General features: G+C 39.2%; 2 protein-coding genes and 5 non-coding genes across 8 annotated transcripts; 5 read left to right on the forward strand and 2 right to left on the reverse strand.

The window, feature by feature from the left end:
* The first annotated feature begins 836 nt into the window (after positions 1-836).
* On the forward strand, positions 837-908 carry Trnad-guc (transfer RNA aspartic acid (anticodon GUC)). Its single transcript has one exon. It is a non-coding gene; the product is annotated as a tRNA-Asp (tRNA).
* Positions 909-993: 85 nt separating this feature from the next.
* Trnah-gug (transfer RNA histidin (anticodon GUG)) lies at positions 994-1065 on the reverse strand. Its single transcript has one exon. It is a non-coding gene; the product is annotated as a tRNA-His (tRNA).
* Positions 1066-14962: 13897 nt separating this feature from the next.
* Trnag-gcc (transfer RNA glycine (anticodon GCC)) lies at positions 14963-15033 on the forward strand. Its single transcript has one exon. It is a non-coding gene; the product is annotated as a tRNA-Gly (tRNA).
* An 871-nt stretch (positions 15034-15904) lies between these two features.
* Positions 15905-15976, forward strand: Trnad-guc (transfer RNA aspartic acid (anticodon GUC)). The gene has a single exon. It is a non-coding gene; the product is annotated as a tRNA-Asp (tRNA).
* An 8747-nt stretch (positions 15977-24723) lies between these two features.
* LOC129739119 (uncharacterized) lies at positions 24724-26346 on the forward strand. Of its 2 annotated transcripts, XM_055730517.1 has the most exons (4): positions 24724-25970; positions 26022-26089; positions 26148-26216; positions 26281-26338. In XM_055730517.1, exon 1 carries the CDS (start codon positions 24836-24838, stop codon positions 25766-25768), a length of 933 nt encoding a protein of 310 aa, XP_055586492.1. In that variant the 5' UTR covers positions 24724-24835; the 3' UTR covers positions 25769-25970; positions 26022-26089; positions 26148-26216; positions 26281-26338. The 2 variants fall into 2 exon arrangements, with proteins under 2 accessions (XP_055586492.1, XP_055586491.1); XM_055730516.1 differs by having other exon boundaries at positions 26148-26346.
* A 5764-nt stretch (positions 26347-32110) lies between these two features.
* Positions 32111-32181, forward strand: Trnag-gcc (transfer RNA glycine (anticodon GCC)). The gene has a single exon. It is a non-coding gene; the product is annotated as a tRNA-Gly (tRNA).
* A 7634-nt stretch (positions 32182-39815) lies between these two features.
* Positions 39816-45320, reverse strand: LOC129759094 (uncharacterized). Its single transcript, XM_055756517.1, has one exon. It carries the CDS (start codon positions 45318-45320, stop codon positions 39816-39818), a length of 5505 nt encoding a protein of 1834 aa, XP_055612492.1.
* Positions 45321-72089: the final 26769 nt, after the last annotated feature.

Below are 72089 nucleotides of genomic sequence, written 5' to 3' on the forward strand. Positions count from 1 at the left end.
GTTCCTGTCAGTTTGATTAGATACGGTACATGATAGATCAGGGCGAGGATGGCTTTTTCCCCCACTTTCCGTTTTCCAGCTAGAGGAATTCTTTCCCCGGAATTCTCACGGAAGCACAACCTGAGTCCTGGAAATATCCCTACAACAACCTGGTTTGTGGGCCGTAGAGAATGTATGTGGCTGGCTGGATTGTTGTCATCGTCAACCTGTTCCGGATGCCGCATTTTGACTATGGGACTAGGCTAGCTGGCTGAACGATGATTGGGGATAAAGTTTGTCACGGATCATGCGAAACATGGGGCTGGCAGGACGAGATGCTCTTATGAAGGTGGGCCTACAACTGGCATGGGAGGAAGTTATCATAATCGGATGTTGGAAAGTCCGCAGAAGCCAGTTAGACTGGGAGCAGAAGGTTCTGGTTCGGTGCGAAATCATACACGTTTGCCAGGTTTCGGGGTTGGATTTGGTGTGATTTGGCACTTTGGCGCTACACTGACTCCTACTGGTCGGTTGGATTGTTGTAACAATTTATGTGAAAGGTGCGAATCCCGGTGTTAGGAAATGTGAAACGTTTCCAGCAGAAATTTAGACATCGAAAACAGATTCGATGCATTTTGGTGCATTGGGTTACATTTGTTTGCCCACAGTTTAGTGAATTGGTCAACCGTTTTGAGTTGTAACATGTTGCCTGGTGAGCTCTCATGGAATAAAAAAAAGTAAATAATACCACTCATCCAAATGAGCGATAAGTATAAATCAGAACATCTTCACTTAAATTATTTTAAACATAACTATCAAATAAAATTTGAAATTATATTTGGTTTCATTAACCATATTCCTCGATAGTATAGTGGTCAGTATCCCCGCCTGTCACGCGGGAGACCGGGGTTCGATTCCCCGTCGGGGAGAACATATTTTGATGAATTTTCATACAAAAAAAACTTAGGTATCAAACCTAAAAAAACTCCCTCCGTGACAGTGATTTAAACTCACTGCCGTGACCAGGATTCGAACCTGGGTTACTACGGCCACAACGTAGGGTCCTAACCACTAGACGATCACGGCTACCGGGAGCAGATGGAAGCACAAGAGTTAAGAACAGACCCAAGCAATATAATTATTTTAGACAGCGATGGCACCAATCTGAAAATTTGTTAATGATGATTACGCGAGGGGGTTTTGAAATTTGGAAATAGGATATCTGCAGAAATAACTCAGCAATGTAGTTGAAATTGATTCTGCAGAGTAAAGCACTTCAAAAAAGTTTGTGTTTGAAAAGCAGTAACATTCCGAATGAGCCTCACTGTGACAAATGTGCATTTTAACCTCCCAACGGTGCCGATTGCAAAATTGCAGAAATATGTTTTTGGAGCGTTTTAACTAGTAAATTGGTAGTAGTTGTATTCAGAATGGGGGTAGGCTTAATAGCGGCACGTTATCCAAACATACGGGAAAATTGTGCCTGATGATGATCGATTTAGAGTATTTAGAATTTTAATTTAATATTAAAATTATGTATCGTTATTTCTGAATATGTAAAATTGAAATTGACTCCCACCTAAATTACCATATAAGCTTTGATCTTTTGAACGAAAAAAAATCTTCCAAAGAAGAAGTTGTTTTAAAATTCCTATACTTTCAGATTGATTGAATTGAATGAAACTGAATAAAAAGTTTAAAAAACAGTCAAGAATAGACCATTCCATGCATCTGTATTAATTGGGAGGTCTCATAGGAGTCGTGAGTATTCTGGAAGATTCAAACTTTATGTACAGTCGAACCTGGATAAGTGAGAACTGGCTGGGCAAAAAACCTCTATAAATGAGTGAAATCGTCAGAACCTATTTCTTTAAAGGCAAGTGAGAATGAGAAAACCTGGATAAGCGAGAATCTTATTACTGGATACACTTTGAAAATTACCATCTCCATAGTAAAGTTTTGGCCCAAACAGACATTCTGGTCTCGTACCAATCTTTCTTGTTAAAGTGGCTTCTAGAAAGTAACCATTTTGAGATCATTCTAAGCACCGGCAAGCACCAAGCACCAGGCAAGTATTCAACTTTCGTCGAACTTCCTCTTCGTGGTGGATTTTATTGGAATGATGATCCGGTGTGTCTGACAGAACCCTTACTAGTCGAGTTTTCAGCTCCGACTACACAGTGTTCCGGTGTGACCGAGGTCCTCACAACAATACAAAATTAACCGGCGCCGAAGTTATGATTGCCATCCGATTAAGTCATTCAGCCACTCCAATCCGTGGATCCGTATCGATTTGTGTACTCGGAAGCTTGTGACCTGCTCCAAAGTCACAATCGGCATAGGGGGAGAAGTGCCGTCCTCGGAAATGGTTATTGTCCCTCCCAAAGGCAAAACAAGAGTCGCAGACTGAAAAATATTGTAACATCTTTATCATTATCGAGTTGTCGACAAACTACAATACCGGAATGCAACTCAAAACAACAATCTCAAAACAATGTCATGAGCAAATTAACACATTTTGCCCGACATCCGATCTACGCCCACCGATTCACGTAAGTTCTAAAGAACATCATCTGGCAACCAGGTAGGACTCCCAACGTCAAGAACATGATCGAACTAATTAGTTCGAGGCACTCAATTCTGAATTGACGAACACAATCGAGCTGGTGCAGGGGTCCAACAGATATTCTCGTTCTATTGTTGCTGATCAAGCGCGAAGTGAAGACGTTTTACAGATACTGAGCGCGGCTCCTTGAAAGTTTGTTCAAACTCCATTTTGTCAAGGGCAAAGTAAGTGAGATGAAATGAGGGTAGCCAACTTACGCCAAAGCAGAAACGAATTTCTTTTCACAGTTCAGCAGCAATAGAGCGAGTTAAAAAAGGTCGCGACCATACAGTGAAGTGGGAGAATTTAGAGATCGGTAAGATGGGTATTCGTTTTAAATGACCCGGGAAGAAACTAAACGATTGTTCTGGTGCTCGTAGGCTTGTGGTTTTCGATGCAAGTTACTGCATAAAAGTCAAGCGGCGTACCAAACGGGTGGAAGAGACCCAGAAGGGGTCGCAACTCGCAGCTTTGATCCTATCCGGATAGGCAACACCGAGATTCGTCCGCCGTGGGATAGACTTCACACGATTACACACACACATACACATAGAGGATAAGTTTTAACCCTAGAGTAAGTACAAAAAAAACTAATAAATAAGTAAATGTTATCTGTAATTCTTTATTTTGTTAACTTGGGAGTAACGCGGTAAGTTTAGAGTTAATTGCTGTGCTGTTTCTTTTTGTTCACCTCGAACCCGGTCGTTCTGTGGTCGGAGGAAAGGGTCATGTATGCTCCGCCACTCTTCGATCTTATTTGTGATTGTCTCATGCATAGTTACAAGCTCTCAGGCCGAAAGGTCGCAAGGCCGAAAGGTTGCAAGGCCGAAAGGTCGTAAGGCCGAATGTTCGTAAGGCCGAATGGATGCGAAGGGTCGTCGGGCCAAATGGTCATAAGGGCGAATGGATGCTTGGCCGAAACGTCGTTAGGCCGAATGGTCATTAGGCCGAATGGTCATTAGGCCGAATGGTCATTAGGCCGAATGGTCATAATGCTGAATGGTCGTAAGGATAAATGGATGCTAGAAGGTCGTTAGGCCGAATGGTTGTTCGGCTGAATGGTCGATAAGCCGAATTTATGCTAAGCTTATAAGATATATAATCGCTTTTTTGCATGTTAGATCAAATGGTCGTTAGGCCGAAAAGTCATCAGGCCGAATGGTCATCAGGACGAATGGATGCACGGCTGGATTCGACCATTCGGCTTTGCGACCATTCGGCCTAGTGGCCATTCGGCCTTATGAACATTCTGCCTATCGTACATTCGGCCTAACAGCCATTCGGCCTAACAGCCATTCGGCCTAACAGCCATTCGTCCTAACAGCCATTCGGTCTATGGACCATTCGGCCTAGCATGCAGTCAAGTGTAAATGATTTCGTATTAAGCAACCATTCATGAAGATCATTCAGCCTTATGATCATTCGGCCTAATGACCGTTTGGCCTAACGACCTTTCGGCCTAGCATACATTTACCCTTACGACCATTTGGCCTGACGACCATTCGGCCTAATGACCTTTCGGCCGAATGACCTTTTGTTCTAACGACATTTCGGCCTAATATCCATTCGACCTTACGAACATTCGGCCTTAAGATCTTTCGGCCTTGCGACTTTTCGGCCTAACGACTTTCTAGCATCCATTCAGCATTATGACCATTCAGCCTTGCCACCACTCGGCCTTACGACCATTCGGTCAAATGACCATTCGGTCAAATGACCGTATTACTGAGTATATTTTGTAGAGTAATAAGAGAAAAAACAATCTAAAGCTAGCACCAACTATATCAGCAGAAATAATCGTGAGATTCAAATCAGCAAGGTTGATCTGTGCTCACCTTTCTCAAAACGTCAAATAATGAATCAAAACAGTTCTCGTAAGATCATGCCTAATGTCAAAGTACCATGATACATCACATCCGGTTCAGCCGACTCCCATATGAAGTCGTCTAGAAGTCACAACGTCAGTTCAACATCAAAAATTAGTCTTCAAGTGAATAGTAGTGTTTAAAGCTTTGAAGATATAATTTGATTTGACATCATCTGCATGCGGCCTGAACAAATAGGAATATCATCGCTACGAAACAGAAAATTCATCAGCTACATCGAAACCCGCATGAGGATACATCTTGATGTCGTGACCTAACGACCAGACGACACCAGTCAAGTTTGCCCGTTTGACGCTGAATCCCCAAAGACTGCTCTTGGAAGAACCGACAACACTAGCTGCGAATAGAGTGCTCACGAAGCTACAAAAGCAAAGATTGCTCGCAACAAGATCGTACCGAATCATATTGCATGATATTTCTATTCGGCAAGACTTGCGCTTCGCCCTTAAACCGGATTCGTGTCATATTTCCGAAAGGCTCTCAACAGAGCCTTTAATATAGACGCTGGACTTGACCAATACTGCTGTATCAGACCAAGCATATATCCCACACTGAGCATGTCACCACCACTAGCAAGAAAGTGCTAGAATCAGTATCGCATGCGTTGCGCTTTGAACGGACGTCGGTCGAGTCGTCTAATCGGGAAACTAATCGTCGCCTCAAAAGGATAATCCTCGGGCTAGGTGTATTGTGTCGCTATTGGGAGAGATCGTGCATGTGCGGAAATTGTAGGCATTTGAAAGAATCGTGCTGTGAAATAATCGGAATCTTTATTCGAAGAGCTGATAGTGAAACGCCATTGGCATAAGTTGGGGCATTTGATTGAGAGGAAGTGTATTCCCATGGTGTGTCTGTGGCCTCACCAGTACCAGAGTAAAAGGGAAGCAAATGGAGTTGACCACCCTCCTACAGTGTGCGTATTGGATGAGGTAGAAGATACCACTACCAGGGCGGGAATTCAGTGGCCTTAAATACCTCTCGATAGTGTGGGAATAGTGAAGGGCAACCACCACACATCTACAGGCAGTAAGTTACGACCACTGGGTTATGATAAAGTGTGCATGAGAGCAGAGCAGCTGGTTTGTTTATCAACAATTGCCAACATCGATTACTGATTGTTTCATCAGTGATGACGGCTTGTAGCGGACCGAGAGAAGAGAGCCACATTGATGATCACTTGAGGCTGCTGTAAAGTATCATCGACCGAATCAAGAGATGATGATTGGCGAAATGATCGCACATCAGGTAATTAAGACTTAGTTGATTGTAAATATAAATAATGCAGTCTAGATTAAATTCCAATGCTTCAATCGCGCTTTTATTGAATAATTAAGAGTCCGTCCTGTATTGAGCGTTTATTTATTTTGAAAAGGCTTGAAAGCCATCCTTGAGGGTTATTTCGTTTTGGCACACTGATTCTTTCATGTTGTGGTTAGCTAGGCTACAAATGACTATTCCGCCTAGTGACCATTCGGCTTAGTGACCATTCGGCCGAACATCCATTTGGCCTTGCGTAATTTCGGCCTAACGGCCTTCGGCTGGATAACCGTCGGCCGAATAACCCATTCGGCCTAGTGGCCTATTCGGCCAGATAGCCCATTCGGCCAAACGTCACTCGGCCGAATGACCTTCAGCCGAATGGCTTTTGGCCCCATGACTTTCGGCCAAATGACCCAGCTTCATTTTATACCAACCCCCTGATCGAGCCAAAAACGCGACATTCGCAGAGTCGTTCTCCCGCGGCCTTTTCCGATTGTGTTGTTAAATAGTGTTACTCCCAGGGCGGATTTTTGTTTGCTGATCCAGCGAGATCTTCATTTTCGATGCCCTCCAGTTTGATACTCGACTTACTCAGCACAGAAACTCTCTGCAAAAGTAACAGCGTCGAGAATGAGAATGGTCACTTGCTAGATCTCTGTTTTATAAACGAAGGATCCGCGATGCCAGGTAACTGTTTGACGTTTTGTAATTAGGAGAAAATGTATGGCCTTTTTCCAAAGCTTCCTAATTAATCTAAACTTTTCTATGGAGGACATGGTGTCGCTAGTGTTTGCTTAATAACTCACAGGAAGCACCAATAAGGACATCAATCCGATTTGACTCGTGGATTTTAGGATCGGCTAGCAAAGAGGAATTGGGATAGGATCTATCGACGTCGAAGATAGATGTAGCGAAAGGGTTGATAGCACGAACGATGAAAATTCGAAATTCAAAATCAAGATTTTCAAAGTATTGAATCGATGTTCTTTCCGACAAGCCGTCAATTAATTATTTTAAATGATTTTCCTTATTTCGAGCTAGACATTTGCTTAAAAATAAATACTAAGCAATAATGTTTACAAATCTAACATCAATTTTTCAGAAAACACAGAAAACGAATGCGATTTAAAACATTGAATGAAACCAGAGTTTAAAGCTTCAGACAAAATTCATATATTTTAACCCAGATTTAAATAGAAACTAAATCCGAATTCTAAGATAAATTTCAAACCACTGAAGAAAATAATCAGGATATGGAATTGATCAGCAAAACTACAATCATTGTTGTGTATCGTCGAAATTTACATTCCTGTTTTTCTTTTTCAATTGAAGGCTTGATTGAAAAATGTCGCTGTAATATTTTAAATTTGAAAAAATATTTGAATTGTGAAATCTTGATTAAGAAAAAAATCCATTTTGAACTTTAGAGAATTTATTCGAAACACATATGTACCTTCTTGATGATTAAATCAATTTTGATAACAAGAAGAATATCAATTTTAGTTCAAAAGTACCAGGGATCAAAATCAGAGATAAAATCATTTTTTATTTTGTCCAGTTAACAACCTAAAAGACTGAAATAGTTCATTTCTGAATTTCACAATAATTACCTACTTCATATATTGATAAAACAAATGATCAGTTCATCATTGGAAGCTTCAATTGCCAAAGTACAGGTTAGGAAATGGGTGATTTCTTGAATGACCAATAAGAAACTTATAAAAAAAATAAATTTAAAGTTTTGTTGTTCATATTGAAAGCACAAAGCAAATACTTTTTCAATAAATGTTGTGCATTAAAATTTTGCTTTAAAGTTCTACTTCGAATTATTTCGAATCTTTGCATAAATAAAAAAATCAAATATTTAAAAAATATTATTCATTGGAATGAAAATAAATAAAACCATTATAAATTTTCAAGTGCAAGTTTTATAGTTAAAAATTTCAAGCTCTGAATATTTTGAAGCCGTCAATTGAAAAACTGAGTTCTATAAAGAAGAAAAGATAGAAACTTTTAAAAAAATTTTAAATTATTTTAAAGTAATTGAAAATGTTTTACTATAAAAACGGTAAATTCATGTGAAAATTAAAAAAAACTATAAAATTCGGTTACTTTATTTGAATATTAAAACAAACTGAGACATTTAAAAAGGTACGTTTCTAATATTGATGATCTGGAGTTTACAAGTTTAAAAATGAATCAGTTTTAAGTGGAATCAATCAGAGATAACTGATGCTCTAACAAATCTCCATGAAATTGAATTCCTTATTGGTTAATTATATTTTATTTTTTTTAGGAATAATAATGATGATGTTGATGATGATGCATGATTTAAATAAGTTGAGTTCTACAGTTTTTATAAACTTGGCATAAATCATTACACGCATATCCGACTATAGTGAAGAAATTTAAAATAGAAAAATATTATTTAATTTTACCAATTTGTTGAAACTTGCATTTGATTTTCGCTTAATAACATCTGAAATAAAATTTGATTTAAATGGAGTAAAGTGAACAAGTAGAAGACTGCTGTAACACTTTCGCTGAAACCAAATTTAGATACGATCTAGTGGAAAGTGGATACTTGCTTTGAAGCCTTTTTTAAATCATTTGTTATGTTTTAAAGTTTTGTCAAAAAAAATCCAAAGAAAAAATTCTTAAACAATTTTCACCTATTTTCAAAAGCTCTTAGACAAAAACCTAATTGCAAATTTGATTTTGGGCGTCCAAATTAGCTTAGCTTAGCTTAGCTTGATTGACTACTCACATCCACCTTAATCATTGAACCCGAAATGCTCCAGTATCAATTTAAACTAAATGATTTTTACTGGATTTTTTTTTATCACTTATTAATACCATTGTTCGTCTCTCGTTTTTCTACAAGATATGCATTTCGTATACAAATTCCACATCGCCAATGGTTGCTACTCCGTGATTGACCGAGACCACCAATTTTATACAAAGGTCACAAGAATGGTTCTTGGGGCTGAAAGCTCAGTGTACAAAACTGATGCTCTCTCTTTGAACATCAATAACGGCGCCGGCCACGTCCTAGTAGTCAAAGGATAGGTAGGAAAGTTAGAGAAAAGGATGAAAGAAAGAAATTTGTGCTTTAGGACCGAGGTCACCTCTGCAATCTAGCAAACAATTTTGTTTTGGAGTGTGGGTATAAGGATATGATCAGGAAACACTTTTGACCAGCGTAATTTAGTTTTTTTTTGAATCTTTTTTTTCTAATTAAATAGTTGGTGATGCTTTTTTAACTGCGCGAAGACCTCGAATCTTATTTCCACATTAGTAAGTTTTTACTAATGGATTTTAATACACCTCTATCAGCGTTTTTTTCGTTGAAACTTTCTTTGGTTTGCTCGTCTAGGGACTGAATAAGCTAAAAAAAACCCTGCGATTGTTATTTTCATTAATTTTCTGTGTAGCACATCAGTGAAATATGTTATTTCTTGATCGTATATGAACCGAGTAATTTGTTTTTCTTAACGCTGTAATAATTCCAAATAATAGTATATTTCTCTAATGAATTATTCAAGCTCCAGAAAACACCCATTCAAAAGTTATTAGCTGTTGAATGAGAAAAAATAACGATTACTTTTAAATACGTGTTATTTTAATAGAAAATCGATAATTGAAGTAAATAACGATTAAGTGTTTGAAACACTTAACTTATATGGTATAAAATGATTTTATAAATTTACAAATTTATTTCTTCTGTGATGCGTTTAAATGTAAAAATACAGAATTATAATTCAGTAATAACGACTTACATGATAATCATGGCAATTTCATGCTAACATAAGTAACGATGCAATCCCATAGAACTTTTCCGCTATCTCAACATGAATATAGTACTCTCTCGCTAATTGGTCACTGTTGGGACTGGAAGATGGATCCCATTAAAAAAAGCATTCGATAACCAAATGTTCGTAAAAAACATCAGCTTGAGCAAATATTTCAGTTTTGATCATTTACATTAAAGAAGATACCTAATACTAAACATAGGAAAAAATAAATTAAACAAATGTTCAAAAATACGACGATGATTGAGCATCAGAAAACATTCGACTAAGGAATAGTAAATCTGCAGACTAAAGGTACAATTAAGAAATATGTACATAAAGAATTCTTGCAATGAAACATGCAACTTCACAACTGCTTATAATTTGCTTGTTACTATACTATGTCAAATTTCGATTTTGTCATCAGCAATTCTCATTTTAATAGAACAAAATAACGACGGGCGATTCTCTTAATCCTACAACAGCAGAACCCCGCACAGCTTGGCTTCAGAACTTGCAAGTGAGACAGTTTCAGTTAATTTACCAAGCGCGCAATACATGAATTACTCTTTTGAATTTTAATTTTGCTTGTCCATATCAAACACAGTTATGAGAGAGCAAAAATAACAAGCATTCAAAACTAGCAGATATTTAATAAACTTCGATAGCCCTTTGCTGTATGGTGAAAAGGCAAAAATCGTTGGGTGGCCATCGTTGGGTGTCGTACCGTAAACACAAATTTCTCTAATTGCAATTTTGATTTTGGGCATCCAAATTATTTAAAATCTTCTCTTAAATTCTTTGCACCTAGGAAAAATGTGAAATTTGAGGCCTTGAAAAACTTGTAAAAAATTTTTGGATATGGAGTTTAGAATTAAAAAGAATGATAAACACAAAAACCAATTGAGGCTGAAATTGGTTTCTTGAGAAATATTTCATATCAGCTTAAATTTTGGAATTACATTTACTCTTTTTTACAATCAAAGTGGCTAGTTATGAAGTCAGCGATACTAGGATTTTGTTTTCATTTAGCTAAATCTGTTGACTATCGTAAGTGGCTACCAACTTGTGATGTGTAAAATTAGTATTCTATGAATGAATTTCAAAGTTCAAATGGTAGGTTTCAAATTTTGAACTTGTTTAGTTACACTTCTTAGTGAGAACCCATTTTGAACACGAGCTAAGGGTTTTTTGTGTCAAGAACTGAGTTTCAATACAAATGGTATTAACTGAAGTGCAAATCGAAATCTACAATTGATTGGCTTCGATTCGTGAACGTCATATAGAGCCGTAAAATGAAATGTCTTAGGCCTAGAGAGTAATTTAAGACGAAATTCCGCCGGAGGCGAGCCGAATTACTGACATGTTTGTCAACACTTATTTTTAAAATTTTTAAACACTATTTGGGATCAAGTGAATTCCCGGTAAATTCATTTCTTGTACTGAAAATTTTACTTGGAAAAAATCTCCATGGGGGGGGGGGGGTTTAAACCCCGTTCGCACGGGCTTGTTCGGGTCCACAAATAGTTAAACAAGAAGAATGTTAACCCTTCGTTTCATGATTTTTTATTTTTTCCTTAAAAATCATTTAAACAGTTGGAAATGATGAGTCCATCAAGAAAAAAAAATTAAAATAAAATACGATTTTTCACTTTTTCCATATATTAATTGTTGCAAATTTGTTACTATATGAAACAAGGGGCAATTATCGCGGTGTTTCTGAAAAATTTGCGGTTGCCAATCTGCTTGAGCTGGTAATATTAGATCCCTTTTTCTCGTATTGCAAATTCTATTTCTCTTACGAACAACATGGATTCATGCCTAGACACTCTACGATAACAAAACTGTTGACATTCACGTCTTCCGTGCAAGACAGCTTTGCCAGAGGATCTCAAACCGACGTCATATACACTGACCTGTCCGCAGCTTTCGACATGGTGAATCACAAAACTGCCGTCGCCAAACTAGATCGTATCGGTATTTGCGGCTCTTTACTGGAATGGTTCCAAAGCTACTTGTTAGGACGGAAATTTTCTTATCAATGTCCAGCCTCTTCAGGAGTAGCTAAAGGGAGGCACCTAGGACCCTAGGGTATTCCAGATCTACTTTAACGACTGCGAGCAACCTTAGCGGAGATCGGGAAGCCAGCTTCAATAGTGATGGGAAAGATACAAAAGCGCGTGATCGGGTGGTGGACGATCAACCCACGAATGTGCCCGTTGAGAATCAACGGGCCGGTTCTTCAAGATCAGCATCATCAACGTGCACAGCCCTCATTTTGGAAGTACCGGTGACAACAAAGGCGAACTCTTCGCGCAGTTGGAGCGTGAATACGACCGCTGCCCAAAAGATGATATCAAGATCGTCATCGGGGATTTGAACGCTCAGGTCGGCCAGGGGAAGGAATTCAAACCGACAGTTGGAAGGTTCAGAGCGCTCCAGCTGAGTTCATTTGAATCACGCAGGGGGCTTCGACAAGGCGATGGTCTGTACTGCATGAAGTTCAACGTGGCGCTAGAAGATGTTTTCAACCGATCCAGCCAACTTATCTGCTTTGCCGACGACATTGATATGTATATGTAGTCGGCAGATCATCTACGGCGGTGGAGGAGATCTATCGCAAACTGAAACTCGAAGTAGAAAGGATAAGATTAATGATTCAGATGCGTCCTAGACGAATTACATGCTGGCCTGCGGATCCGAGACCGACCGAACCCGCTTGTCCAGCAATATCAAGGTCACAGTCGACGGCGACAAGCTGGAGATAGTAGAAGACTTTGTCTATCTCGGCTCACTGGTGACCGCAGACAATGACACCAGCCGTGAGATCCGGCGGCGAATGATCAGCGGAAGTCGTGCTTACTATGGACTTCACAAGCAACTGCGGTCGAGAAGACTTAGGCCTCGCACGAAGTGTAACCTGTACATGACGCTTTTTACATCGGTGGTTTTCTATAGGTACGAGACGTGGATATTGCTCGAGAAGGACCTGCTTACACTCGAAGTATTCGAGCGTCGAGTGTTGAGAACCATCTTTGGCGGCGTACTGGAGAACGGAGTGTGGAGGCGAAGGATGAACCACGAGCTCGCGCGACTCTACGGCGACCCAGTATCCAGAAGGTGGTGAAGGATTGACGGATACGCTGGGCAGGACATGTTGTAAGAATGTCAGACGACTGTCCTGCAATACAGGTCTACGCAACGAATCCGGTAGGAACGAGGCGAGCAGGGGCGCAACGAGCGAGGTGGTTCAAACTCGTTATTTTAGTTTTTGATAATTTAATTAAGATATATCGTTTTAGGCCCAAGTCGTTGAAAATTTAAAAAAAAAAAAGGAAAAAAGGGATGAAAATATTAAATTAGTGGCTTCAATTGACTCGGTTTATGCATAAGAAAGTTGGAGTTTTGTATTGCATTTGAAAATTCCTCGTTTTCTTCTGAAACCCAACTTATCTTTAACCGCACCAACTTTAACAAGTGATCCCATGCAAAGGGGGAGCTCATAAATAATAGAATTCGCAATAAATCATACAAGGAAGTTACCTTTTTACCGCGGGAATCCGTTTTAAGCGTTCGAAAACAGATTGCACACGTGCTCCGAAGTTAAATCCAACCTTCGCACTTGAAGATTTCCGCCTAACTATTTTTCCATGTGGTATGATATGCCGTACGTGTACCTATGATAGTTTCTTCAAGTGTAAACAGTGGAAACACCGTTCATAACTGTTATAATGTATGAGTTTGAGTTTGAGAGTTCATTGCGTTGTCTTACAAGTGGGTCCTCTCACAAAAGGGATAAAGGTAATAAATTTCCCACCGTTCATACATGGTTTGGTTCTGGAAAACGGGGCTGAAAAGAACTCCAGAGGAGTTAGGTTGTTGGATGCATCTTGTTTTTTTCCTTCTGTATCTCCGTTTTCACTTTGTTATCCTTGCACTTTTGAAAACCTCGCAGCCTCTCCCCCAAAGAGGCAAACGTCAGGATCAGACCTTTTTACCGAGTGCAGACTTCTATCTGAACTTCCATCTTCAACTTTTCTTTTCTGTGAAAAAAGGGATGCAGTTCGCCTTTTAAAACTGAAAGAACAGTCATTCGAGTTGCAGTTGGATTTGCTTGTTTGAACTGAATTCGAATAAGAAAAGAGCCCACCTTTTTGGCTTGATCCAGTATAAAAAGTCTGGCGATGACAGAAGTCTAACATAATGTAACCGATTTTTCTCGTAGGGGAACATGTCCTATTATGCGCCACTTAAGCGAATCGCTGATTTTCTATGTATTCCACGTACAAATTGTGTTAAAAATGGGTGCAATCGTTTAAGAAAATTGTTTTCTACAAATACCTATGAGTTTTTATTACTCAAATTGCTATAGTTGCTTCAAAAACTTGATTTTTAAAAACCTTATTCAAAGCCACGGAACAAAACTGTGTTGCAAATACGCGCCGCCGTGTATTCAATACGCGCCTAGCAGCCGAACACACCCGAAAGCAGCCGAAGACCGAAAACACACCAATACTTACAGGCACTTTGAATGAAAATAAAATCAAAATGGACTAATCAAAATTAAAAAAATAATAAAAGTAGATTTTTTGGGCTGAATTAACGCTCAAAATAAGGTTTTAGACTTTTTGTTCATTTTCAATGAAAATTGGCCTTTTTGAAAAATTAATGCTATTTTCAGCCTACTACGATTGGCGCGTTATAAAGAGCGCATGGGCCGTGATAAAACATACCCATAAAAAGCATACCATAGCGAGTTCGGTATAAGTTTTTAGCATTAAATCGTAGTTTAGATTCTCTTCTATCGATGTGTCAGAAAATATTGTCTTATTCGTTTTTCTCTGCTTGGTGACACCTTATTGAAAGTGTTTTAAAATTTAGATCGAAATGAAGAAAAACCTAAATTGTGAAATTATCACGACACAGGAGCATTTTAAGGAAAAATTCATACTTGCCATGACCAAACACAGTATTTAGAACAAATTGGTAATATTTTGCAGGCTTAAAATGCTTCAGATTCTTCAAAACAAGGGTGGCGCGTATTAACCACATGGGGCGTTATATGAACTTTTCCCCTACTGCAAAAATGCGACCATGATAGGTGATCCAGCAGGATGCTGCAGTTGAATGTTAATCGTGTGGCAGTTTGATCCCGGTAAAAGACTTATGAATGGCGAGGGGTATACCTTTATGCAATTCTACTTAGGGGAAAAGAAGCAGTGTTCTTCGGAGATGCATTGTAGTCAAATGCAGAGGTGCATTTTCATACAATGAAGACGTTTCATTTTCATGATCAAAGGTATTCTGGATGATTTTTCGCAGAAAAAAAACTTTTTCTCGTTTTCTGGTAAATAACTGATTTTATTTTAAAAGATTTGGATTTTTTGAAAAAATAACACACAAAATGGTTCAAATTATGAATGATTTACAATTTAAAGCACGCATCGGTGGTTCAGTGGTAGAATGCTCGCCTGCCACGCGGGCGGCCCGGGTTCGATTCCCGGCCGATGCAACCTTTTTTTTGCTTCGTTTCCCTCATTCATACATGTAGTTGTTAACAATATTTAAAAAAAAATGTTCTTAAGGAACATCTTGAGTTAAATAAAAAAAAAACACTTAAACAAACTCAAGAACTGGAAGACAACTCATCTCTTCAACAGAGTGTCTGGTTTAAACAAAGTGCACTCATTTGTAACCGAGTGTACTAATTAGTGCGAAAAGTGAAAAATTCCGCCATATATCATGCATCCTTTGTCAGTCCTTCCGAGGGCCGGTAGTCTCATTTTACTCGCAGGACACACCGTTAAAAAGCGACCAACAGCGAGAAAAAAAAGCCCCGTAAACCTGCAAGGCTGCGGTTGAAAAATGCCACCATTTATTATAATTAGACGAAGGAAAAACACTTGTCCCATCAGATGACTTTCCTGGTGCTTACCGGAAAAAACGAAATTATTACATTGGCAAGTGAGTGGTGGGTGTTTTTCTTTTCCCTTGCTATCCTTAAAGAAACGCTACAACCCGGTTACACCGTAATAAGTAAGGCTCCAGTTGAAAAATCGAGCCGGAGTTATGCTGGAATTTGCAACCTCACCCAAAAAAACCGGAACGGTTAAACGGAAAAGAGAAGGGTGAGAGAACTAAAAAAAACCTACTCGAAGAAGCTCACCGACGAAGACGACGAAAACGACGACCGAACGAGCGACCGGCCGTTTATTAGCGAAACGATTTGTCTTGTCCCTACTTCTGTGTCTGTTTCTGATGCTGCTGCCATCCCCTACTGTTTATGAGCTCCTGGTAGGCTAGGGGACGGTTTTAAACTGAAAACTAGCCTCGAAACTAAAAATAGCTGATGACGATAGTTGAGCGCCTAGTTAGACATCAATTCCTCGATAGTATAGTGGTCAGTATCCCCGCCTGTCACGCGGGAGACCGGGGTTCGATTCCCCGTCGGGGAGGATATGTTTTAATCAAAAGAAGGGGAAGCAACTGTGAGGTAAGACGAAAAAATTCTAAACTTCAGAATAAAAAGAACTTTAACCGCAAGAACAAAAACATACATGAATAATCATTGATCAAACCAGCTGCATCAGCGATTGATAAGTTACAACGAAACACATAATTGGGATCTTTAGGCATTACTTGGGTGGTTCAACATAGAGAACAGCAAACTACAGCAAATTGCCTAAAGTAAAAAATAATCAATTCTAGCGTAAATTCACGTCACAAAAGTTAACAATCGCAACACAAACATCTTAAAGTTGTTATAGATAAAATCATTATTGATTCAAAGAAAATTCAATTGTTAACCGTTTACTAATTATTGTATTTATTCTACAGTAAGTTGTTTGATCTCAAGAATGGCAACAGTTCAGAATTGTCCGGAAAAGTGAATTCACTTCACGTCAGGCGGAATATTCGACAATAAGGTGAATCTTATCGAAGAGTTTTCTTTGATGCTTTCTCTGAATTTTAACAGTAATTAATTTCAGAATTCTTTCTGAAAATTTAACTTTTATTAAGTCCTGTACCGATACTAAAAGTTTTCATATGCCATTTTAAAATGTAAAAAAAATAATAAGATACGAATCCTCCATTTTCTTTCTAGTTTGTCATTCCTGTCTGTGGTAGATATAGTATTGACAAGAGAAAATGGGTTGGTAAAAGAAAACAATTTAGAATACACATGAATTATGTATAAAACAAAATATTCCAATCGTTTGAATATGGGAAAACATGAATCATGCTTAAATAAATCTAAAAAAAATAACTGGCAGTCCTGAACACCATTTAGCAGTGGGTTGCTGAATGGACAGTAGATGAATGAATGAGGTATGTGTCCGTGAGATAACGAATGAAACTGCCGCTGTGGTATGAAAGAAACTCTGTGTAGGTGTGTGTGTGTTAGAAACGATCCCAACTGATTCGATTGAAAAAAAAACGGTCATTCTTTCGGCTAAACTTGAAGTGGATAGTGCGAAGTTTAAAAAGTTGGTAAAGTGTATGGCAAGTGAAATGGATTCCGGAAAGAAACCGAAGGTTCACCACAATGGCGCAGAGCATGCTCCCAGAATGTAAGTGATATTCTTCACGCATTGATAGAGGGCCATTTATATTACAATTTTCACAAAACTCGTTAGAAAATGGCGCCCTATTGCGTCTCAACGGATTTTATGTTTGATGCTATTATTTATAAATAAGGATTAAAATTACTAAGAGTTCGTTAGAATACCCATCTTTCGATCGTTTTAACTTTATACTATACGGATAACAAACATCGAAATGCTACTGCGAATGAGAACTAACATGAGAAATTGAAATACTCATTAGAAGTTCACCTTAAACTACCCTTTCAAAAAAATATGAAAAATTTATCTTAAAAACTGTTAACTTAGCTCTTATTTAGTATTGCATCATAAATGTGGCAAGAATCAATAAAAAGTCATATATACAAGTGTATGATTAAAAGCACGATGAGTTTAAACCAGTGTACCAGTATATTTTTTAATATAAAAATGCTGAAGAAAATAGAATTGACGAAATCCAAAAAGAATTCAATAAACCTTTCGAGAGCATAAAATTCACAGTTGAAAAAGAATGAAACTGTTCTATTCGCTTCCTAGACATGACTCTCACCAGAAAAAACAACAAAATAAACAAGCATTGGTTCACAAAACAAACGAACGGACGATATCTGGATTTCTCATCCGACAGTCCTCATGCGCACAAAATGAACACAGCCATTGCTTTAATTGATCGCGCACTAAAACTGACTGACGTAGAGGAAAGGGTAAAAAGCATCCAGAATGTTAAGGGGATCCTTCTTTCTAATAACTATCCAGACAGTTTCATAAACCACATTTTGAAAACAAGAACGGATGCAATTTATAACTCGCTACAGTACGAAAACCGAGACACTCAAATGGGTAGATATGCTTCCTTAACATACATCCCCCATTTGAGTGAAAAAGTGAGCAAAGTATTACGAAAACACGACATAATTGCTTCATCAAGACCCGTGAACAAAATCAAAAATTGCATCTTCACTAAGCTCAAAGACGAAATCCCAAAAATGAAGCAAACACAGGTGGTTTACGAAATCCCTTGCGAATGTGGCCGTGTATATTGTGGACAAACCTCCCAAACAATAGAAAAACGCATTAAAAACCACAAATATAGTTTTAAACCGAATGCCTCCACAACCGGCCTAACACAACATGCGGTGGAAAACCATCACACGTTCAACTACAACGATGTCAGGATTCTGGAAAAAGTGAGCGATGACAACAAGAGGAAAACTGCGGAAACTCTGCATATAAAATTGAGAGGAGAGAAGGCAGTCAACATACAGAGAGACGCAATAGAAATTTCCTCGATATACAACGCGCTAATTAAGAAGCTGAGAGAGACACCACAATTTAAAAGAGCGAACAAACCCAAAACACAACCGACGACGAACCAATCAGGAACGCACTCGATGACACCATCACTGGACGACGGCTGACCAGGAGCAATTAGCTGACGTCGATTTCAAAAATCGTGAGACGGCCGTTGAGGAAACACGCGGCAAAAAAGTTGTAAGTTTCTGCTTCCGAGTGCACAGTGCATTGATAAAGTCAAAGATAAAATCTAGTTTATAATTAATTTCATCCTTTAATTTTATTAAATAAATATAGTTTTTCTGAGGATGGCCGAAAGCTAAGTAGGCCGAAAACGTTAAAAACAGCATTTTTATTTCGTCTTGCGCTCACCGAAAAATATCAATCAAAAAAGATTATAAGAACGTGCGGTGATTAAAACTAAACTACAATATAAAAGTAAGGAAGATAAGTATTCCCATTTAACAAAAAGGAGGACAAAAGCCGGCTGGCTACGGACAAGTCCTCTTTGAACGATAAAATCTGAAAAGAATTAGTCCTTTAAAAAAAAAAAAAGATGGCTTGCTATGGACAAGTCCCCCTTGAATAGTAAAATCTTGAATAAATTGATAAGCTCTTTAACAAAAGATGGCTTGCTAAGGACAAGTCCCCTTTGAATTATAACATCTTAAAATAATATATAAGGCCTTTAACAAAAGATGGCTTGCTAAGGACAAGACCCTAAACAAAAGATGGCTTGCTACGGACAAGTCCCCTTTGGATAGTAAAACCTTGAATCATTTGATAAGTTTCTTAAACAAAAGATGGCTTGCTAAGGACAAGTCCCCTTGAATAATAAAATCTTAGAGTAATTTATAAGGCACTTAACAAAAGATGGCTTGCTACGGACAAGTCCCACTTGAATAGTCAAATCTTGAATGAGTCGATAAATCCCTTAACAAAAGATGGCTTGCTAAGGACAAGTCCCCTTTGAATTATAAAATCTTAAAAACAATCTATGAGGCCCTTAACAAAAGATGGCTTACTAAGGTAAAGTCCCTAAACAAAAGATGGCTTGCTACGGACAAGTCCCCTTGGAACTATAAACCTTAAAAGAATTTTTGTGTCCCTTAGAAAAAGATGGGCCAAGAACAAGTTCCTTATACACAAATGAAACTTATTAAATAATTTACTCTAACATTTATGAAAAACTACTGGTGCACTGGTAAGACTGTTCTCATAGCTTTCCAAAACTAGAATTTAAAATGTTGCAAAATTTAAACCAAACTGAACTATTATTAAAAGAGAAAAAAAAGAAAAACGACTTGAATTACATTTAAAAACTTGACATTGACCAAAGTTAATGTGGAAATGCGCAGCTTAATCGACCCATTTTTATATCTAGGCATTACGTTTTAGTGGATCCTTCTTCGCGAGTTACCCAGGTAAAGCGCAAATCCAAAGTTCTTTCGAAGCAATTAGCCCTTGAAAAATTGCGTGCCAATGTCTGAAAAGATGTTAAAATTAGAAGAAGAAAATCGTTTGCTTAAACAAAATGCGGGAACTGAAGAAGGCGAAAAGGTTGTATTGGAAGCTGTCATTGAAAATTCTGGTGATAATATTTCTAATGATTCACCCCCTTTAACAATTACCCGGTTGGGCGAAAGGTGCTTCGCAACACCGAACAATTATCTGGCTATATCCTCGATCGTCGTACCGGAATGTCAACCGCCAGCGTGCGAGTCAGAACTTAATAGACACATCTTCAATTCGTGGCTGGAACTCTTGACCAACTATATGGACCTCGCCGGTATAACGGACGAATCAACTAAATATATGATTTTCAAAGTAAAGTCCGGTCAACGTTTACTAAATATACTTAAAAATACGCGTTCAGACAGTTATGCCCCAGACATGACACTATATCCGTTTTCAAATGCCACTCACCGGCTGAAGTCATACTTTTGCTCCCATTCAGACGTTATACTACAGCGTCGTAAATTGGCCTCGATTTGCCAAAAGCCAGATGAATTGGATCTTGTGTTTATTAACCGAGTTTTGGAAGCGGCGAGGCTGTGCGATTATGGTGACAAAGAATTCACAGAAATTGTGAGAGTTGTTGCTGAAAGGGCTATCCACAAGGGAACTAGAGTGGTTGCTTTGCAAATGTTCGGCAAACAATGCGAGTTCACTCAATTGGTTGACAAAGTGCGCGAGCTTGAAGCAATAAGAATTCACGAAGCGTTTGTAAGCAGCAAGCTTAAACTAAACGATGAAGCATCGTTGGCTGCTGTTGGCACTGGGAACAGCAGACAACAAACTGGTATACGCGATAATAGCCGACAAGGTCCCATGCGTATGGACTTTAATCGTCGCAATATACAAGGCACAAGTCGCTTTAATCCACTCAGGGGACCTAATTGGCGTCCAAACCGCAATGGTTTCCAATCGCAGCAAAGGGCTGATTGGAACGAAGCTCCTAGACAGAACAGCTATGGGGAGTATAATTGGTCTTCCCAACTGTTGGAAAACTGGCCACCGTGCCAGTCCGCGGTTTTTGCAAAAGTCGCTGAGAAATAACAGCGAAAACTAAACGTCATCGTTGCCGCCAAAAGTGACGGCACGAGGAAAATTTTCACTTCTGTTAGCCATTTTCGTATCGAGTTGCGTACTGCGTAGAAGCAGAAAGTTTGTATTTGTACTGAAAACTAAATGTTTGAAGTGTTCCGTTTTGCTAAATATTGTTGATTTTTGGAATCAGGAGCGTAGGATCATGTAGGTATACATGTAGTTTAGAGTGGCTCGTTATTAACTTTTGTATTTTAGTATCAGGCAAAAACGCTGATATTGGATTGACCATCTCTGTTGAACAGAGCGCTAAAAGTAGCAAATCGGTAATATTTGTTAATTTTATTCTATAACGCCACAAATTACCCAGAATATTGTCCACAGGACTCTTTGCTCTCGATACGAGGTTGAACTGAGTTGTATTAGGGCCGGAATAGCTAGGGTCACTGATTTGTAAGTTCTAACCTATAAAACCATTTTGAACCATGTTTGTAACAACTTATCATTTGTTCCGTAGAATTGAAGCATCACTACAAAACTATAAATATAGTCTGCTATCAGTACCAGTGCATCGCTTTTCATTTGCCGCCCTATCACAACATTCTTCAATTAAATCAAATTGAAGTCGAAATTCGTCGAGCAACTGGGAATCGTCGAAATTAACTTTACGTTCGAGGTTCGCCAACAAAGATGGAACGAGAATTTCAACCCAAGACCGGAACTGGTCCGGAAGCTGACAACGACACCACTATTGTCGATCAAAACTCCAGCTGCGTGGCTTGCAGCAAACCAGACAGCTTTGACGATATGGTTGCCTGCGACTTGTGTGATTCCTGGTGGCATCAGTGTTGCGCGGGAGTAACCAAGTCAATTAAGGACCGTGATTGGACATGCCCCAGATGTTTGCCGGTTCCAAGTCGAGCAAACTCGATCAGATCCACTTCGACGGTGCGTAAGGCCCTCCTCGAACTTAAATTGCAACGACTCGAGGAAGAGAAGGATTTGAAACGGAAGCAGTTCGAAGTGAAACGGAAGCAGTTCGAAGTAGAACAGAAGCAGTTCGAAATTGAGCTAGATCAAAAGTGTTTAGACGAAAAATATCGTCTGCTGGAAGCTGCCGCGGTCGATGATGACATTGACAGCGAAGGAAGCCGCCAAGAATATCACCGTAGACGGCAACGAACGGAGGACTGGGTGTCCAGCAGAACGAGCAACGTTTCGGAAAGGCTCGAAGGAGCTGTTGGTGGTGTCGACGAGGGGCGTACCGACGCCCAGCCGATTGAAGCTGAACAGATTCAGCAAGTAAATAGTGTTGTTCGCGAGCTCAATAGCAAGGTGGCAAACTGCCAGAAGGAGCCGGATCCATTGTATGCGAACTTGAAAGTTATCCTGAAGGCGTGCCAAATTCAAAATAACGCTTCAGTGAGTGGCACACCCTACACAGGCACAGTGCCAAAAAGCACCCGAATGCTGGCTCCGCCGATTGCTCCCCGTACATTCGAGCAGTATGAGCGTCGAGAAGAAAATGTCTTTCCTGACAGCACGGAATATTCTATGCAGAACCAATGTAGTTATCGGAAACATCCGCAGGTGGAACCCGGATATAACGCACCGGTGCCGCAACACATAGCACCCGAACGTGATGTAATGCCAAGCAATTTGACACCCTCGCCACAGGCAGGCTTGTCTGGCAATCGAATTCAACATTCGTCAATTGTTTTGAGCACACCATCGGCATCGCAGATTGCTGCCAGGCAGGCACTTTCGCGAGACCTCCCAATATTTTCCGGCAATCCAGCTGATTGGCCGGTGTTTATCGCCAACTACAATTATACCACAGAGGCGTGTGGATTCAACTGTGGAGAAAATATGATCCGCTTACAGCGTTGTCTGAAAGGTCCTGCGTACGAGGCAGTCAGAAGCAAGCTGGTCATACCGTCATTGGTTCCTGCGGTTATCGACGCGTTAGAGATGCGGTTTGGGCGTCCCGAATTGTTGATCGAGACTTTCATCAACAATGTGAAATCTACGACGCCACCCAGAGCGGATCGTTTGGAAACCCTAATAGATTTTGGGGAGAAGGTGCAGACTCTTTGCGACCACATAATTGCTGCCGATCTGACTGATCATTTGGCCAACCCGCAATTGATGAAGGATCTAGTTGAAAAATTGCCCCCTGACTACAGAATGAAGTGGGCCGAATTCCGTGAGCCACTGTCGAAAGTAAATTTGCAAACGTTCCGAGAATTTATGAATCGGATTGTCAAGAATGCTTACCGTGTAACTGGTGCAAGGTCGTTTGTTGAAGAGATGAAATCGGTGAAGCGCGACCGAGGAAAGAATCTAAACTACAGCTTCATACATTCCGAAACCGGGGGGAGTGACTCCGGCCAGTCAGCCAAAGTCTCAGCCGATGAGCGGAAGCCAATTGAATGTGCCGTTTGTGGGAAAATTAATCATCGAGCCAGGGAGTGCGAAGCATTCCAAGCGCTGTCCGTAGATGAACGCTGGACACGTGTACGGAATCTTGGACTCTGTCGTACGTGCCTTTACGGACATGGACGTCGCCGATGCAGGAGTACAAAACGCTGCGGAATCAATGGCTGTGAGAAACGGCATCATCCGTCGCTGCACTCCGACCGGAAATCACAAGATGCAGCTACGACGACGGTGGCGTCGCTGCATGCTGCTATGAACCACCAAACTGATGGTGCTGATCCAACATTATTCTTCAGAATTTTACCTGTGACGGTCTATCAAGGTCAACATTCTATCGACACATTCGCCTTTGTCGATGAGGGGTCGGCACTTAGTATGATGGATACCGAGCTAGCTGATAAGCTTGGACTTCGAGGACGAAAGCAACCACTTTGCCTTACGTGGACGGCACAAGTATCCAGAACTGAACAAAACTCCCGAAGAGTGTCATTTGAGATCTCTGGTCTGGGTAAACCGAAAAGGTTCCGAATGACAAATGTTTGCACCGTTGATTCGTTGGGCCTGCCAGTGCAAAGTTTGCCCATCAGCGACTTGCAAGAACGATATCAATACCTTCGAGGGATTCCGGTTTCTGGCTACCAGAATGCAGTGCCCCAGATATTGATTGGCGTGGACCATCTGAGACTAGTCGTGCCTCTCAGAGTTCGAGAAGGAGGTCAGCAAGAACCAACTGCAGTTAAAACTCGTCTCGGTTGGAATATTTACGGAGGACAAGGAAATTCGAAGCTTTTCGCTTTGAATCTGCATCTGTGCAAATTTAGTTGCAACACGAATTTTCAAAATTCAGTTGTAGAATATTCTGCTATCGAAGAAGCAAAAGCAGAAGTAAAACCCTCATTGCATCATGTGTCAGACCAAGATGCCCCTGCAGTGTCTATCTTGAAAGTCACAACGTTATGTGTGAACGATCCGTTGTTGGAGGCTAGCGTTGGAGAACAAGTCGACGTACATGTTAGAAGAAGTCATGCGCATAGCGCTACCGTTGCCGAGCCAATAGCAGATCCACGGAAGATGTTATATCAGCCAATCAAACTTGTGGCCAATCTGAGGAAGCCGAGGAAAATCCTCCTGCCTAGGGCAGCTGCCGCAGCAGTGGATGATACCGCCCTGAACACCATGCTTTTCGAGGGCTCAGAACTCCTGACATCACTGCTGGCGATCTTATTGCGTCTCCGGCATCATGTAGTTGGTGTGAGTGATTATACGCAAAAGAGATGTCAACAAGTTATTATTCGCAATGAAAATCGAGATGTCCAACGATTTTTCTGGCGTAAGGATCCGACCAGGGAACCAGAAGCGCGTTTAATAGATGTGATTGTTCCTAAATATTGCGACAAAATCCTTGCTGGCAATTTTCTGACCGTTGAGGAGCTAAAGCTGATTTCTGCTAAGATGACGGAAGTGCACCGAAGTGGCAGCGCCCAGCCGCGAAACGTTAGCTCCAATAGTACGGCAGAAAAGGATCATCATGATGAACGACCTAAGACGACAACTTATGTCAGTGAAAACGAAGCGGCTACACCAGTACGAATTTTAGTGGAAGAAACGAAATGTGAAACCGTCACTTTGTTCTCCAAGCCGAAAGAGAATATTTTGAACCGGGTGCAAGACAGTCCGAAATCAACTATTCGAGAGACCATTAGATGTGCGACGTTGCTTTTCGAGGTTCTTCGCACACTTTCTCTACGTATTGTTCGAGGAGAGGTTCTTAGCCGAAAATGGTGGTGGTCAGGCGAAGGATGGAAAGAAGAAAGAAGCGATGGTAGCTTCAATCATTGGCGAAAGTGGCTCCAAACTTTGTTGGACGTGCGACGGGCTACGATACCGGAAGAATGTACCCACGATCTCCTGAAACGAGCATGGACTAAGGTGAAAAAGAAATTCGAGCAGTTCTGGCGAAGGTGGGTTTTGGAGTACCTGCCAACACTAACCAAACGTACTAAGTGGTTCAATGAAACGAGAGATATTGCGGTAGGAGATGTGGTACTCATATTCAATGAAGGAAAGCGGAATTCCTGGGAGCGAGGATTGATCGTAGAACTCATCGCTGCATCGGATGGACGGATTCGACAAGCCTGGTTTCGAACGGGCAATGGTGTATATCGGAAGCCGATTGCTAAGCTAGCAATCCTTGAAGTGTCGTCTCGAGAAAATGGTTCCAGAGAGTTGCCTGACTGCGAAGGTGGCTCCATAGTGAGCAACGATGAAGGCGTGAACGAGGATTCCGGAAGTGATGAAACCGAGGCCAGCCGTAGGTTCCATCGGGGGGAGAATGTTGGAAAACTGGCCACCGTGCCAGTCCGCGGTTTTTGCAAAAGTCGCTGAGAAATAACAGCGAAAACTAAACGTCATCGTTGCCGCCAAAAGTGACGGCACGAGGAAAATTTTCACTTCTGTTAGCCATTTTCGTATCGAGTTGCGTACTGCGTAGAAGCAGAAAGTTTGTATTTGTACTGAAAACTAAATGTTTGAAGTGTTCCGTTTTGCTAAATATTGTTGATTTTTGGAATCAGGAGCGTAGGATCATGTAGGTATACATGTAGTTTAGAGTGGCTCGTTATTAACTTTTGTATTTTAGTATCAGGCAAAAACGCTGATATTGGATTGACCATCTCTGTTGAACAGAGCGCTAAAAGTAGCAAATCGGTAATATTTGTTAATTTTATTCTATAACGCCACAAATTACCCAGAATATTGTCCACAGGACTCTTTGCTCTCGATACGAGGTTGAACTGAGTTGTATTAGGGCCGGAATAGCTAGGGTCACTGATTTGTAAGTTCTAACCTATAAAACCATTTTGAACCATGTTTGTAACAACTTATCATTTGTTCCGTAGAATTGAAGCATCACTACAAAACTATAAATATAGTCTGCTATCAGTACCAGTGCATCGCTTTTCATTTGCCGCCCTATCACAACACCAACCAAATAGACGTAACCAGGATAGACGCAACTGGAACCAGTTCCAATATCAAGGACCCCGAATGAATCAGTTCAGCAACAAAAGGACGGAATATGAAAGGTGTACCAAATGTAGTAGTACATTCCATTCGGAATCGGAATGTCGAGCTCACCTACGTACATGCATCCTGTGCAATCAACCGGGTCACATCGCGCGATTGTGCCCGGAAAACTCTTCCAACGGAAATTTCCCCCCAAGGTCATCTAAAGTAGCTGCTATTGAGGATACCAAAACGAACCCTACTGAAGATTTACAAGTGAGTGAGGAATCATAATTATCTTGATGCTATCATGATAATCTTGTACTGTACAGGTTGTATTACTTAAATGTTACCATCACATGTTCTTAAACTTTTCTTCATTCTCGTTATACTTTTGCAAATCTGAAATGATTCCAATAAAATAAATTGTTGAATTAATTCCTAACGTCTGACGTCTCCCTAAACAATCGAAACAATCGTTCAATTAACACAATGTCACCAATTCCATTGTTAGGTCAAATTCAAGCCTATTTCCATTCACATTACAACTTTACAAATACCGTAATGATTATAAGCTGTAGAGAAAAAGAAAAAAAAACCATTTTTATTCCATCTATTTTTTCACATTAATGTAGCCTTATCAGTACGTATCGCAGTTGATGCAATTAACGTAAAATAATAACAACACAATAACCTCAACAGATATCTACCGACAAGGATTCTCAAAAGTTTGATTTTTTCGTTCTCGCTGTTAATAGTCCTTTGTTGAATGACGGCATTATCTTATCAGAGGTTGCAGGAATGCAATGCCAATTCCTCATCGATTCGGGTGCCCAAGTGAACACACTTACAGAGGAAATTTTATTAGCGCTGAAAAACAATCCTAAACACAAGCAAGAATTAGTCAATTTGAAGTATGAGGCCGATCGAGTTCTGAAAGCTTATGCTACAACTGGTGATATATCAGTTATTGCAATGTTCGAAGCTTTCCTTTCCATATCACCCGACCGTCCAGTATTTTTAGAAAAATTTTACGTCGTAAGAGAAGCCCGCTCATTATTAGGTAGATCAACGGCTCTCCGATATAGCGTACTGATGCTTGGTACTCAAGTTCCGATCAAAGACGTAGCGATAATCCGAACCATGACTGCGACTAGCAACGAATTCAAACCCTTTCCTGAATTCAATGTTTCTCCAGTGTCTATCAGTTACGATAAATCAAAACCACCGTGTCGGAATATCTTTACTAATATTCCTCATTCATTAAAAAAGTAAGTCGAGCAACATTTGCAACAATTGGTCAGGACCGAAATAATTGAACCAGTGACTGATGGTATGGACACCCGTTTCTGTTCGTCCTTGTTGGTGGTGCCTAAAGGCAAGCAAGATATACGACTTGTTATAGATCTCAGAGGTCCAAACAGTTACATCCATCGTACTCCCTTTGCTATACCAACTTGAAAAAGACTCTAGGCACTTAACTAATTTTTACACCGAATTTGGCGTATATAGATATGTCAGACTTTCCTTTGGCCTTACCAACGCTCCGGACATCTTTCAAGAGATATTACAACGGAAAGTCCTAGGAGGTTGCATAGGTTTCCGAAACTATTTAGACGACATTATCGTTTACGGGAGGAATAAGAATGAGCATGACGATCGATTGGCTCAAATTTTAGCTTCACTAGAACAGCACAACGTAAAGCTGAATCTTTCAAAATGCATCTTCGGCAGTCAAGTTGTAAGTTTTCTTGGGTTTAAAGTTACATCCGAAGGCAGGATGATTTCAGAGGAAAAGCTATCGGCAATCCGAAATTTCAGAAATGGATTCCGGAAAGAAACCGAAGGTCTTCACTTGACCTTTCCTTACCAAAGGTGCCGGATGCAACCTTTCTGCAACTGTCTCGGTTAAATTTAGCGGAAAAATACCGTCCGGCAGCAAATAACCTCCAACTGATTGGGTGAACCTTGCCAGGAGTATCCAAACATCTCTTTTTATGCACATTGAAATGGGTTTCCTTCTTTCCAATATTAAGCTTCGATTCTAGACAAATAAGAGTCTACCCCATACAATTTATGATGGTGAGAAATGTGAGCGGAAAATAAATTAACTTGGCAAATATTTTTCCTTGATGGTCCATTTAGTGTCGGCATCTGTAACACTCCGAAATCGATGAGAGATGGTAAAAATTGATCGATACAATTTTCTTCAAAAGAATCTCTTGCTGAAAGACAGAGTGAACATCGAAGAATAATGATAAATGTTTAAGGCTGAAAATTGGCTGCACTCACTTGAAAAGTTTAATTGATCAACAAAATTCTTGTCTAAGATTTTTGAACGAAACCTGAAATCCATAAAATAAATGAAGATATAAAAGCACAACAAGCCATATAAACCCAGAAGATAAGGTAAAATATCTAGGTGAAGGTACCTTTTCGCAATTTCCATACTAACCCAACAAAAAAAGAGGGAATTATTTTCCCCTCAAGTCATTCTGTGTTTTTTTTTTGGTTCGCTCCTGTTGACTCGTCGTTGCCCTGTTTTACATATTGAAAAGCTATAAAATTTGATGAAACGAAAGTCGGGTTTGTTTTGTTTCCCCTCAGCCAGCCTCAGCGACCTTTTGCGAAAAGTACAAAAATGCCAAATCATAAAAAGATTGCGGCGAATGCTTATTATGTTTACCTGTTTTTATGCAAATGAGACTTTCAGTCGACCTTTTGAGGAAAATGCGATTTTTTTTCGCCCTAGAGGTATGGGAGGAAGTTATAGGATTCATATCTGATGCATCATTTGCGTATAAATCCTTGTTCATTTTCTTTTATGACGCTCGATTAGACATTATACATCGGCTTTGGGGAAAATTTATTGAACAGAATTCAAAAAAAAACAGCAATGGGTAGATCGATTTTCACTTTCAAAAATGACAAAATTGACAAAATTGACAAAATTAACAAAATTGACAAAATTGACAAAATAGACAAAATTGACAAAATTGACAAAATTGACAAAATTGACAAAATTGACAAAATTGACAAAATTGACAAAATTGACAAAATTTACAAAATTGACAAAATTGACAAAATTGACAAAATTGACAAAATTGACAAAATTGACAAAATTGACAAAATTGACAAAATTGACAAAATTGACAAAATTGACAAAATTGACAAAATTGACAAAATTGACAAAATTGACAAAATTGACAAAATTGACAAAATTGACAAAATTGACAAAATTGACGAAATTGACAAAATTGACAAAATTGACAAATTTTGAAAAAAGATGAACGATCAATATAAACCACTTACATAAGCGGCTTCTGACTTCGGCCGCTATTTTCTTCCATTTAAAGGTAAAACTATCGTTTATCTTCCAAAATCAAGCTCTGTCCTGTCGAAAAGTTATTGATTTGGCGCGTTCAACTTATAACGAGCTACACGGGCAAAATCTGCCAAACGAATCGAAGCGAATAACAATAAATCACCCTAATTGCACTATTAGGTTGATGCCATTCGCTCTAGTCAGTCCAAGAACGAAGTGGTTGTCTCATCTTCGAGCTTCCGTAAAGGACAAAGCAGAAACTTAAAGACTGAGGTAAATCCTTGGGTAAAGGACATTCCAGATGAGTGAAGAAAAAAAAGTGGTCCCACTTCATCTCCGCTGAAATGAAATAAGTCAACAAAGTGAAATTGCCCTGTTCTTCACTTCCATTCATCTTAGAGGAAAACCTGCTATACATCGGAAAGGGGGGATGAATGAACAAGAGCTAAGAAGTCGAGTAAATGTTTGAGCAAGGTAAATTTATCAAGGAATTGGAGGAATTTTCCTCGGTAGACACAAGCATCTTGTCAGATCGGATCAAGTTGCTTCCAGTTTCTTCCCTGGATTCGGTGGAACGATTTCCGGCTTCTGGAGACTACCTTATGGTGTTCTAGTCAGTCCGGCACAGATGGCTTCCTGACGGCAGAGGGAAAGTGAAACCAATCCAATAGGTGGGAGAAAACCAAACTTGGAGCGAAAAAATAAACCCCCGGAAAGGAAATTCCTTCAACTTGTCAACGAACGTTCTTTTGGCCATTTTCTGTGGTTTCAATGGTCTTTTGGCGTCCGGAAGATGCCTCATGAGAGAATCGGGTAGTTGAAAAATGACTCCACGTCCGATTTTGCCTTCTTCTCGACCACAGAGTAGGAAAAAGATTTTTGGTCTTGTATCTTATACATTTAGAAGATTTGAAAAAAACTCAAATTATAAATTTATTTTTATTTTAAAGCACTTATTTTTTTAAACTCTTTTTAAAAGTGTTTTTAAATTATTTTGGATAATTTGTCGATTTAACAACTTTTCTTTGTTGATCGTTTGACCTGTTAAAAGTCGAAAGTATTAAGTATACACAATCGTTGGAGACCGAATCACTCATTTTTATTTTTGAAACAACAACAAAAATTCACACACCAAATTTTTCATTGTACAGAGCTCCAGTCAACCGGGAAGAAAAGAGCAAATCACTTTCATAAGTCTATTTCTTCATCTGTCATATGAAATATTGCTGACAGGTGAACATGTAAATCGTCGTCGTCAGCACTCACAGAAATCTTAGATGAAGATCCCCAACTTCAAGTTGTTTTACCTACTTGCTTGCACCTCTCTGATCTGTTCTCACCTGTGTTGTGCTTGTCAGAGGAGCTAGACGCGATTCAATCATACGTTTTCAAAAGGGAGCTTTCTCCAAAAAACCAACCGTTTCATAATTGTTTACTTTTTACTGGAAAAATTTGATTCTTGTTCACCAATTTTTTTTTTTGGAGATTTTCCTTCAGAAGACTTTTTAAATTACACTTCCAGAGAGCTCATAACAGTTATGTTGTTTGTCAGCTAAGAGTAGCAGATTTTGGTCGTCCAACGAATTTAACCTATCTTATATATGAAAGCCGCCAGATTGGTTTTGATTCTCTGGCAAATTGGACTGGTCTTGGCAGAGTTTGTGACAGCAAACATATGCTCGAAGATTTGATTTAATTGATGTGATATGAGCCAGTTGATTATATTATGTTGAGAAAGAGACATCATTTTTTGAGAAATATTTTTTTTTGAAAAATACTTGTTCTCGAGATTGCTAGTCAAGTTTACTCTGATTAAAATTAATCTTCAATCAATTCCAGATTTTTTACCTCAATAGTGTCTTTTATATTCCTAAGCTACGATTTTCAATTTCAACCGAATCTACATGAAAAAAGAAGACAAAAATTGCAAAGCTGAATTGGAATTTCCCCTCCATACCGAAAAATAGAACTGACACGTTCAAAAACGAAAACGAAGCTAAAAGGCCAGGCTTTTTGTTTGCAGCGCAAAAAAATCATTTAATTTTTCTTTTGCATTATTTCGTGTTTTCGTTGCTCATGTTCATGTTCTTTGTACCAAGAGTTGGGTACCCCTAGAGGGCTTAGGCTGCTCGGTACGTTCAACTTTTATCAAAAGATCCGAGCAGGTATTGGTATGATTTGTTTATCTGAGGATGTTTTGGATCCAACATAGGATGAATGTGGTTTTTATTTTCGGCTTTGTAAACCACTTGATTGAAACTGTGAACGGATTTGGGTAAAATTTAAATAATTTAAATCTTCAAAGAGATGGTTCCCTAGCTGAATAGTAGAATAGTTAAATCGGCAAAATATTGAGTTTTGGGTTCGTGAAATATTGAATATTTTACCTACTTATACAAGCATCGGTGGTTCAGTGGTAGAATGCTCGCCTGCCACGCGGGCGGCCCGGGTTCGATTTCCGGCCGATGCAATTTTAACTTTTTGATATTTTATGCGAAGTGTTCGTGATCAAACTTCCCATATTCAATTACCAAATAAATAGGCATTTTCTGAGTTCTTTCTTTCTTCCATTTGATCGTTCCCTAAACTGAACTTGAATTTGGGTGGATTGGTATAGTGATTGGTTTTTAGGTAGGGTTACCTAGAGGAGAGGCGCATCTGGCACTTATTTTTCTTGAAACTCAGCTCTCACCCCTCAATCTGGATCCAATCAATGATAAAGCAATAGGGGAGATGAGGGCATAACGAGCACCCAGGGCATAATGAGCACTACGCTTTTCTGCGAAAGTACGTATTTTCTTAAATAAATTTTCATGAGGATTTGTTTCGTACTTCCTATAGTATTAATTTTTCACAAAAAAAAGAATCTCCTTATCATCTTTACAGAGATATTAAAAAAAAACTAGCTTGGTTCTCAAGTTACGAAAATATTATAATTTTTGAGCACCACGAAATAAGCTCTTATGTTCTTAAAATAACCTTGATCTATAATGTACGCACTGCAACATGATGTACACATTGTTTCTCAATTTTTACCATCATAAAATTTTTGATTTTTCATTTTTATCAATTTTAAAACACGTTTTTACTTAAATTTGTTGACTAGGGGCATATAGAGCACCACATTATCGAGGCATAATGAGCATTTTCTGCCGTGGAATCTAGCAGCGAATTAAAATTGATTTATAGCGCCACACCTTGACTAGTTTTCATCCGACGATTTAGCCTATTGGTAAGGTGTCGAAGAAGTAATCAAAAGACTAGAGTTAGATTTCTGTTCGAGGTGATTTTTTTCCATTTACAATTCATGGTCGATTTTTTTTTATTGTTACATTATACGGCTAGTAGCATCATCCTCCTAACAAAGCACATAATGTATGAGCGTGCGTGAATTGTTTGTATTCTACAAACAGACCTAGATTATTTTGTTATTGCTTTGTTTGATGAATCTACGACTCACCTGACTTCATCGAATTGAATTCGCTGCTAGATTCCCCGGCAGAAAACGCACATCTTGCCTTGATGAATGGTGCTCATACTGCCTCAGGGGGGGTTCTCATTATGCCTCCACAGTGGCTGGTTTTCAGCTTTTGGCAAAAATTTTTAAAATGCATTTTTTATCGTTTTCATCTAGTTTTTCACGTTTCAGCCCGTTAGGGAATAGGCTTTTCAAGTGTCTGAACACGAAACAATAATGTAACCTCCATATTATAGCTATGTTCTATGGTTAAATAACCGTTTTCCTTAAGGTGGCCATTATGCCCCCATCTCCCCTACTGACAAAGTTATATAGTTTACTCGAATTACTTTAAGGAGACCCTCAAAGACCTTCAAATTTGTATAAAAAAAGTAAAACAAAAATATATGGAAAAAGTGAAAGTTTTCCAAAAACAATCATAATTTAATCTGAAAACACTGCAGAAAAAATAGACTTCGTAACGTAGAGATTTTCAAGATAATAAGGCGTTTATTTTTTTACCAACTCTGTTTCTATTTCAGCCGTACGTGATAGAAATCCAACCTGTATACATATCTCAGGTGGCGGTGGAAATCCCGTGCTAAGTTTTAGTAAAAGTTTTTTTTTTTGTAAACATTGTAACCAAGACAATTCGTGACGTCAGTTGCATTTTCTAACAACAACCATCATCGCTGTACCAGCGAAAACTAGAGAAAGAATCATTGCCAACTGCTTTTTTTTTTTTTTTTTTTTGTGATGGTCCCACAGGCCCATTGGGGACCTTCCTCCACCCCATACGCATCTTTAGGAGTGGGAGGGACAGTTTATCCTTTGGATAATATGTATTGTTTACCTGTTTTATCTATTTTGTACGACTTATTCGTCTTACTCCCGCGTATGTCCATCACCGTACAATTTCTATCTGATACTTCGTCAGATCTTCATCACTTCTATATGATCCTTTTTAGGATTAGTCTTTTTTTATATGGTCTGTTTTATGTGATTTAATGTCAACCTCTTAAAAATATTCAAGTTTGAACTTTCTTTGATGTTCTGTGGTAGGCTGTTATACATTTTCAGTCCGTTGTAGAACACAGAACGTTTGCTCATCTCTCTTCTCGTGTATGGTAATCTGAAGTCTTGAGCTCTCCTTGTATTGTACCCGTGTATGTCCATTCCGTACTGCAGACCTTCCAATAAATAAGATGGTAACATTCCTTTCTTCATTTTGAAGATGAAAATCAAGCTGTTGTAAGCAATCCTCTGTTTAACTGACAACCATTGTAACATATCAAGCATAAGAGCACTAGGAGTGTAATGCTGCTGCTGTTTACGATTCTCGCCTAGGCTACATAAACATCCTGGCAAGTGACGTAGGCTTTGTTTACCTTTTTACTTTTTGAATAACGAATTCTGTAATAGTGTGCGTGTTTGGTCATCACCTTCTTTGTACCGGATTGATGGAAATCGAGTTATTTTTGCATCACAGCATGCAAAAATAGAACACGTGTTGTAAAAAAAACTTGAACGCCGCTGATCTTGAGAGTGTATTTACATGGTAAAGTTTTCAGAATGAGCTAAAAGTGTCAAAATTTCTACCAATTTTTTCCAACACGGTAATCTTGTTCTTATACAGTTGTTACTAAGTTTTAAAAATATTGTTTGTTTCCTGGTCCTGAGACGTAAGAAGATTTACATTTAATTGCTTAAAATATTTTTCATTTTTTCAACAGGAGAAATCTGCATGCAGATCTGATATTCCGTACTCTATCGTGTCTTAATTGAAAAATAATTACCTGAACAGCTGAGATCATATAAATTTATCTGGAGAAACCGTTTGGAACACAAAGACTCCCAAGAAGTGGATATTCATTAAAATTCTTATCATGTTGGAACTTTTCTCAGTAAGTTTGACTGGTTGCTTCGAACAAATAATTCTGGAAACTGACTCTTAGTGACTCCAGAAAGTTTTGAAATTCCTACATTCGTGCACGGTAATAAGTTTGTGTATTATACACTATGTACTACGGAGAAGCATACCTTCATACAAACTTTATAGGACAATTAAGTAAACCCTCACAAAACTGGCCTCGACGAAATTCCCTGCGGGAGCATCACAATCGACCAACAGAAAATTACGAAAGTTTTCGTTCATAATTGAAGAAATAAAAAAGAAATGGAAGAATTGATAAAGCTCAAAAATAAGTTAATTTTAGGTATACAATTAATTTCTGACGAAAATGACATTTCTGATTTGCTCGACAAATGAACGATTTACATTTTAATCATATTTAATACCAATATGTTAAAAAAAGCACATGAAATGTGGTTTAACTTGACAACCTGTTGGAAGATTCGAGGATCCGTGGATTTTATTTTAATGTAACGATCGAAAAAGGGGAATAGTCAAATGTAAATCAATTTGTTGGAAATAAGTTATTTGGGCTGCTCGCTTGAGTGGAAAATAACTGGGAAGCTATTTATTGATTGAAAAACAATACAATATTTAAAATTTACGCCGGGCATCTTAAAAATAAAATTTTAAGTTAAATAGTGAGTCTGTTTCTAATTCATTCGCCTTCTAAATATTGGTTCTCAGGACCGATTAAATTCCGAGTTTTCCCTGATTTTAAGTGGTAGCTTTCTCAATGACACGCCAGAACAAGCAAATAGAGAATAAACAATTGGCACGAATGAAACTTTTATATGATTCAACTTTTGGTAACATCACAATATCATGGGTCACCTGGATTGCTTTTTAATATACCAGTACCGACACTAGATGGCAATGTGATCGCTTTGCAGAAAATCATGAATATTTACTTCTAAGCGTCCTGTTGGTTTGGCTGTGCTATCACTTTTTCATATATTTTCATATAAAATCAACCGGAAGGTAACAGCTAAATTATAATGCTTGGAACAATTTCACCACTTTTCTCAATTGTGTGGTAGCTTCGATACATTTTTATTGATTTTATGATATTCGCCAAACTTTTTAAATTAAAAAAACTGTACTTCTACAGTGCTGCCAGCTATTGAATATTGCTGTTTATTTACATATTAACAGTAAAAAATTACATTAAATCACTAAATTTTTAACAACATTACAGTTTTGGTCATAACTTTGTATCCACAATACGCTACCACCACTATAAAGAAATTGAAAACAAGAGAACTTGACAAGGTTGCTTCTGACATTAAAAGTTTATTAGGATGTACCGAAATACAACAGAGCTGTTCTTGGAGCAGCTTCTATACTACCTACTTCGAATATTTGGTTTCTGGCTCTCTTGAAATTGTTATTGGATGATAATAAAGCATGCGTCATCTAGAATCTGGACGCACTGTATATTATCCCATAGCACTCCTAGTTGTCGGATCTAGAATCTTTTGACAGTAGGGTGAATGCGCCTAATTTCGCTATATTATGTCAGAGGTTTTTAGCTTTGATATTAGTAGGCCGAATCTTCAATTCCTATATTTAAAATTTTTTGGTAACTAAGTTCCAAATTTTTTTCTGAACTCTGTAATGGTTTGAAATAATCATTTCAAGCTATAATTTACGAGAAATATCATGTTTTATAAAGTGTGTCGATGTTCCTAATTTGGCAATAATTGTTCCTAATGTTTACATATGAGGAAAAATGTATCCGCGTACCCAATATTACACTATTTGTTCCTAATTTTGCAAAGGGGTCTGTTTTTTTTAATACTTTAATGATAAAAATTTCAAAACTCACCTTTTTATAAATTTTACAACGTTTTTGGAATATGATTAGATAAATAAGGACTATTTAAATCCTATACAGTATTCCTTCACGCTAGTTTTGAAGAAAGTAGTAGAAGTTGAGCTTATTAAAATTCATACTTTACCTTTTCCAATGGATACATTTATTATATTTCAAAAAGTAGAAAATTCATTGTATTGTATACAAATAAGATACAGTCAAACAGAGCATCATGCAACAGCATGGTTAGATGAAACATTTGTATACCACAACACTTATTTAACTTTTGTTTTAGTATAATAAAATTAACATTTTATGATAACAAAACGATGATGCCATAGTTTCTCACATCATGAGATAGGTTTTTGAAGTTTTTCATTCTCATAGAGAATTTGAAAAATCGAAATTTTTACATTTTTTGATGCCGTAAAATACTTCACACAGTATGACGGATTGGCTTAATGATATCACCTACAAACTTTATATTGATTTTATTACCCTATATCAACACTGATGGTGGTCATTTAATTTTTTAAAATAAATATTTTTAAAATTCCGTTACCAGTCTGGGCTAAAATTCATCGACATGCAAATCAATGATTCACAGTTTAAATCCTGTTTCCATATGCTAGAATATGATGTAAAATTTTTTGTAGTATTTTTATCCCTAAATGTATACAGCACCCTTATGCTTTCTTTTCAAAAAAAATCTTTGATAGAAAAAATTTAAGCTTGAATTCTAACAAAATCAAAATTAACTGCAGATTGTGCTTTATGCGTAACGACATCACAAATATGTCAAAAACTATAACTAAAGTCTGTTTCATTTAATATTGGAACAAATTCTTTTGCTCATTGTGGCGCTCCTAGTGGACGGATTTGGAAACTTTTTTCACCCACGTGTCGGGAAATTCATTACCTTTCACCATGTATTTATGTCATAACACCAAACGATAGCATTTTGTAAACAACCGCCATGGAAGCCGAACGGAGAGATCAAATTGTGCACAGTTTTCTTGAAAATCCATTGTTGTCGGCATCGAAGCTAGCTAAACAGCTTAAAATGCCCAGAAATACCGTATGGCGTGTTATCAAGCAGTACAAGGAAACATTGACGACGGCTCGGAAGCCGCATTCGAAGCGTCGGAGTGGAACTGTCGACCGGAAACTGCATGGGAAAGTCATCAAGGCCGTCAAGAGGAATCCCAATCTTTTAGACCGCGATTTGGCCAATAAGTTCCAGGCCGCTCACAGTACGGTGCGACGAATTCGTCTCCGGGAAGGAATAAGGTCATTCCGAGCCAGCAAACAGCCAAATCGGACGCTGAAGCAGAACAATGTGGCCAGAATCCGTGCTCGAGAGCTGTACGACCAAGTGCTGACCAAGTTCGACGGATGTATTCTGATGGACGATGAGACCTACGTGAAGGCGGACTTTGGGCAAATCCCAGGTCAAAAATTTTACTTGGCGACGGCTCGGGGGGATGTACCTGCAAAATTTAAGTTCGTGTTTGCGGATAAATTCGCCCGCAAGTACATGATTTGGCAGGGGATATGCAGTTGTGGACAGAAAACCAAAGTCTTTCTCACTGACAAGACAATGACATCAGAAGTATACAAAAAAGAGTGCTTACAGAAACGGATTCTGCCGTTTATTCGTGCCCACGACCGTCCAGTAATGTTTTGGCCGGACCTCGCAAGCTGCCATTACAGTAAAACGGTTATGGAATGGTACGCAACGAACGGGGTCAGCGTAATACAGAAGGACCTCAACCCCCCAAACTGCCCCCAGTTCCGGCCTATAGAGAAATACTGGGCAATCACGAAGCGGAGGCTTAAGGCAAAGGGAAAACTTGTTAGGAACATGACTCAAATGAAGAACTGGTGGAATCAAATCGCCAAAACGGTGGACGAAAAGGGTGTGCGCCGCCTAATGTGCCGTATTACGGGAAAAGTACGAGAATTTCTTCGAAACAGCAATGAATATTTTTTTTAATTTTTTTTTTATGAAAGAGTAAAGAAAATGCTACATTTGTATGAAAAACAAATTATGAATTCGTTAATAAATGACTGAACTACACGCAATTGTTTGTGTTCCAATACTAAATGAAGCAGACTTTATTCAAATTTTTTCAATGATTTTTCATTAAAATCAAAGGATTTTGCAACTTACCAGTTTTTCTTAGTAGGGTGAAAATCACATGTTTTGTAAATTAAAAAATAACTGGTGGAACCAATTATTTTCTGACTTCGTTAATTTGATGTCCCAACCTTAAAACTTTTGATGTACAAACGGTAGGATTATCTGAGGACATTAGGTTTTTAGAAGCCATTGAAGATGAAAAGTGTTGCATGATGCCCCAGATGACGGTATACAACGTATTTTATTCAGATTTTTTTTTAAATTTTTCCTTTCGATTCTGTTCGCGTTGAGAAGCTCTCTGCAACCTGATGGTTTCCTTCTCTGTCGCGAAGGGTGCGTTCTTTAAAAACTGGCGAAAATTTTTTTTAAACATTTTTAGCTTTGAGATACACTGAAGTAAAAAAAAATCATGTTTAATTAGCTAAAACTGTTTATTTTAACAGATCGTTGAAAATTAAGTTAAAACACAATTCAACCAATCTACTTATTGCAAATACATTCTGTGACTTTGATATAGTTTGGAAAACTTTGACTATGTCCATAATTAGGAACACATTGTGTTTCTCCGGAACTCAGTGGTCGCAAGTGGACTGTAATTTTTCGGGATAAAAATGCAAACGCGTCCGTACTAGTTGGCGATACAAATTTATTTGACCAAAACGGTTGCAAGAAAAAACAAGAATACAAACTTTAGGGTAAAAAGAGTTACGTCAAAACTACACACGTATTTCGGTCTACTCAAAGTTAATGTAGAAGTTCACTCTATCGATTTTCGATTAACATCCACCCCCCGGAGCCGGACGGCTCAATTCAGCAGGAACATCCGAAGATTCTTCAACAGGGAGCACAGCTATCTTGGTTGTCGGTCGAGTGTAAACCGCTCCGGAACTCGTACGCAACGACACCACACGAACTACAGCATCCGCGCCGGGATGCACCTGGACAATCCGGGCCAATCTCCACTGCTGGGGCGGCACTCCATCTTCCTTGATTACCACCAGTAAACCTTCTCGTAGTTGTGTGGGAGTATCGCACCATTTACCACGCCTTTGCAACTCGGTTATATATTCAGCTGACCAGCGCCGCCAAAAGGATTGCTTGCGAACTTGGATTTGCTGGTATCTTGATAACTTCGACTGCTTGAGGTCACAATAAACTGGCTCGGCAACAGCAGTAAGTTCACGACCGATTAAAAAATGCCCTGGACTTAATGCGACGTAATCCATCGGATCATCCGACTGGGGTATCAGGGGTCGCGAATTCAATATAGCCTCTATTTGTACTAGCAAGGTGTACATCTCTTCGTAGGTAAGATACGATTCATTGAGTACCTTACACAAGTGCGATTTCATACTCTTTACTCCGGCCTCCCATAGGCCGCCTTGGTGTGGAGCTCTAGGCGCTATAAAACTCCATCGTATTCCTCGGGACTGGCAAAATTCCTCCAGCTTACATTCGAACATCTGCGATTTAAACAATTCGTCTAGCTCTGCCAGTTGCCGCTTGGCACCTTGAAAGTTTGTGCCATGGTCTGAGTACATCTCAGAAACATTCCCACGACGTCCAACGAAGCGATGAAAGGCACCCAAGAACGATTCAGTTGACAGCGATCCAACCAGCTCCAAGTGGATGGCCTTGGTGCTCATGCAGACAAATACACTCACATAGCATTTAATCGGTGACCTCATTCGACCCTGCTTCAGAAGAAATGGACCGGCATAATCCACGCCAGTGCGGGTGAAGGGGTTGGTCTCGGTAACCCGGGACTTCGGCAAGTCTCCCATGAAATGCTTCATTTCCTTCGGCCTCATACGGAAACACTTGATACACTTTCGAATTACACGATGTATGGTGCGCTTTGCGTTGACCGGCCAAAATTGTTGTCTGATCTTGGCAAGCAATCCATTCAATCCAACATGCAACTGTTCTCGATGAATAGATTCGACCAGCATGTCTGTGAAGTGGTTGTTTTCTGGCAATATCATTGGGTGTTTCTGATCACGTGGTAAGTCTGCATTTCGGATTCTTCCACCAACTCTAAGCACACCTTCTTCTTCGTCATAAAAGGGGTTCAAGTTTCGTAGCTTCCCTGTCACAGGGCAGTTTCGTCTCAGGGTCTTGATTTCTTCGCGGTAAAAAACATGTTGCGTGATCCTCACCATCGTCAACAGTGAGTCACGGTAATCGATGCTGTCTAGCTTACCGCTACGTCGTTCAACCTTTCTCTTCCTGGATCTACAGTTGTAGATAAATCGGGCCACATACCCGAACACACGTTCAAGTCTGCGAAATCTGCTGCAATCGGCTATCTCGTCGTAGAGGATACGCTCACGAACTGCAACTGCGACCATTTCAACTGGATGCTGTCCGAACTCTTCTTCTTCATTTAAAACACTCTCGTACACTAAATCGGTCGCATGTAAAAAGTTCGGACCGTCCCACCACATTGCACTATTCACTAATTCGATCGGGTAAACACCACGCGACACTAAGTCCGCTGGATTGTCTTTAGTTCCAACATGCATCCACTTCATACCCGCGGTGAGTTTTCGAATTGTCTTAACTCGGTTATGCACAAAAGATGATTGTTCTGGTTTCACTCTATTTAGCCAATCTAACACTATTTTCGAATCGGACCTTAGGATGACATTTTCAATGCCTATCTCTAAGGTTTCGCGCACTTTTTGAACTTGTTCGGACAGCAGCAGTGCTGCACACAGCTCCAATCTTGGTATGGTCATCTCGGTGGTATCCGCATTCTCCTTCTCCTTTCGGTTCAGCTCCTTGAGCGGCGCAACTCTTGATTTGCCGCACAGCAGTCTCACTTCGACCGATCCCGCAGCCGATACACTTCGCAGATAGACGCAGCAGCCGTAGGCGTACTTCGAGGCATCCGAAAAACCGTGCAATTCTAAGGTTATCGGGTCGTCTATTGTGGTTCGCCTGGGGATTCTCATATCGTTGATTTGGCACAATTCAAGTCGTAATTTCTTCCACATTTCGTGATCTTCATCGGGGATGAGGTCGTCCCAACCAATCTGCTTCTGCCATAAACGCTGCATAACCAGTTTGGCGAGTACCACAGTTGGACCAAGTACTCCGAGTGGGTCAAACAATCTAGCGATCTCGGAAAGTACTTGTCGTTTGGTCGGCGGGTCTTCGTTTTTCATCGGCTGAACTTGAAACAGGAAATCGTCGTGGACAGGGTCCCAGAGGAGACCAAGTGTCTTTATCACTCCGTTGATGTCGTTGTCTTCGAAGTTCAACTGTTTCTCTTGATCTCCGGGTGGTATGTCTTTCAGCAAAGCAGGATCATTGGCGCAAAACTTATGGAGCTTGAAGCCGCCTTCTCGGAGTAGCGCTGTTAATTCGTTCATCTGCAATTTCGTTTCGGCTAGGGTACCACCACCGGAGAGTACATCATCTACGTAAAACGCTCTTCGCACGACCTCACTGGCTGCGGGATATCGGTGTTGTTCGTCATTCGCTAACTGGACCATCGCTCTTGTTGCCAGGAACCCTGCTGGACCTATGCCATAGGTAACTCGGACTATTTCAAGATCTCGGATCGGCTGCGTCTTATCATCTCTCCACACACATCGCTGGTACTTAGTGTGGGAATCATCAACTATCACCTGTCTATACATGCGTTGCACATCGGCAGTGTAAACGTATTTGTGCGAACGCCACTTCAGAATAATATCAAACAGGGAGCTCTGGATAGTTGGAGGGCTCATCAACACGTCATTCAAGGAATAGTTCGTGGTCGTCTTAGCTGAGGCGTCAAACACCACTCTCAGCTTAGTTGTCGAGCTGTCGGGTTTCATCACGCAGTGGTGCGGAAGGTAGTAGGTGTTGTGTTCAGTCGCTTCTTCCGCGCTCAGATATCTTGCGTGGCCAAGCTCGATGTATTCCTTGATGAAGTCCGAGTACATTTGCTTCGTATTGGGGTATGCCTCCAATCTCTTCTCGAGTGCCTTGAATCGTTTGACCGCTTGGTTTCTGGATTCTCCTAATAATTCAGCATCGACACGGAACGGGAGTTGCACTACGTACCGTCCGTCCTTTCTGCGAGCATGGGTCGTCTGGAAATGTTGCTCGCAATCGTTGTCAACTTTTTCGTCGGGGAACTGTTCTTCAATGCACCAGAAGCGTTTCATCAGCTCGTCAAGACGCTCATCAGCAGGTTCAACTGGCATTACCTGGTGGACACGAACACAGGCGATACCTTCAGAAGAATGAACTGGTCCCGCAACTAGCCAACCAAGTCGGCTTTCTTGTAGTAACGGGAGTTCGGCGGACATTCGGATCTTGCCAGCCTCCATCAAGTCGTAAAACATTTCGGATCCGATGAGCATGTCAATGCGATTGGGTTCGAAGAACTTGGGGTCAGCCAATCGAATATCCTTCGGTAGCGGCCAGTTAGAAACATCCAACTTCCGCGACGGCAGCGAACCGGTGACTCGGGGAACAACAAGGAAGTCAAGCGAGAAAGTACAATCAGTCTCACTGGATTTGACGGTGGCATGAATTCGGGATTTCACTATCGATTTCGATCCGTTCACACCCACGATCGGGATGTTAACACACTTCTTGGGTAGACACAGAACATCACTCAATCGCTCCGACACGAAGTTCGCCATAGCACCGGAATCCATCAGTGCACGACACTTAAACGCCACTCCTGATGAATCAACAACGTCGACGAGTGCTGTTGCTAACAGCACCTGCTTCTTCACTTCTCCGGTACGTAACAATGGTGTTTCACATTTTGCCACGGTTTCCGGCAAATCCCTCGACGACCCTGGTTGCTCAGCAGTCCTGCCCGTCGCCCTCTCTTTTGCCTCAGGTTTTTCCTCCGCGTGCATCAATGGATGGTGCTTCTTCTTGCATTCGCACAGCTTCTTCTTATCAACCTTGCAGGACAAGGTCCGATGTCCTCTTCTCAAGCACGCGAAGCACAATCCTAATTGCCTTGCCTTGGTGTACCGACTGTTAACGTTGAGCTTCTTAAAGAGATCACAATCATCGATCAGGTGATCATCCTTGCAGATCGGACAGCAGTTCGCCTGTTGAACTGTGGCTGCATACACCTTGGTTGCAACTGCGGGTGCAGTCGTCTTAATAGTCGGGTTTTTCAATCGATGGGCCGTCTGCTCACATCGTTCTAGCATGTAACAATGCTCTCTCAAAAATCTCATCACGTCTTCAAATGCGGGCAGTTGACCATGTTCAACTGTGGGCTCCCACGCTCTTCGGGTGTCAGGATCAAGTCGCGATATCACGAGATTCACTAAGATGGCTTCAGACAAGGCATCTTCCATTTTCAGGCCATGGAAATCTAGAGATTCTAAGCGCTTTTCAACGAGATCTATCAGCGCTCTCAATTCAACATGCGTTCCTTTCGTCATGGCCTTCATCGACAACAACTGTGTAATGTGACCTTGGACCACCATTCGAAGGTTCTCATATTTCTTGGTCAAGATTCTCCATGCGCCTTCATAGTTGTTGTCGTTCAGAGTCTGTTGATCAATGGATCCCTTGGCTTTCCCTACTAAAGCTTTGTCCAAGTAGTGGAGTTTCGTAGCTGGGGAATCTCTGGTACATTTTTCTACGATGTCAATAAATCGATCTCTAAACTTGTACCAGTTTTCGTACTGTCCGTCAAACGTCGGTAAGGGAGCTTGCTGCATCAATAAGCATGGAACCATCTGAATCGGAAATTGGTTCTGTTGGCCACTGCCGCCAGGTTGGCAAATGGCTTGTTTCTGCTCTTCGCGCGCTGCAACAGCAGCAAGTTTCTGATCCTCATGGTACTGAGTTATTTCGGAAATCGCAATACTAACAGACTCGTATAGTTCTTCGAATTCAAGGAACATCGGTTCGAATTCGTCTCTTGCAGAGGGATCGGAGATGTACATCTGATTCAGGAATCCATTGAATTCGTCGTATGCGGCATCTACAGTTTTAACATATAACTTGATGGCATGTATGTTAAACTTGGTACGATCTCCTTGTGAAGCTAGAATAGTCTGTTGGATGCGATAGATCTTACCTTGGGATGTACGCATGCATTGCGTAAGGGCAGCTATCGATTGAGCCATCTTCTTCCGTTCTCGGCGTGCGTCTTGCTGTGCGCACTGCTCGCTCACACTTACTTCAGCAAGCTGATTCCCTTCGTTTATTTCAGCTGACGGTGTGCTGAATCCTGGGCTACGCTGTAGAGAGGCAACGGGCGTTGAAAACAGCACTCGATTCAATTTTGCAGATCGTAGCTGCATCACTTTTTAAGCGGCCCTTGGCTCGCAATCACTTTTAGGCTTCTTTTTGGCCTTCACTTTTTTTAAGCAGCCTTTGGCTTGCTATCACTTTTAGGCTTCTTCTTATTCAGCCTTCACTTTTTTCTAGCGCAAAGCGCTCAGCACTTTACACTTCTTCTTCTTATACGACCTCTTCTAACTGGTCGTTTCTTCCGACCGCAGTCAAATCACTTTAATGCCCTCCCACGACAGGGACTCAATAGAGACGTTCCCTCCCACGACAGGGACAAAATGAAGACGTGCCCTCCCACAGATTCACTTTTTGGTCGTGCGATTACCCCAAATCGGTAGCGGGTGTTTTCTTTGGTGGTTCAATTTGACGTCAATAAATCAAACACAACTTCGACCAAAATCGAACACGTCACCAAAACACAATCGGAAATGCGGTTTTCCTATACTAGCTCAACCGTTCACGACACAAATACTAATTTGTGTTCCTCAGTCGAAGCTAAAAACCTCAACACAAACGGAATCGTGCTCTTCTTTATCGACCGATCAAAGATGGCCGTCAATCTTCACAAAAACCACTCGTGGAATCAATTTTCTGACCAAATCAAAATGGCCGACAGATTTAACACGCGGTGCCGAACCGAGAATTTCTCAAAATTTCCTCTTCACGTCGACACAACCATCAATAAATCTTCAACCAATAATGGTCTCTTCCGGCTGCGTACAGCCTATCGATTAATTTCACGGGAACTGAATAAATCTTTGCCGCCCCTGTGGCAGGCTTAAATGCACCCGGGTTCTCAAAAAACCGGAAACACTTTTTATTCACTCCACAATCATTCGACGGGAGTATCGCGGGAATCGAATAATCTTCGCCGCCCCTGTGGCAGGCATAAATGCACCCGGCAATCAAAACCGAAAACACTTTTTATTCTTTCCGCGAGACTAGCGATCGATCAAAATTTCGTAATATCCACGTCACTCCGCGAGAATCGACATCCGGATCGATTCGGACCAAATGTTTCTCCGAAACTCAGTGGTCGCAAGTGGACTGTAATTTTTCGGGATAAAAATGCAAACGCGTCCGTACTAGTTGGCGATACAAATTTATTTGACCAAAACGGTTGCAAGAAAAAACAAGAATACAAACTTTAGGGTAAAAAGAGTTACGTCAAAACTACACACGTATTTCGGTCTACTCAAAGTTAATGTAGAAGTTCACTCTATCGATTTTCGATTAACACATTGAAAACAGTGTTCCCAATTGTGGACTAGACTGCCCCAAATGACCCGACTTTTGAAAAAGTTATACGCTGCAGGCTAAAATTGATCCTGGGCCTAGTACAAGATCTCATGCCAAATTTGGGCCAGATCGGACCACGGGAAGGGGTCGCTCAACGAGCCTGAAGTTTGTATGGGATTTTGAGACATTTTGTTCGAGAGGAACATGAAAAACCAGTTTTTCGTCAATAACTTTTGTCTCCTTCGACCGATTTCTTTAAAAAATGGGTTTTCTTAAAGCCTAAATTATGACAAACATTTCATCCGTAGGTTTCATTTCAATTAAAGTTAAGATAAAAAAGTTATTAAGCTTCAAAAATTGGCTAACTTTTTTAAGGGTGATATTCATTACTGTTTTAATGAGGCGGATAAGTGACCGACTAGGACACTCAATGTGAAATGCATGCCGTTTCGTCAAATAATGACCGATTTTAACCATTGTTGTTGCACTCGATTGTAATTTTTGATGTTTTCTAATATTTGAGTTTGGATGATATTCACTTGATAGTTCGGAAAGAAGTAAGGGCGGAAAAATTCTTGACAATCTTAAAAAAATGCATAACCACAGGGGCTTAGGAACATGACTGGACGATTTGTGATGCCAATAAATAGATTCACCCTCATTCTCTATCAAGTAGGTTAGGTAGAAAAGATGAAATATCAACCCCACCCAAGGGCGGAAATATGTACAATAGATTGCCCCAAATTTGTATGGGAAATTCAAAACGTGTGAAATATTATGGGCCCGATCGGATCACGGGAAGGGGTCGCTCAACGAGCTTGAAGTTTGTATGGAATTTCGAGACATTTTGCTCGGAAGAAACATGAAAAACCTGTTTTTCGTCAATATTTTTGGTTCCCGTTGGTCGATTTCTTTCAAAAACGGTTTTTCTAAAAGGATCACTGTTAATGAGTGGGGGCGGTCGAACATATTGACGCCTCATTAACAGCAATGAATACCACCGTAGAAAAGTTAGCCCCTTTTTGAAGCCTAATCACTTTTTTATCTTAACTCTCATCGAAATACAGTCTTCGGATGAAATATTTATCATAATTTAGGCTTTTGGAAAAATTGTTTCTGAAAGAAATCGGCCGACGGGAATCAAAGTTATTGATGAAATTTTTTTTTATTGGCATCACAAATTGTCCAGTCATGTTCCTAAACCCCTGTGGTTATGTAATTTTTTTTTTAAATTGTCAAGCATTTTCCGCCCTTACTTCTTTCCGAACTGTCAAGTGAATATCATCCAAACACAAATATTAGAAAAAAACATCAAAAATTGCAATCGAGCGCAACAACAATGGTTAAAATCGGTCATTATTTGACGAAACGGCATGCATTTCACATTGAGTGTCCTGGCCGGACATTTAGTAGCCTCATCAAAACAGTGATGAATGTTACCCTTAAAAAAGTTAGCCAATTTTTGAAGCTTAATAACTTTTTTATCTTAACTTTAATTGAAATGCAACCTTCAGATGAAATATTTGTTATAGCTTAGGCTTCAAGAAAACCCGTTTTTGAAACATATCGGTCGAAGGAGACAAAAGTTATTGACGAAAAACTGGTTTTTCATGTTCCTCTCGAACAAAATGTCTCAAAATTCCATACAAACTTCAGGCTCGTTGAGCGACCCCTTCCCGTGGTCCGATCTGGCCCAAATTTGGCAAGAGATCTTGTACTAAGCCCAGGATCAATTTTAGCCTGCAGCGTATAACATTTCACAGGTTTTAAATTTCCCATACAAATTTGGGGCAGTCTAGTGTGGCCCTTAATTTCAAACTTTCTTGAAGTTCAGCCCCAACCCCCCAATCTGGATCCAATGAATGATAAACCAATACTGGCAAAGTTTTAGCTCATTCGAATATCTCTAAGGCGACCCTTAAAGACCTTCAAATTTGTATGAAAAAAAGTGAAAATTTTCTAAAATTAATCACATATCAATCTGGCCATCCTGCGCAGAACAACACAAACTTTGTGATGGCCTCTCAACTTTTTCATAAATTTTCATATAAAATCAATTAAAAAAAAAACATCAAAATCATAATGCCGGAAACTATTTCACCACTCCGGTTGTCCGGACTTCGTTGAAAAAAGCCTCGGATTTATTCACAAATCAAACAAAAAACCAAATTGTGATGTAAATTTTTTTTATTTATGCCTTCAAAACTAAATTTTTGAGCAAATTGAGTCAAATACGATTTAAAATCTGTCGATAAGTTTTGATGTTAATCTTCTTTTCGGATTTATTCACTTAAGTCACCAAAATTAAACTAAAATGAAACAAATTATTTGACAAAATTTTTCAACCATTCAATGATATATCCCCCCCCCCCCCCCCTCGACACGATGATTATATATTTGAACACCTATGGGAGGGTTTCTGGCTAGGTTTAGAATATTTGTCACAGATTAATTTTTTTTATCAATTTTCTAGCATCTGTTTGTATCTCGCATTCCCGACTGCAAATTTCGCAAAAACTGGCCGGAATCCAATTCGCAAGAAAGTAGGCCGGAAACAGGCTTGCTTGAGAATAACCTCGTAAGGATTGAGAAGGAGAAGTAGTTTGTTGCTGAAGTCTTGCAACCACTTACATCCCAGTGGATTTTCCTCCAAGTAAAGCGCCTTCAGGTTGGCCCAGTCGGAAAAATCGATCCCGGTGAGGTTGTTGTTATTTAGGAAAGCTTCCCTCAGTCGGGGCATTGCTAGAAAAGTGGGTGGAGGGAACTGGATGATACTGTTGTTCCGCAGGTTAAGCCAAACCAGGGCCGGTAGCTCCAGGACAATATCGAGAGTTATGGTTTCGATTTGGTTACTGCTCAGGTCGAGGTTTTCAAGATTTTGCAGCCCTTGGAAGCTCTCCATTTCCACCGATCGAATGGGCGAGTATGACAGAACGATATCCTCGAGGCTTAAGAGGTGATTGAATCGGGGACAGGAAGTAATGAGGTTGAAGTTAAAAAGTATCTGTTTCAACGCTGGCAGCTGCCAATCGCTGATGTTGAACGAATCAAAATCACAGCTACGATGTTTTGAGTCCTTAGCTGATTCCACCCTCCATCCAGTCGATGAAAAATTATCGGAACACATCCTAACATCATTAATGGAAAGTCGATGAAGCCTCTTGAAAGATTTGAGTTCATTTGCCATTTTTCCTACGATCAGAGTCAAACTCTCTAATTCGAGTATTTCAACATTTGCAAAACTGGAGGGCATCCCATGAACCGAGGTGTTGGATATTTTTGCCGATTTTATCATCGTTGGCAACTTCTCAGAGTCCACGTTCACAAATCGAATGGGCCGGCAGTTATCGATTGCCACTATTTCAAGACGGGAGGAAAAATGTACCAATGGGACATCACTGCTAACAATTGCCATTCGTTCCACGCTCGAAGTCAATCGTTCCAGTTCGGTTTGGGATATCTGAGCAGCACTTATGTTGACCAGGGACAGTTCTCTGTAAACTGTCAAGTTTTTCGGTGATTCAAATGGATACAGGCAAACGATTCCCTCGTGGTGACATCCCGAATCGAAGGTTTTACTGAAAAAAAATTTGGTTTAAAGAATGAAGTTGAAGGTGAAATCTGTACAGTTATTTTGTACTGACGAGCTGAAAACCACCATCAACGGTTCACTGAGCAACACAAAAATTAACTGTAGAAATGGTCCTGACTTATGCATTGTTACTGAAAAAGAGTATCGTGTTCTACCTTTTGCTATGCCAATTTAAAAATCATTACCGTTAATCGAATGAAACAAATTTGTGATCATTTTTATTTGTACCTTTTTTTGTGAAATTTAAGTGATATTTGCCATTTTTTCTGACTGGCGAGGCGTAACGTTGATCTGTACAACCCTCAAAGTGCTCTGCAAAGTGATCCTGAACAGGATCCAGTAGAAAATCGACGCTACACTCCGACGGCAACAAGCTGGATTCCGATCCGGACGATCATGTGTGGACCACATCACAACGCTACGAATCATACTGGAACAAATCAACGAATTCCATGACTCTCTTCTGCTGGTGTTCGTTGATTTCGAAAAAAGCATTCGACCGACTTAACCATGAAACATCTGGACAGCTCTAGGGCGATGAGGGGACCCAGAGAAACCAGTCCATCTCATCGAAGCACAATACGAGACATTTTCGTGCAGGGTCTTGCAATGGTGTCATGTCCATCCAGAATCCAGAAGGACATCCAAGAAGAGGCAGACCCAGAAACTCGTGGCGGCGAAGCCTAGCCACTGAAATCCGAACTGTCGACGAGAATCTTGACTGGGACCAGGTGAAGACGCTGGCTCCGGATCGTCAACAGTGGAGGTCTTTTACCACGGCCCTATGCACCGGAAGATCTGCGCGGGATCATTAAGTAAGTAAGTAACATATGGTCGTCCAGATCGGGATCCAGCTTTTTGCCGTCGTAGTCTAGCGTCGATTTTCTCCTGGATCCTGTTCAGAATCACTTTGCAGAGTACTTTGAAGGTTGTACAGATCAACGTTATGCCTCGCCAGTTATAACACTCGGTCAGGTCTCCTTTCTTCGGGACCAATACGAGGATACCCTGCATCCAGTCGGCCGGGAATGTTTCAGTATCCCAAATGTCTGTGAAAAGACGGTGCAACATTTGTGCTGACGAGGCAGGGTCGGCTTTCAGCAATTCAGCAGGGATGCAATCAATCCCAGGCGCTTTGTTGTATTTCGTGGCTTTGATTGCCGCTTCTATTTCAGGCAGCGAGGTGCTTCCAAGTTGACGCCATTAATACGACTTACTGTTGGCGCTTCGAGCTGCGGGTTTTGATGGCCATAGCTATTCGCGACTTGGAAGAGTTGTTCGAAGTGCTCAGTCCATCGCGTGAGCTGATCTGTTCGATCTGTCAATAACTGACCTGCTCGTTATTTTAACGGCACTCTAGCATTAGTCCTTGCACTACTAAGCTGGCGAAAAATGTAATAAAGCAATCGGATATCTCCATTGGCGGCTGCTCTTTTTCCCTCTTCGGCTAGGGAGTTTGTCCAGGCTCTCTTGTCTCGTCTACAAGCTCGTTTAACTGCCTTTTTTAGCTCCGCATATCGTAAGCGGGCGACTGCTTTGGCTGACCCGGTACATGCCTGCTCAATTCCGACTTTCGCCTTTCTCCGATCATCGACCATCCTCAAGGTTTCATTCGACATCAATTCACTTCTTCACACCACTGTTCTTCGACTGTTCCATCTATCGGCAATTCCAAGGCTCGGGATTCTAGCTGTTCAACGAATGCCCTTTTCACCTCTGGATTCTCGAACCGGCGGACGCTGGACACGCGCAACTCTCAGTCGTATCTCACCAAGGACGAGATGATGGTCAGATGCAATGTCTGCGCTTCGTTTGTTTCGCACATCAAAAAGGCTCCTTCTCCATTTTCGGCTGTTGCAGATGTAGTCAATCTGATTTTCTGTTCGGCCATCTGGGGATACCCAAGTGACCTTATTTGCTGGTCGATGTGGGAAAGGCGATCAACTGATCACCATTTTGTTGTTGCCACAAAATTCTACAAACAGCTCTCCGTTTTCGCCCATCTGTCCTAGGCCATGGCGCCCCATGATGCGCTCAAGGTCCTGATTGTCGGAGCCAATCTTTGCGTTGAAGTCGCCTGCGGGCCTGCGGGCTTAACAGGAAACCAACTCCTCGTTCCTTAGTAGCGTATCCTGCTCGTATGTCAGGGTAAAGCAGCGCTGCCAGCGTAACAATTTAACGAATCGGGAGCAGCAGTTTTAAGCCTAGAGTCCTTATCCTGTGATGGGGCTGTCATCTTGGACTTAGTTGGCGGGAGCTGCATTTCATAAATTCAGCAGCTCGCTGCGAGACAGACTCTATTTGAGCCTGCATGCGACCAAAGCATCCACCGAGGTTGGATTCCCGATTTCTGCTTAGGTTACCACGGGGAGGTTGAGTCAAATTAAATTGAGCTCTTGGCTTATGGGGAAATAAAAAAAGTTGAGTTTTGGAAGCGTAAGTATAAATTTTCCACATTTTCAAGTAATTCAAAAAGCATTAAACAAGTTGAGCACCACTGACTTTCAGTATGTGCTGCACGGCTAACTTTTAATCAAAACAAAAACACGCAAAACCCAAATCTTGTATCAATAATCACAATTTACTCTTACGACATTCACAAAACCCAAGCTAGCTTAACATTATTTCTACTCACGGGCTCGTTTCCTTCCATAACATCCAAACAATAACAACATAATCACAGCTCGGACGGCACAGGTTTATCACAGCTTTATATCACGGGAATGTCTGGTTGCACTACTCCACGGGCACGCACCACTGCCCGGAGCACCTCCGCTGTCTGCTTCCGGCTTGAGCTGGAACCAACAGTGCCTTTAGCTCTCGAACAACGCTCGGCTCTCCAACAACGGCCCTATCGAAAAACAAACGTTGGGTCGTTGTTTCTCAAGAATTTCTTTCTGCTAACTCTTCCCTCACCCGGCATCGGCAAGCTGGTTCTACCTTCCGCTTTGTTCGATTCGGCCATGACCTGTCGTGGCAGGATCTTGTCACCTTTAATTTCTTTGCCTGGAAGTTGGGAAAAATTAACGTCCGATTCGTGACAACCGACTTTTATTACCTCACCTGCATTCAGCTGAAGCGGAGTGGTCCAGTCCTAAAGGGGCAACTGGAGCCAAAATGAACTTTGCCGTACAATTTTGCGCCTTTCTGGCTACGATGTTGATTTGTTTTTGTTTACTTTCCTGTTTGTGCGTGTTTGACATTCCACACTCTTAATTCAAAACACTAAAATTTGGCTTGAATGAACCCAATCACTACACGCTCAAAATTAAACAACTACAAACACTTAATTATAACGCTACACAGAATTTAAATTTGGTTGCAATCTACTGCGTTCCACAATTTTTCTACAGGCGAGACTTGTTAACGAAAAGTTACTAGTTGGAATCCTGCCAGATGACCACTAAAAAAATTGTTTTGCTGTTCACAAATTTATTCATCAAAAATATATTTATTGATCAATTTTCAAGCATCTACTGGTAACTCGCATTCCCGATTGCATATTTCGCAAAAAATGACCGGTATCCAATCCGCAAGAAACTAGGCCGGAAACACGCATCCCTAAGGATAAACATGTAAAAATCGAGAATGCGAAATAGTTTGTAGCGGAAGTCTTGCAACCACTTACATTCTAGTGGATTTTTGCTCAAATCAAGCGACTTCAGGTTGGCCCAGTCGGAAAAATCGATCCCAGTGAGGTTGTTATAACTTAGAGAAGCCAGACTCAGTCGGGGCATTGCTAGAAAAGTGGGCGGAGGGAACTGGAAGATACTGTTGTTCCACAGGATAAGCCTTGTCAGGGCCGGTAGCTCTAGAGCAATATCGAGAGTTATAGTTTCGATTTGATTACTGCTTAGGTCTAGTCTTTCAAGATTTTGCAGCCCTTGAAAGCTCTCCATTTCAACCGATCGAATCGGGGAGTGTGACAGAGAGATATCCTCGAGGCTTAAGAGGTGATTGAATCGGGGACAGGAAGTTATTAGGTTATAGTATAAAACTATCTGTTTCAATACTGGCAGCTGCCAATCGCTGAAGTTGAACGAATCAACATAACAGCTACCAAGTTCTGAATCTTTCGCTGATTCCACCCTCCATCCAGTTGATGAAGAATTATCGGAGCACATCCTTACATCCTTTAAGGTAAGTCGATAAAGCTTCTTGAAAGTTTTGAGTTCATTCGCCATTTTTCCAGCGACCAGAGTCAAACTCTCTAATTCGAGAAATTTGACATTTGCAAAACTAGAGGGCAGCTCAAGAACCGAGGTATTGATTATTTTTGCCGAATTTATCATCGTTGGCAGCTTCTGAGAGTCAACATTCACAAATCGAATGGGCCGGCAGCTCTCGATGACCACTACCTCTAGACGGGAGGAAAAATGTACCAATGGGACATCACTGCGATCAATAAGCATTCGTTCGGCGCTCGAAGTCAAACGATCCAGCTCGGTTTGGGATATCCAAGCAGCACTTTTGTTGACCAGGGACAGATCTCTGTAAACGGTTGAGTTTTTTTGTGAATCAAATTCATTCAGGCAATCAATTCCCTCCGGGTGACATCCCGGATGCAAAATTTTACTGAAAAATAAATTGTGGTTGAAAGAATAAGGCTGAAGGTGAAATCTGTACAGTTATTTTGTACTGACAAGCTGAAAACCACCATCAACGGTTCACTGAGCAACACAAAAATTAACTGTAGAATTGGTCCTGACTTAAACATTGTTACTGATAAAAAGTATCGTGTTCTACCTTTGGCTATGCCAATTTAAAAATCATTACCATTAACCAAATTATACAATTATTTGACCGGTTTGTTGTTTTTTGTACCTTGTTTTGTGAAATTTAAGTAAGTGTTGTTAATTTGAAATTTTTATAACACTTTTGTGACATTTGTGTGGCAAGCAACACTTAAGTGAAACTTTTCTGACAATTTTGCGACATCTTTGAGACCATTGTATGACATTTTTGTGACACTTTTGTAACGTTTTTGAGACATTTTTGTGACAAATTTGTAACATGTTTGTGACATTTTGGTGCCAATTTTGTGACGTTTTTGTGAAACGTGACATTTGTGTCTAATTTTTGTGACCTTTTTTAAAATTTTTGTGAAAGTTTTTGTGACATTTTTTTATGAAATTTTGTGATATTGTAGTAACATTTTCGTGAAATTTTTATGTGATTTTTCTAGTAATTTGGGACAGTTTTGTGAAGTTTTCGTAACATTTTTGTGACATTTTGAGATATTTTTACGCACTTGAGTGAAACTTTTTTGACAATTTTTAGCATCTTTGGGTCATTTGTGTAACATTTTTTAAAAGATTATGACCATTTTGTAACATTTTTTATGTCATTTTTGTGCCATTTTTGTTACATTTTCGTATAATTTTTGTGAAATTTATATGACATCTTTGTGAAATATTTATTCCATTTTTGAACATTTTTTGTTACACTTTTGTAATACTTTTGTGCTGTTTTGTAACATTTTTGTGACATTTTTTACTTTTTTGTGACATCTTTGTGACATTTTTGCGACATTTTTGTGACATTCTCGTGACACTTTAGTGACACTTTTCTGACAATTTTTGACGTTTTGGTAACATTGGTGTGGTATTTTTGTGACATTTTTTGAAATGTTTGTCACTTTTTTGTGACGTAATTGTGACGTTTTTTTTTTATGAAATTTTTTGTGATATGTTTGTGAGATTTTTTTTACCATTTTTGAGACACTTTTATGCCATTTTTGTAAAATTTCCGTTAAATTTTTATGAAATTTCTGTGAAATTTTCGTAACATTTTTGTAACATATTTTTAACATTTCTATGACATTTTTGTAAGATTTTCGTAAAATTTTTGTGACGTTTCTGTGCCATTTTTTGTGACATTTCTGTGCCATTTTTGCAACATTTTTGGTTATTTTTTGACATATTTGTGACATTTATGTGACATCTTTGTGACATTTATGTGACATCTTTGTGCAATTTTTGTTTCATTTTTGTGACATATCTGTGACATTTTTTTGTAACATTTTTGTTATGTTTCTGTGACATTTTTAGGGTATTTTTGACATTTTTGTTGCATTTTTTGAGTGGTTTTTAAACATTTTTGTGACATTTTGTAATTTTTTTAAATTTCTTTGACATTATTCTGTCATTTTTGCGACATTTTTTTGCCATTTGTATCATTCTCGTAACATTTTTGTGAAATTTCTGAGACATATTTGTGACGCTTTTGTGACGTTTTTGTGACATTTTTGTATCATTTTTGTAACATTTTCGTCAAATTTTTGGTGACAGTTTTTTTGGTACTCTTGTACCAAAAAATTTATTTTTATTTATATGTATATTTGTGACATTTATATGCAACGTATCAGACTTTTTTTTCACATTATTTTGCCATTTCTGGACAATTTTTTAACATTCTTGTGACATTTTGTGAGATTTTTGCTAAACTTTAGTCAGTTTTTTCTGACTATTTTTGTTACAACACATTGTTGTGGGACATTTTTGTGAATTTTTTGTGATGTTTTTTAAAATATTTGCGTCATTTTTGTGATATTTTTCTGTTATTTTTGGGAAAATTTTATTACATTATCGTTAAATTTTTGTGACATTTTTGTGGTTTTTTGACATTTTTGTCCAATTTTTATGACAGTTTTTTGACATTTATGTAACATTTTGGTGACATTTTGGTGACGTTTTTGTGACATTTTTTTTGACATTTATGCCCAATTTCTAACGCAGTTTTTTCCCATAATTGTGACATTTTTGTATCTTTTTGGTGACTTTTTCTGAAATTTTTTTTTGACATTTTCGTAACATTTGTGTGATATTTTTGTAACAATTTGATGTCATTTTCTAGAACTTTTGTAAAGTTTTTTTGACGTTATTGTGACGTGTTTCATTTTTGTGTCATTTTTGTTACACTTTCGAAACATTTTTGTGCAATTTCTGTAACATCTTTGTGCCTTTTTTGTGACATCTCAATAACATTTTTGTGACATTTTTGTCACATTTTGTCACGTATTGTAACATTTTCGTAAAATTTTTATAACATTTTTTGGTACGTTTTTGACATTTATGTGCCCGGTTTAAGACATTTTTTTCATTTTGGGCCATTTTTGGAAATTTTTGTAACATTTTTTGACATGTATGTCCCATTTTTATGACATTATTGTAACATTTTTGAAACTTTTTGGTGACCTTTTGCGACATTTTTGTAACATTTTTGTGAAACTTTATTAAAACATGTCTAACAATTTTTGACATCTTTGTGACATTTTTGTGACAATTTGGTGACATTCTTAAAACTTTTGTAAAGTTTTTTTCCGATATTTTACAGACATTTTTAAGACATTTTTGTGACATTTCTGTAACAATTTTGTGACATTTTTGTGACACTTTGATAAAACCTAGTTGACAATTTTTGACATCTGTGTGATAGTTTTGTGAAAATTTGATGTTATATTTTAAAACTTTATTGACGTGTTTGTGACATTTTTTATGACGTGAAATTTGGTTGACAGTTTGAGTTTGGTGCCAATTTTGTGACAATTTTTTGACATTAATTTGGCACTGATGTGGCATTTTTACCACATTTTTTAATCTTTTTTGTAACATTCCTGTAACATTTCACTCATTTTTATCATTTTTGTCATTTTTGTCATTTTTGTCATTTTTGTCATTTTTGTCATTTTTGTAATTTTTGTCATTTTTGTAATTTTTGTCATTTTTGTCATTTTTTTTCATTTTTGTCATTTTTGTCATTTTTGTCATTTTTGTCATTTTTGTCATTTTTGTCATTTTTGTCATTTTTGTAATTTTTGTCATTTTTGTCATTTTTGTCATTTTTGTCATTTTTGTCATTTTTGTCATTTTTGTCATTTTTGTCATTTTTGTCATTTTTGTCATTTTTGTCATTTTTGTCATTTTTGTCATTTTTGTCATTTTTGTCATTTTTGTCATTTTTGTCATTTTTGTCATTTTTGTCATTTTTGTCATTTTTGTCATTTTTGTCATTTTTGTCATTTTTGTCATTTTTGTCATTTTTGTCATTTTTGTCATTTTTGTCATTTTTGTCATTTTTGTCATTTTTGTCATTTTTGTCATTTTTGTCATTTTTGTCATTTTTGTCATTTTTGTCATTTTTGTCATTTTTGTCATTTTTGTCATTTTTGTCATTTTTGTCATTTTTGTCATTTTTGTCATTTTTGTCATTTTTGTCATTTTTGTCATTTTTGTCATTTTTGTCATTTTTGTAATTTTTGTAATTTTTGTAATTTTTGTAATTTTTGTAATTTTTGTAATTTTTGTAATTGTTGTAATTTTTGTAATTTTTGGTATTTTTTTAAATTTTTGTAATTTTTGTCATTTTTGTAATTTTTGTAATTTTTGTAATTTTTGTAATTTTTGTAATTTTTGTATTTTTTGTAATTTTTGTTATTTTTGTAATTTTTGTAATTTTTGTAATTTTTGTCATTTTTGTAATTTTTGTAATTTTTGTAATTTTTGTAATTTTTGTAATTTTTGTAATTTTTGTAATTTTTGTCATTTTTGTATTTTTTGTAATTTTTGTAATTTTTGTATTTTTTGTAATTTTTGTAATTTTTGTCATTTTTGTAATTTTTTCATTGTTGTAATTTTTTAATTTTTGTAGGTTTTTTAATTATGTATTGTTTTTTTTTTCTTATTTATGTCATTTCTGTCATTTTTGTCATTTTTGTCTTTTTTGTATTTTCGTAAGTCTGTCGTCTTAGGATGACAAAATCAGTTTTGATTTTTTTCAAATCTCTTTGTTTGTCAACCTGCTTTGAAATTGATTTGTTTCTAGGAATTTGCTTAGTTCGGATTTTTTTAACGATTTAATTTTACTTCTCAAAAATAATTTTACAATAATTTATCTTTTCAGGTATTGATCCATAAGAAAATGGGTTTAAAACACGCCAGCTTTTTAAGATTTTCATACGATACAACTTTTGCAGCTTGCTTTTTATCCATTGCCTGCAGCCAGGAACAGTTGAGCGGATTGTGATCGAGTTCAATTTGTCGCAAACTATACTGATCACGCAGGTTCAAACTTGAGAGACTATTTTTGGACAGAATCATTTCGGTTAAATTGGGCATGAGTAGCAATTTGGTCGATGGTAAACTTTCGATTCGATTGTTAGCCATACTAAGAAATACAAGTGACGGGAGAATGATAGTCTTGCTCGATGATAAGGTCTTGATTTTATTTCCATGGAGGTCAATTTTTTTGAGATAATAAAGACCATGCAGGACCTCAACATCGACTGTGTGAATCAAGGAGTTTCTTATTTCCAACACTTCCAGACGTCTGAAATGTTTTATCGGAGGTATTTCTGTAAGTAAATTTTCGATTAGAATTATTTCTCTCAACTCCGGAAGATTCCAGTGCTTTGAATCAATCGTCTTGACACCGCACCTAACAAATCTAAGAGATCGTAGCGATTTCAGTTCAACGCGGGAATGTGAATGCAGGTGTAGTTTCACGTTTTCCGCCATAATTCGATCTAATTTTTTATAACTGTTGAGATCGCTCATGCTCATGTTCACTGTGTTAGCGTCTTGAAGCATTAGCGTTTCCATATTGTTGAACCATATGGTCTCACTGTCTTCGGGTTTATTTTGTTTACGAGCTATCGAGCAAAATTCACTGGAGTTGGAAGCGAGGAAGCCAATTGGAAGACCGTCACCTATGGATAGCACGAACATACAATTGGATATCCGGTGAAATGGACCTCTGACATCGATCACTTCCTGTCGCTCGGATGCGGCCTTCAAACATTTCAACACATTCCACGGAATAGAAGTCACACTCAAGTTCTTCGAGCCCTTGACCTCCAAATACCATCGAGTTTCTTGAGGTTGTAACGCATCCCAACGCAAATGTTCACAATCAGTCGCAACCAATTCAGAGGTCGTTGATTTGAGCCTATAGAGAAAACTTACAAAGAAAGAATGATAGAATAAATAAAATTAAATAAAATACTTGACTACCTTTTGTCATCGGTGGAGCTCTCTGACGTACTGATGAGCAGCGCACAGAAAAACTCTACAAGTGTTGTCGTAATAAGCATTGCTGCGAATGAAAAGAGTCGATCGAATCAGTTTAAAATAAAATTTCAAAACGTAGGTCATTACCTGTTGGTGTACAACAACTGGGAAAAAAAAAACCGGCAACTATAAATTGAGTAACTTTTTTTAGATTTGATTCTTCTTTGATTACAATCTCTTAATGACTTTTTTTCGTTCAGTCCCAATCAACATCGATAAACATGATACTGCAGTGTAAATTATTTTTGGGATTACCACAGGTTTCACCTTTCTTACCTGAAGCTCGTGCATCGCACCGCTTCCCTGTTCTAAAAGTCTTGGTCGCACCCCGCCATAGCAAATTGGAGGTCACTCAAAACGTGTTGTGGGGGTTGTTTTTAGGTTCACAATAGGATCGGTAATCGGAAGTACCTACCTTGAATTGTAAACACGATATTGCAGTGTGAACTGCTCACTGGAGCTGAGGCGTTCGCCTCTATCAAGCTATTCAAGGTATCGCCTGAATAGATCTCGAACGAGAAATAGGAACTAATAAACGATCAAAGGACAGTCAAAGCCCAATTTGAACCGAAATCTGCATCTCTTAGTAGTTATATTCAAAAATAAGTCCTTTATAATCAGTTTATCAAGGTCGTTGAAGAGATTTAATCAAACGACAATTCACTACTTCAGGCTGATCTTTATGAAAATGGGTCGAAAACACGCTACCCTGATGATCTCATAATACCTGAAGGCTATTAAGGGTAGCCTGTTTTCGTTTGCCTTCAGCCAGGAACAGTTGAGGGGATTGAACATCAACTCAACATGTTGCAGATTATCCCAGTGGAAAAGCTCCAAACTTGAGAGACTGTTGTTATACGCAAAAAATTCGGTCAACTGGGGTAAGATCAGCATATCTTTCGAAGGTAAACTTTCGATCGAATTAAAAGAAACATCTAGAAAATGCAATGACGGAAGAGTAACCACGCTGCTCGAAGAAACTGTCTTGATTTTGTTTCCACTGAGTTTCAATCTTTTTAGGTGATCCAGACCATCAAACGCTTCCATATCCACTGTTCGAATCAAAGAGTACGTCAGTTCCAGCACTTCGAGACGTTTGAAATGGTTTATCGAAGGCAATTCAGTGAATAAGATTTCGCTTAGACACATTTCTCTCAATTCCGGAAGACTCCATTGGTTGAAATCGATCGTATGTAGATGACAATTGATAAGAGAGAGAACTCGTAGCGATTTCAGCTCAACTGGAGATTGTGATTCTAGGTGTAATTTTACGCTTATAACTTCGATTAGATACAATTTATCATAACCAATGAGCTCACTCATTCTTACGTTCATCGTGGAGAAAGAGCTCATCCTTAGTTCCTGCATGGTTTTGAATTGAATAGCCTCAAAAAGTAGAGTTCCTGAGGTTTGCTTAGGCTCTATCGACTGAAAGTCACTGCACTGGAATTTAAAGAGTAAAATCCTCTTGGTGGACAGTCTCCAATTGCAAGCATCAGTATACGGTTGGATTCTCGATAAAATGGACCGTCAAAATCGATCACTTCCATCCAATCGGCAGCCAAAATCAAACATTCCAACTCAAACGGTGAAATCGGACGTCCATATATGATGTTTGATCCTTCTTGACCCACTTGCAAATACCTTGGAGCTTCTAGAAGTGGATTTACTTTCATGAAAAATTCATGGCAATCAGTCTCAATAAATTTACAGGACTTTGATGGGGAGCTGGATAAAGCGAGGAAAAACTATAAAAACAGATCACAATTATAAACTGCGCTTAACTTAAGACTACCTTGTGTTGTGCGCTGCAATCGTCAGCTCAATGAAAAGTAGAGCACATAACAGCTGTACGATTGTTCCACAGGTAAACATTGTTTGCCAATGATAGGTTATCTTGAACAAGTTTTGTATAAATCATTAACACTTTCGCCACAATCTTTGGAGCATTTAAATGGTTACTAACCAGACTTCTTTTGATTACGGTAATTTTGGATTATTATAATCTAGTCACCGATTTAATTGCGGTTCGAAAAATCTTCTGTTTGGAATCAATACTTAACTGCTCCGAACAACTTTTAGTTCAGTGATGCATTCGAGCCAAACACGTAAGGTGCCACACTGCGTTAATTGGCTGTAACGGAAATATAAACATGATATTCTAGTATGAAATGGTTAACTGTGGCTCCGAAGGAAAGGGCCAAACTCAAAGTATTAGCACTGTCGATTGGCTGCGAGGCCAGTTTTGGGTTCCACCTACTTTGGTCTATTCGTCATTGATGATTACAGTAGATGATAGGTAGTTTTGGAGGCGGTACAAATATTTACAGCGGTGTAGGCAGGGAATTGTGAGATGCGATATCAAAACTGAGTAAACTCCCGGATAAGCAGAATGGAAAGTTGTAAACGCCGAAAAGCAATCGGTTGTGTACAGACAAAAAAAAATTAGGCTGGAACAAATATCAATTTCTTCTTTTGTAAATTTTGTGCAACGATATATTATTCAATTTTGTTGCCTACAAGCTTCCATGCAATTTATTCCAATTTATTTGTTTTTCGCATTATTTTTTATTGTCCCCCCTCGCGATGTTCGCACTCCGAGTGACAAAAGAAGGATTTGAAATTTGTTCCGGCCTTAATAATAATCAATGCAATCGTTTACTAGATCCTAAGTTTCATAAAAACAAGAATACAATAAAATTTATTCAGCGCAAAAAGCCTGTGCGAAAATAGAGGCCGCTTTCGAGGAAAACGATCTGGCCCATTACAATGGAAACCTACGTTAACGAAATTGTGTCTACCGCCCACCAACTTAGAGGAGTTGGTTTCGATATCACCAAGGAGTGGATAGGAACGCTTTTACTAGCCGGTTTACCAGAAAAACTCAGACCCATGATAATGGCACTCGAGAATTCAGAAACTCCAATAACTGGTGACAGTATTAAAACAAAGCTTCTGCAAGAAATTCACTCACCCTCCGAGAGGACGGCGTTCGATGGAAGGAAAAATTTTCCTCAGAAATCGAAGCAAGCGCAAGCTGAATCCAAATTGGAGCAGCAGACCGAAGTGCAAACTTTATAACAAGTACCTAGGTATACGGTTACATCGCGAGAGAACGTCGTGCGAAGAAAAGTTCGGCATTCTGTACATTGCATTCCACCAACACGACGGAGTGAACGACGACAGATGATATTTTGACTCTGGTGCGTCAGAACATTGTCGATGGAATGTCGATCAATTTGCTATCCGTCAGTCAAATTGTGAGATGCGGCCACATGGTTCTGTTTCACAACGAAGGCATCAAAGTCATCGATCCAGAAGGAGTTACCATAGTAACCGGCGAGCACGATGTCCATAGTGGTTTGTTCACATTAGCTGAGCGAACGAAAAAGGCAGCCGTGGCAGTTTCATCAACTGACCAAAAAACGTGGCACAGAAGGATGGGTCATCTCAACATAAGCAACCTGAAGCAGCTGAAAGGTGGTCTTGCATCCGGAATTCATTTCACGGATGAAGAAGATGGAGGTGCCTGTGGGTTCGGACGCAGCCGCGGGCCGACACACAAGGATATTTGGCAACACTGCAAGCAGCTGTCAGTTGACAGAGCCTCTCACGTTCAGGCGCGCTCTCGTTCGGTCCTCATTCGTCCAGTGGCGGTTATAGCGTTCGGGTCGGTGCCGTTTGTCAGTGCAGGGTGATTCCCTCCGCGTACGATACTGAAGTGTCACAGTGGCGACCGTCGACAGACACGCTCCGTGGTGTAAATTTTTCTACGAAATGTAATGGGAATCACCCAGCGCAATTTACTTGTTTTCATCAGCGTTGTGATAGAGTGGCATATTCAAATTGATAAGGGTGGTGGTATCACGCGTCGTTTTTCAGTGATTGTTCTGCAATAAAGCAGCGCTCAGGTCTGGCCGCGACTTATCTACGTTATTCACGACTTATGGGCCGCAATATTTCGATGATCGGTAGGGGAAAACTGTACAAGACGCACCAGTTAAGCATAATTGCTTTTTACAGCGATACCAATCATTTAAGAATCAAATTGTAAGTTGACGACGATTCAGGGATCAGATTTACGTATTATCGAAAGGAAAAAAATATGATAAAAACACGATTTTGACTGTATTTTTGAAAAAAACTAAAACAGCCAGAAAACAAACCGCGGGGTAGAACGCCAAAACTAGTGGACAGAACGCACCAAACATGAAGGGTGGTAAGAAATGGAACAACGATTATACGGAATGTAATAATTGAAACATCAAATGTTTGATTACATGTTCATCGTATTTTTGTAAACTAACCATTCTTTGGCTTAAAATGATTTAGTATTGCTAAACTCTGCGAAAATTTCGCTTTTCAAAATACACTTTTCAATATCCTTATATATAAAACGCCTTCAAGTAGGCAACGAAATTCAATTTTTTTGACTGATATAGCTATATCGCAACAAACATGGCGGCCGATAATTTTTTCGAGTCGAATATTGGGGCACCGTTTTAACTCCAACTAGGTCGAAATTTGTTATAATTATGCATTGTTATCGTAATTTGGGACTCAGCAAATAAAAAGAATGGCATTTTGTTTTGGTATTCGGGTTTTCTCAAAAGTTAACAGCATTCAAAATTTGAGCGTAAAACACGTGGTCTTGTGGGCATTCTGCCCCAATTTTCATATGAACGATTTTTGATAAAATTTTGTAGGAAGTTAATAAAATACAACAAAAATTTTATAGTCTTCCGGAAGTGCACATGAGTGGAGAAATGATAAGCTGTAGTTTTAACAGATTGTGCAGGCTGTTCTACCATAAAACCTTATATGTTACTAATGAAAAATAACAAGTTTCACGCTGATTCCATTAATTCTTCTGTTTCTAAGAACTGAAGTAGTTTTTGTGAGCTTTTCATCTATTGAATGATGAAAAAGCATGTTTGCTGCAATATAAATGAAGAAAAACATCATTCGAAGCCGTTGGTTAGTGTATATTTGAGAAATAATGGCATCGGCCATCTTACCCCGCTGGTGCGTCTTGTACAGTTTTACCCTAAGTGGAGCGAATCAAAACAGTTCAAACTGGTAAGTTTCAAATAATTATTTGCACAAACCCCAACCCCCCAGAGTTGTCCCGATTCGTAGGAAGAAACTTGTGAATTTCGTTCGAATGTTAATGTTTTGCCCCGCGTCTCATATCCTATTCAAAATGGCGGAATATGTCCGAAGAAAGATTTAATTATTGCGTGAAAATCATTGCAGCGTGACACTTTTCGGTTTACAACATGGCGGCACTCATGAAGCATATAAAAAGGTGTGTTGAGTTTGGTTGGGCAAATCGTCGCTGTAGGTTTAATGATGATGAACCAAATTCACTGTATCCATTTCGAAAAAAACTTTAACAAAATGTTGCTACTTTAACTATGAAAAAAGTTTTAAGTTATCAATATCAAAGTATTCAAAATGATTAATTTGTGATTGAAGTGGAGTGATAAAAAGTGTAAGTTTGATAAAATATTCGTTAATTAATTATGCTTTCTAAGATTTAGGTCGTTGATCTTTTTTAATTTTATTTTATCAAACAATAGTTCTGAAGACATCGAAGAATCAAGAGGGAATTGTTAATTGCATTCGAAAAGAAAGAACACATTCTCTACTTTATATTACTGAGTGTTAAGAGTAAAATAAAATTGTTGTTCTGTACTTTTTTTTTCATTGGAAACCAATTTCTGATAACTTGGTAATTGTATCGGCGTTATTTTAAAATATTGAGAAACTAGAATAAAATACTAACACAATAACGATAATATAAAAATACTGGTCAACACTTGCGGCCAGCGGAACGCCAACAAACTACAGGTAAACCTTCCCTTAAGCGGATATTTCGTGAACAGTTTTGGAAAGTTAATTAACTAAAAAGTATATCACACCATCGCCTGCATCAATTGAAGATTTGGGTTCGTTAAAGACTGTTTTATGAAATTTTTGTGAACACCCCTTTAAATGAAACATGCTTAACCGTTACAATCGCACTAAAACTAAGTTGTCCATAGTCGTCAGCATATCTTATAAAAATTGTCGCGTTAGTATATGTCTAAACTAAATATTTTTTTGGGACGGTAAACATAGTCTTGGATTCGCTAAGCCGGGACGACCGGTATGCACTGGTGCATCGTCGATTAACTTAGTTGTACGAAGACAGCAAACTCCTACTCGTACTCCTACGCAGAGTCGCAAGAGCCAGTAAACGTACAGTAAATTGGCATGTGTGCAAATGTTGTTGAGCTGAGCTGACGTTGAAATGATAAGTTGAGCTGGGACGGCCAACCAATTGTGTAATTAAGTAGAGCTGGGACGGCCAACACTTTGAGATGTTTGGTTGAGCTGGGACGGCCAACACCTTGAGATGTTTAGTAGAGCTGGGACGGCCAATACGTTGAGATGTTCAGTTGAGCTGGGACGGCCAACATTTTGAGATGTTCAGTTGAGCTGGGACAGCCAACAAATTGTGTTGTGAGTTGAGCTGGGACGGCCAATAAATTGCGTTGTTGAGTTGAGCTGGGAAGGCCAACACGTTGAGATGTTCAGTTGAGCTGGGACGGCCAACGCGTCAAGATGTTCAGTTGAGCTGGGACGGCCAACAAATTGTGTTGTTGAGTTGAGCTGGGACGGCCAACAAATTGTGTTATGAGTTGAGCTGGGACGGCCAACACGATGAGATGTTCAGTTGAGCTGGGACGGCCAACACGATGAGATGTTTAGTTGAGCTGAGACGGCTGACAAATTGTGTTGTTGAGTTGAGCTGGGACGGCCAACACTTTGAGATGTTTAGTTGAGCTGAGACGGCCGACAAATTGTGTTGTTGAGTTGAGCTGGGACGGCCAACAAATTGTGTTGTTGTGGCCAACATAGTTGCTATTGTTGAGCTAGGAGTTCCAATAAGAATGACGATTTATTGATTTGTTTTGATGAGTTGGTACGCCCATCATATGACATAATAAAATGAGGTGGCACGGCAAAAAAACTGTTGGCATAGTTGAGCTGGGACGGCCAACAAGAACGATGAGTTGTTGAGGTGATTTCACGAGCTGGGACGGCCATATGATGTAGCCTGTTGAGCTGGGACGGCCAACAAAATTTTTGATTGATCAGCTGGGACGACGGCCACAGTTAATATAATTGGAAAACCCTGTAGTTAAGCTGGGATAGTTAACAAGAATCATTTGTAGAAAATACATTGAGTTGAGCTGTGACTGCCAACCTTCTCTGAATAAAGTTGAGCTAGGGCGGTTAACTAGTTTGTTCATTGTTTTTACCTGAAATGGCCAACAATCTTTGAGTAGAGTTGAGCTGGGACGGCCAGCTAATCAGTACATTGTTTTGAGCGAGGACGGTCAACAGTGTGTTAATAAAGTTTAGCTGGAACGGCCAACAGTCGTTGCATTGAGTTGAACAGTGGCGGCCATCAGCCTTTGAGTTGAGCTAGGTCATCCAGCAAGCGAAATTGTTAAGTTGAGCTCGAATTGTTAACTGTAGCCAGCGCAGAATTGATCACATGTTGAGCTGGGACGGCCAGAGCATGCTTTCTCAGAATGGAAGAATTCAGAGAAAAAACCTTGCCAGCTTATTTTAGTTGAGAAGAACCAGAGAAAATTTGACGAACTGGAAGATGATAACGTTGAGCGAGACTTGGCACTTTTTTTTCCCTGTTTTCAGTTATTTATATTGCGAATATGCCGAGCAGTCGACTTAAGCCTGTTGTTCTTAATACTAAAATATTGACAAGATCTAAATAAGCCAAGATAGACAATTAATAAACAAGTTAAAACATTAGATTTTTTAAATTTGTATCCGATGGAATGGTATCAGATAAATCTGTGTCGATGAAAGTTGTGTGGTTGTAGCTAAGCTTGAAGTGTCCGAGGAAATTTTGTCTCGTGAAGTTCTACCAAATGAAGTGGTATCAGGAAGATGTCAGATGAAGGTGTATTTTAGCTTAGTCTTATGAATTTGTCAGTGGTGAACTTCTATCTGGTGAAGTAATGTCAGATGAGGTTGTATCAAAGTTGTACCTGAACTTGTAGTTTTAAGACGTTGTATCTGGTAAAGTTCTTTCAGAATATGTTATATCGGAGCTTGTTGTGTTTAATGAAGTAATGGACCTGTATCAGATAAAGCTTTATCTGAGCTTGTTTTTTCCAATGAAACTGTATCAGTTGATATTTAAAAAAATATGATGCATTTGATAAAGCGGTTCCTAGTGAAGCTTAAAATGACGAAGATATGTCAGATCTCGTAGCATGTATATCAGTAAAAGTTGTATCTTAGGCTTGTTATGTCTGATGAAGTTGTATTACAGATATTTGTATGAGATGAAGTTGTATCTGAGCAAATTGTATCATGATATTTTATGTATTCAGGTTATATTGGAGTTTTTTTTTGTCTTATTGGGTTGTATCAGAAGGAATTAGTTCACATTTTACTTATATGTATATTTCAAATGAGGTAATATCAGATTATGTCGTATCAGAGCTCGTTTTGTTAAATGCAGGGGTATCTCATATGACTTAAATGTTTCTAAAGAAGTTGTTCTAGATGTTGCAGAGCTGCGTTTATTATATCTGATGAAGATTAATCAGCCGAATCAGTATCAGAGCCAAATATGGTGTTGAGTTTGTTGTATCACATGAAGTTGTATCTGATCTCATGTTCAATTTATCTGAGTTTATGGTCTCAAATGAAGTTATATGGATGTTTCTTTAGAGTTTGTTGTATCAGCGAGGATGACACAGTCAAACAGTTAAACATTTGTTTTAGCAGAGATCGTGATATGATCGAGAACATGATACATGCAGTTTAGCTAGGCATACTAATCACTTTGGAAAAAGTCGAGTTTAAAAGTTATCGGTATGTGATAAAAAGCGGTAATAATGAACAAGGTATCTAAAATTGTTTTTCAATATGCCGAGTGTCGAGAAAGCCAATATATGGGACGAGCTTCTTACGAATAATGATAGACGACAAGTTATTAAGTTTAATTGGATTGTCTGCCATGTAAGCCAACAAGTTATGAATTCATTTCTTTATTTAAAGGATATATGGGCCAAGTAATTTTGATGGCCAACGGTGTTCAAAATTGAACTGAAATAAGCTGAGATGATCGCTATTGACCCAAAACATCCGAGATATTTAACGCAGTCTAATGGGAATGCGATGCAGTTGAGTGGAGACAGATAAAACAATAAAAACCTCATGAATGTAATTGAACCATAGGCATGTTAAACAGCGACGTCCGACAACTAACATAACTGTATTAAAATGAACTAGTAAAAAAATAAATGATCCGTTGAGTCAAATGTCTTGGTAAGGCTGAATTGTGAATTTGATGAATTATTGTCATGTGTCAGTAAAATGATTTATTCAAACAGGAAAGATTCTTTTGTGTTCTAATACTGGAATTGTTTTATATTTGATGAATTCTTTTTCATTTAAATCGATATCGCTTGGAGGATTGTAAAATATTGTGTCCCATAAACACATCGTCAAAGGAGGTCAAAGCAACTGTATTGAAGAAACTATATCTAAACATAATCGTGTCTTTAAAGTAAAATTATAATAATCATCTCATTTTAGCCTTCTAGCACAATGATTTAATCGGAAATCGAAAGATTTGATTACTTTTCAGGTAAATTTAACAATTCGGGAGTAGTTCAAAAGAAGATCCTAGGAATACTGCCATTGAATAGATAGTGTCAGGTATATTGGATGTCTAAAGAGTTAGGGTTTAAAATAAAACCTGGGGATACTGTTGCGGTTGTCAACCCGTAGGAAACGCTATATCTGTCACAGCAACCAGGACTTATTGCAGCTATTAAATGATTTGAAGACAATGAGAAAATAGCAATCAAGAAAAATGAATGTTGAAAGATTTTTAACTGTATTTTCATTTGAGAGGGTGAAATCAGTTTAGTTGAACTGAACGATCCAACAACCTGGCAAATACAATCTAACGAGCAATGAAGTTGTGTTTTTGTAATCTTTGGGATATGACAGGTAGGGATAGAAAGTACATGTACGAAAGATGAAGAAAAACATAGACATCTATTGTGCAATATAAAGTCAATTCATCACAGCGCTTTTCCCTTTAGTAAGAATAAGGGTACATACTCATCAACGGATGCGTACAGATGCACGGTCAAAAAAAAAGTACAGTTACGACATATACCAATAGCACTCATGTTCTGTAGATAGCCTCATGAAAAAGGGTAGTGTAAAGAGTTTTTTTTCCTCTTCGGTCTGATTTTCCCTCTCACTCCTTCTGTATTGAGTGGCTGAGTAAAAGTTTTTCAGGGTTTGCAGGGTACCTCCCGCGTGGTTTAGTAAGATATTTTACATGAATAATCATAATTAAACTCTTGCGTAACATTTCATAAGGGCGAAACTAGCAGTTAGCTCGAAACGAGAAAAACGCGTTTGAAATTTCGGAACACCTATTCAAATTCTATTTAAAAAATCGACCACTTTTTGTCCAACAAAATAAAAAAATGTGCATTATATTCAGTTATTGTTCGATGGTTATCAAGAACTTTAACTTTTTTCACTTAATTTCAGAGATTTTCGAGTTTCGCCCTTTTATTGTTTTCGATTCCAGTTACGCCTGCAAGTTTCGCCCAATTGATCGGCCGTTTTTGTTTTGGTTTTGAAGTTTCGCCCATTCGTCCTACACGCAGAAACTAATTAGGCCGTTTTGTTACACACGGTCAACTCAGTTACGCCTTTTGGCCCTACACGAATAGAAAAATTCACTCCATATTGAATAGGCGTAACTTCATGTTCCAACGAAAATGCATCAACATGAAGTTTCGCCCAATTGAATTTTATCAATTATTTGAAAGCTTTAAGTAATTTTAAGATGAAACCGCGTTTAATAGGTAAAGTGCAACCGCGTGCATCCGGAATAACCGTTAACTCGATTTGTTTACATTTGGTAGTTTCGCCCTTTTGAAATGTTACGCTAGAACTCATAATTTTGAATAATCATTAAATCTCTATTTAATCAACACGTTAAAAAAAACATAAGATTGTTGTTAATTTATTTCTAAATCAAAAAAATTCTTTTCTTTTTTTTCTTCGGAAAAGATGTGAGATGTGGGGTCGGACGCAGCCGCGGCCGACACAAAAGGATATTTGGCAACACTGCAAGCAGCTGTCAGTTGACAGAGCCTCTCACGTTCAGGCGCGCTCTCGTTCGGTCCTCATTCGTCCAGTGGCGGTTATAGCGTTCGGGTCGGTGCCGTTTGTCAGTGCAGGGTGATTTCCTCCGCGTACGATACTGAAGTGTCACAGTGCCATCCATCGACGGACATCGATACTACATATCTTTAACCAACGACAAGACGAGGCGGGCGGTGATCTATTTCCTGGAAAAGAAAACAGATTCCGAGGTGCTGAGGGCATTCAACGATTACTGCAATCAAGCTGAAAGTCAAACTGGTCGGAAGATAAAGGTAATTCGTATTGATAACGGAACAGGCTGTTCCAAGGACGTTTGAGAGAGCACGGAATAAGGCACCAGACGACAGCAAATTACACCCCCGAACAGAATGGGTTTGCGGAGAAACTCAACCGTGCAATCGCCGAGAAGGCCTTCTCTTGTTTGAGGAAAAACTACCGAAGCAGTTCTGGACTGAGGCAGTTGCGGCAGCGACGTACCGACGTTTGTCAACCAAGGGGCAAACAGTAACACCCGAGGAAGCGTGGAGTGGGCGAAAGCCAAATTTGTCCCACGTCCGTGTTTTTGGTTCGAAAGTGATGTCGCACGTGCCCAAGCAGCGAAGGCAAAACGGGATCCGAAAGCGTTTTAGCAGTTCTCGTCGGATTCGAAA

The sequence above is a fragment of the Uranotaenia lowii genome, chromosome 1 (genome assembly GCF_029784155.1).
Source record: "Uranotaenia lowii strain MFRU-FL chromosome 1, ASM2978415v1, whole genome shotgun sequence".
Classification (NCBI taxonomy): Eukaryota; Metazoa; Arthropoda; class Insecta; order Diptera; family Culicidae; genus Uranotaenia; species Uranotaenia lowii.

Excerpts from the sequence above, each read along its gene's own strand:
- LOC129739119 (XM_055730516.1), top strand. The coding sequence starts at position 24,836 with ATGACGGAAGTGCACCGAAGTGGCAGCGCCCAGCCGCGAAACGTTAGC.
- LOC129759094 (XM_055756517.1), bottom strand. The coding sequence starts at position 45,320 with ATGCAGCTACGATCTGCAAAATTGAATCGAGTGCTGTTTTCAACGCCC.